The 69,068-nt window shown below is 57.2% G+C and overlaps 2 protein-coding genes across 4 annotated transcripts in view; both read right to left on the minus strand.

Annotated features, from left to right (window-relative positions):
* Positions 1-11,379: 11,379 nt before the first annotated feature.
* On the minus strand, positions 11,380-33,576 carry KCNC4 (potassium voltage-gated channel subfamily C member 4). Of its 3 annotated transcripts, none has more exons than XM_026484601.4 (4): positions 31,934-33,576; positions 20,464-21,400; positions 18,550-18,753; positions 11,380-12,577 (listed from the first exon to the last, which is right to left on the minus strand). In XM_026484601.4, the coding sequence occupies exons 1-4, from the start codon at positions 32,609-32,611 to the stop codon at positions 12,516-12,518; spliced, it is 1,881 nt and encodes a 626-aa protein (XP_026340386.1). In that variant the 5' UTR covers positions 32,612-33,576; the 3' UTR covers positions 11,380-12,515. The 3 variants fall into 3 exon arrangements, with proteins under 3 accessions (XP_026340386.1, XP_026340387.1, XP_026340385.1); XM_026484602.4 differs by having other exon boundaries at positions 11,380-12,639; XM_026484600.4 differs by having other exon boundaries at positions 11,380-16,126.
* A 9,995-nt stretch (positions 33,577-43,571) lies between these two features.
* The window catches only part of SLC6A17 (solute carrier family 6 member 17), a 31,352-nt gene continuing 5,855 nt past the window's right edge, over positions 43,572-69,068 (minus strand). Inside the window, exons 3-11 of the mRNA XM_026484603.4 lie at positions 68,330-68,456; positions 67,387-67,568; positions 65,596-65,706; positions 51,198-51,439; positions 50,768-50,960; positions 48,713-48,905; positions 48,048-48,207; positions 46,245-46,407; positions 43,572-45,814 (exon numbers count right to left, since the gene is read on the minus strand). Of these exons, the coding sequence (XP_026340388.1) occupies positions 45,446-45,814; positions 46,245-46,407; positions 48,048-48,207; positions 48,713-48,905; positions 50,768-50,960; positions 51,198-51,439; positions 65,596-65,706; positions 67,387-67,568; positions 68,330-68,456 (1,740 nt within the window). The 3' untranslated portion in view covers positions 43,572-45,445. The remainder of the gene's footprint in view (positions 45,815-46,244; positions 46,408-48,047; positions 48,208-48,712; positions 48,906-50,767; positions 50,961-51,197; positions 51,440-65,595; positions 65,707-67,386; positions 67,569-68,329; positions 68,457-69,068) is intronic.

A 69,068-nucleotide genomic window follows, 5' to 3' on the forward strand; every position in this document is an offset into this window, starting at 1 on the left:
AGCCGAAGGCGGATGCTCAATGACAGAGCCACCCAGACGCCCCTTAAATCAGCTTCCTTAAGGCTGATGTGTTTCTAAGTGTCCAGGCTGGGAAGGTAATGGACGCTAGGGGCCCATTTCCACTTGGGGTTATATATATATAATCACCATGTCCAGGACTAACCACCCAGTTGCAACAGGAAAATTCTGGCCTAATCTTCTTGGAGACAAGACTTCCCCCTTGCTTGTTGCCATGAATTGATCCCCAACAGGGGCTTCATGGGAATGCCTTCTGATGAAAACTGGAGCCCAGAGCGGCAGAGGAAACGCGGCCAGAACTTGGGGAATGGACCCACGCCTGCCAGCTCCCAGCCTTCTGAGACCGCCTCTCTTCCGTCCTCCATCAGAGCTAAGCCTCCGGCCCCAGCGCCTCCTGGAGAAGCTGTGGGATGGCCTGTGTTCTTTCTCTCCAGTTTAGGTCTCCCCAGAGATCCTCTAGTGGAGTCTACCTGCTCAATTTGGAAAGGTTCCTTAGTGTTCATCCAGGAAAGAAGAGAGAGAGGAAGGAAGGGAGTTAAGCTTTATGAAATGTCAGGTACTGGGCTAAGTGATCGGGACGCGGGATCTTATTCGAGCCTTGGGAGAACCCGCTAAGGTGGACAGTATTATCCCCAGTTTGACAAATGCCACGGCTCAGCAAGCAAGTTGCCAAAGACAGCATAGCCTGTGGTCAGTGCAAGGCTAGAGCTCTGGCCGCTGGGTTCCCGTCCACAGTCAGTCCCAAGGAGAGCTGATTTGAACTCTAGAGAAATCCATGATGGAGCAAAAGCCCCCGGGTGAGGAGGACTCCTTGGGCAGACTAAAAGAAGCCGCCAGGGGCCACCCGGCTCCAGCTCTTTTCATAGTCTGTGCTGGCCCAACCTCTAACTTCCAGACTACTCCTCCGGGAGTCTGATGAAAGCTCTGAATCCCTCCAGTGGAATATAACATACAAACGGCTTTGGCTGCAACTTCAGGGGGCTCATGGACCCTGAGAGTCAGCAAATGGTCTTTGAGATCCAGGAGTCTCCCTAGGAGCCTAGGTGGGAAAGAGAGCCAGTGTTTGGATGGGTGGAGGAAGATGGAAACAATGCTATGGGGGCGGGGGTGGGGGGGGAGCAGAGAGGTGGTGACACTGATGTCCCGGGCAAGGGTCCCACTGCAGAGCCTCAGGCGGGCAATGCACTTCCCAGGGTGAAGTGTGCTAGCATCGAGCGAGGTCATCAAAAGGCAACATGGAGCCCTGGGAGTGCGGAGGGAGGCAGGGTCCCCCACGCCAGTCCTGGCCCATGCTGGAAGTGGGTTTTGTTCTAATCAGGGGAAGTAGTATCCCACGCCCCACTCGGAGTCCTAAGCCTCCCTTTGGAGAGTGGATTAAGATTTCTTCCCCCTTGTGGCACCTGGGTGGCACAGCGGTTAAGCGTCTGCCTTCGGCTCAGGGCGTGATCCCAGCGTTAAGGGATCGAGCCCCACATCAGGCTCTTCGCTATGAGCCTGCTTCTTCCTTTCCCACTCCCCCTGCTTGTGTTCCCTCTCTCACTGGCTGTCTCTCTCTCTGTTGAATAAATAAATAAATAAAATCTAAAAAAAAAAAAAGATTTCTTCCCCTGAAGCCAGACGTGTCCACAGTTACAATAAAAAAAAAATCCAGAGTGGTCTTGGTTTCCGAGTAACTGAAACCTTCCACTTGCCAAGGATGGGGTGGCGTCAGGCTAACCCAAGCAGCCAGGCAGCCTGTTAAAAATACTGCTTACGTAAAGAAAACACCCTCAGAAAAAGAATCCTGAGTAATCTGGGCGGGCTGGAATAAACGCCTCCTGTTCTGACCTACCTCTGAGATGAAATGATCTGTTTCTTCCTTGAATGGCTCCCCCCATTCTGTTCATTCACGTGCTTGCTCAGCAGACACCCAAACAGTGTTTTGGGTTTGCCCAGCTGTTCTATTTCCAGCCTGTTGAGTTCATTTTAGGTCCCACAGCCGGGGATTGGTCCCTCCTCCTCCTTCTCCCTCCTCCTCTCCTTGCATTTTCTCCCTCCTCCCACCACGCTTCCCCTCCCACTCCTCCCTCTTCCACTCTTCCTCTCTGCCCCTCCCTCCTCTTCCTCCCCCTTCCTCTCCCCCCCTTCCTCCTCCAGGATCCCTGCTCACTGCCTCTCCTCTAGTGCTTTCTCCTACCTCCCCGGCTCTTTGGCTCTAGTCCCCATAGCTTGCAGGTGTGTGTGTGTGTGTGTGTGTGTGTGTGTGTGTGTGTGTGTACAAGACTTGGGGGAGAGGAGAGGGGGCAGGCAGCTCGGCGGGCTTCTCCCTGACATCTCACTGCCTTGGGAAGGAAGTCCACGTTATCACTGCTCTGGGTCCCCAAGAGGGAAATGGTCACGCCAGCAGGTCATCTCACGAGCACTCACGTCCCAGGGCCATGCGTCGTGCTGGACGCTGCCTTCATCCTGTCATCCCACAGTGAATGGCCCTAGCAAGGATTGCTGGAAAAGGGTTTCTAGTCAAGCCTGCCAAGCCCTACTCGCGCGATCGTTTCTCTACGTATAAATGGGGGACGTGCCCAGAGCACCATCCGCCAGGCTGAGGCTGGCTAGCTGTTCCGTGCGTTCCTTCTCCGTGTACTCCTCCCGGCACAGTCTCCAGGAGGCAGGGGACAGCGCTCAGAGAGGTTAAGTCATTTACCCGGTATCACAGAGGTCACGAGCAGCAAAGCCAGGGGCGGCCAAAATTCTGAGTGTGGGCATTTAGTCGATGAAAGTGGTGGCGCCAGGGCCGAGGGGGCTATCCCGTGGCTGCGCGTGGCCATAGAGCCGGGGGTCAGGGGCGTGGGGGGCCAGAGCCAACCTGAATGGGTTCGGGTCAAAATCAGCATGGGAAATCTATCAGTGAGATCCCTTGCCAGGCTCATCTCTGTGCCCCTGTTCCTTATCTGTAAAATGGAAGTGACTAAAAGAGCCCTCCCCTGCTGTGGATTCATCCACACGGAAGGCTTAGAACAATTGCTTGGCCTGTTATGCATTCAGTGTGAGCGCTCACCTTTTCCAGAGGCATCAGCTCCCCTCTTCTGGAGGAACACCCCAACCCCGGAGAGAAGGTCAGAGGAGTGATGACCTTTCACCTCAGGTAGTGCTCTAGGGGTTCCAGAAGCCCCATCTAACCCACTTCCTCATTTAAGCTTCATACCTCCTTTGGATGTGGGCAGGGAAGGTGTAATTCCCATTTCACAGATATGGAAACTGAAGCCGAGCAATGGCATGGCACTGGCCCAGGCTCCCATGGGAACGAGCCTCTCTAGTCTCTTTCTCTATGGCCCACTCGTGCAGCAGGGGTTTTGCCCACGTTGGCACTCAGAGAGTTGGAGAGGCCAGGAGGTTCCTAAAAGAACACTCTCGTGAAGACTGAGCAGGTGGAAGATGGAGAAGGGAGGAACCCAGGACATAAGATCTTAGCCATCCCAGATAGACTCCAGCGACAGGCAGCCCGAAGCCATTAAGACCAGGCGAGAAACGCCCAGGTGGTCAGAGTCTGGAAAGCAGAAGGGAGTCGGGGCCTGTGGTTGGGGGCTCTGATGGCAGTAGGGGAGACTTGGCTGGCGCACGGTGGTGGGGTGGTAGAGGGAGAGGCCCAGCATCCCAGGGAATTGTTCTGGACAAATTCTGAGACCAGACATGGGCTAGAGTGACAGGTGCGAATGACGGAAGGCAGCAGTGACAGCTGGCTCATTCCCTGTCTACTCATTCATTCGTCATTGAGCTCCTGAGCACTGAGCAGGGGCTGGAGATAAGAGCACTGATAAGGGAAGCACCCATAAATGAGTAAACTAGCAACAAGCTATCCTTGTGCTAAGTACTACAACGGCGTTGGGGGGGGGGGAGGTGTACGAGGTACTGTGGAGTACAGAGGAAGAGTCCAGGAAGGGCTCTCGGAGGAGGTGACAGTTGAGTGGGCCTTGAAGGCTGAGTAAGTGTTTGCCAGGCAGAGGACTCAACACTGGAATATGGAAGGGGGACAAAAAGGAGAGAGAGGGTTTCTAGACAGAGGCAGCTCCTACTGCATATGACTTCTGATTTCCCTTTTACCCTCCATTTTCTCTTTTATTAGTCAAAGCGAAGCCAGAATTCCTTGTAGAACCTTGGCCTCTAATTTGATTCACAAAAGAAGCTCCAGCTTTCTCTTCCCATCAAAACAAAACAAAACAAAACAAAACAAAACTACCCTGCTTGGAGCTCTCTGGTGTCAGGACTTCCTGTAACAGAGAAGGAGGCTCTTACCCCCTAAGTTGAGAAGAGGTCTGGTAATCCTGTGTCCTGGAAAATAAAATATGTGTGGACCCTAATTTATACTAGAGTGTGGATGACTGGCACTTTTCGATGCGTAGATTAGACCATGAAGAGAGGGCCAAGAGAACAGAAGAACCCTGGAAATGTGTGGGTGTTTAAGATGCAGTAAGGGGGTGGCATTTAGTAAGAGTAGAGAAAAACCCAGCACGAGAGATGGAGGATTCTAGAAACCAATTTTCCAGTTCTGCCCAGGGAAATCAGCTAGTCACAGTCCAGCACACTGAGGTCCAGAGGGACAGTGGTACCACTGGGGCCTTCTTACACACCCCCTGCCCTCATGATCCCACCCCCAGGCTCCCTGGGAGCCGGTTGCCACCTCTAGGGGTGTCCTGAGAGAAATGAGGTCCCTAATCGATCTGCCAGGAGTACAAACAGTGCTGTCCCTCAGGGGAGGGCGCAGTCCTGAGGCACGAGGCTGGACGCAGCTGGGGTATTGGGAGGCAGCTAGCTCTGACTCCTGTTCCTTGATGCTGTGCCCCCCCCTCGTCCACTGAGAGGATGGTACAGTCTGGCCCCCAGGCTGACCAGCTAGTGGCCCAGGACGGGTAAGGATCCTGGGGCAGCCTCTCCGTGCTGAAAGGTGCCGGCAAAGCTCTCTCTCCATAGCAACTTGCAGCCGCCACCCCAGGGAGGGGCCACCATGACAACAGCTAGTCCAGAAACAGCTCCTCTGGGCCTCCTGGGCTCGCCCCAGGTCTTCCCAAGGGGCAGCCGGCCGGGCCTGGGCCAGGCGGGACACCTCCTCTCTGAGCCCCTCTTGGGTGAGGGCCAAGGGAGTGAGGAAAGTCTGTTTTTGTGTGTTCGTATGATCTGAATACTTGATCTCGGACATTGAATTTGAAGTAATTGTCCTTTGACCTGGGGCCTACAGGTGAGAAACTGGCGGGGAGGTGGGGAGGGGGTCTCTAGGGATATAAGGAATGGAGTTGCCCCCAGGTTAAAGAATCCCTGGCTCTGGTCCCTACAGAGGTCCCCTCAGGGGTAGTCACACCCCAGTGGCCCCAGGCTCTTGGGTTGAAGGCTCAGAATGCCCCTGGAGGACCCCCGCCGCCCCACCCGGAAGCCTGAGCCAGACCAGGAGGCTCAGGATTCCAGAAAGAGTGCGTGCGGGGGCAGGAGACTGGCCTGAGGGCCACGCTGGGCCAGGCGACTCGTGTTCTTTCCCTCTGCCCCGCACCCCAACCTCTGTCCCCACCAGCCTTGTCTTTCTTCTCTTCATCACGCCTTCACCCCTCCTGCCTTAACTGCCTTCCTTTGCTCCCGCGTTCCGGGGGGAGCACCTACCATGCGGAGCATGGCCCCGAGGGGAGGGGAGCCAAGGTGAATCAGCTCCCTCAGGTAGCTGGCCGGTGGGGGAGGGGGTTTGCCCAAGTTCCCCGAACCGAACCGCAGGTGGAGCCAAGTTCCAGAAGGAAGAGCAGGAAGAGCTCCGAGAGCTCTCCTCTCAGCCTCCCTCTCTCTCAGCCCTCATTATTCTGACAGTTCCTCAGGCAGGAAATGCATAATGTAAAGAGAAGAGCTTTCACGGTCCTCCCCAAGGACTCCCAGGAATGCCCTAGAAGTGAGGTGCAGAAGCCAGCTGGAGACAGCTTGGAGGAAAAGGAGAGGGTGTAGTTCTGCGGCTGCCCATGGCACGGCCAGGTCTGCTCATTCATTCATACAATATACGGAGCCCCGAGCCCTGTGCTGGGCCCCAGGTACTTACAGGGAGGCGGGCAAGAGACAAAGAGGTCATTCCAAAGCCTGCGAAACGCCCGGGAGCAAATGAGCCAGCTGCAGTGGTGGGAGGTAGCCCGGGGCACCGGAGGGGGTCACCAAGCAGTGACATTTAGAGCCAGAGCAGAAGGATGAGAACTCAGCCGGGCAAAGGAGTCCGGTGAGGTGGGCACAGTATTCCACTAAAGCTGGAAGAGACGGTGTGTGTAAGAAAGGTTTGGCGGCTGAGAGGAGAGAGGCCTGGCTGACACGGCGGAGGCAGGAGGGGACTGATAAGCCGCAGGCCCTTGAGGGTCCCCCCCCTTACCTTGACAGAGCTCAGATTTTATTCAGATGCGGTGGGAGTCCAGCCACGGCAGGTTTAAGCCAGGGTGACGGGATCCTAATGTCCATTTTAAGAAGCCCTGTCTGGCTGCTGGGGGGACACTGGCTTGTAGAAAGGCCGATGGGAGCCAGGGAGGAAGAGTGAGAGAGGGAGGCCTCGCGAGGTGTATTTCAGAGCTAGGAATGACAGGACTGTGATGGGTTGGAATGAGGGTGGGAGAGAGCATCACATAGCTTTCTAATGTACTCGTCTTTTGGCCTATCTTCCCCATGACATTGGAAAGGAAGTTCCCCAAGAGCAGGGGTCCTGCTGGCCCGGTTCACTGTTGAGGCCCCAGGATGCAGTATGGGCCTTTGGTCAAGATTTAATGTGTGGTGAGTGAGTGAGAGAATTAAGGTATGAGAAGGACGGGTTAATGACGACACCCCAGTTGCTGGCTCAGCCTCAGGGTGGATGGCGGTAGCACACGGAGGAGAGAGCCGTGAACTCGGAGCCCCGTGTCCGGAAGCAGGGCGGGTGGGGAGGGGCCGGTAGAGGTGCCTGGGGGGGCCCGAGCGGGCAGGGTGAGGGGGTGTGGAGAGCAGGAAGGGGAGGGGGCCGTACACTCTGGCCACCAATGGACACCCAACATGGAAAGCAGCGCCGGAAATAGAGAAAAACTCACTATATGTTTGTCGAATGAACGAATGGAGTTGAGAGGGAAGTTCTGGGCCGGACCTACGAATGTGGCTGTTACCAGGTCCTGGGAGGTGTTCCGGACTGTGGGCGAGGACGAGATCACCTCGGGGAGAGAGTGTAGAGAGAGAACGGAAGGGACCTCCTCCAGCCACCCCCTCTCCCCACACGAGGAATTGTTGATTTAGGAAGCAGCAAAAAGCAGAGCCCCGCAGTTTGGGGAGACTCTTAAGGGATAGCCCTAAAGGCAGGGAAATATGGAGACAGGGGTTGAAGGTAGGGGTAGGGGTGCAGTCTGGTCCCTCTGCCCTGTGAGAAAAGGAGAAGCTTCTAGCACCAAAAGCAGAAGGCATCTGACCCCTGTGACCTGGAGCCTCCCCAGCTCTCCTTCAGGCTCCCTCTCCTCAGCCCGTGATGCTATGGCCAGGCCCAGCCGAGGTTCCCCGGGAGAGAGCAGGTCCCAGCACCCCGGCAGCCCTTGTGGCCCTTAGAGCCACACACGCTGTTTGGGACTTAGGTGTGGTGACCACAGCCCCAGGTGACTGGCTCGTGGGCCACCTGTTGTGTCGATCCCACAAAGGCCCAGAGCCTGGCAAGGAAGGCAGGTGTTCATGGTGAGAAGGCTGTCAGGGCCCCGAGAGGCTGTAGGGGCGGCTGATGGCTACACACACTGTCAACCCAAGTGCAGGGTATCAACCAAGTCTTTGGCCCAGACGCGCCACAGATGCCAGTCTCTGTCCTGGTGCACACCCGTGACTGGCTGGAAAGAGGCAGACAGGGAGCCTAGCAGGGAGTTCCCCTCCAGAGTAACGGACTTGGAGGAAAGTCATGCTGGGAGAGGTTTTATCCGGGTCCTGCTAGGAAGAGCTGGGCTCCAGACCTGCCTTCACCGTTAAGGAGCTGCCTCCCCAACCCCCCGCCCCCCCACCAGGCAGAATGAAGAGGAGGTCTTCTGATTCAACCTTCTACGCCCAGCAGAAATTCTTCCCATGAACCCCAGCACATGACCAGCCGGTGTGTCTCCAGACATTTCCGGGGACAAGAACCTCATACCCCCAGGGCGGCCATTCCTATTCGGCAGTTGTTAGAAAGCTCTTTTTCCCAAGGCCTGGAAGGACCCAACGCCAGACAATTAACAGGGTCACCTCCCAAGGAGGAGCGTAGGACTAAGGGAGGGTGACTGGGCCTTCCTTCGCTGGAGATTTGGTACGGGATGCTTTCAATACCATGTGTGGAATTTGTAATAGCAAAGAGAACACAAAGCCAGGTTCTTCTTTATTTGACCCTGATCCGTCCTCCTAACATTTCCACCTGTTGGTCCCAGGTCTGCTCTCTGGGATCAGAAAATAAGCTAGACCCAGGGCACCTGGGTGGCACAGTGGTTAAGCGTCTGCCTTCGGCTCAGGGCATGATCCCTGCGTTATGGGATCGAGCCCCACATCAGGCTCCTCCGCTGGGAGCCAGCTTCTTCCTCTCCCACTCCCCCTGCTTGTGTTCCCTCTCTTGCTAGCTGTCTCTCTCTCTGTCAAATAAATAAATAAAATCTTAAAAAAAAAAAAAGAAAGAAAATAAGCTAGACCCGCTTCCCCTTGGATGTCCATTAAACACTTGGGATGGGGATCCTGTTTCTTCTCCAGGCTGAGCCATTCCTGCTGTAACTTGGTCCCAGACTGGACCCCATCCCAGTCAGCCCCTTCTGGGGCTCAGGCAATATAACTCCGTGGGATGCAGAGGAAGGAACCAATAATTTCGAGTTGGGACTTATGCTAATTAATTAATGACATCCCCTTTTATGTGTGTGTTGGGGGGAGGGGGCGGGCATCACCAGATCACTCACTTCCTCAATCCTCGGTTATCTATAAATGGGGAAAACAAAACCTTTGCTATCAGAATCAACTGAGATGAATGAAATGAAAAACATCAAAAGCACAAATCCCTACCCTTGGCGTTCCGACTTAGAAGCCCCATTCCGTTTAAAAAGCAGCGAAGCCTTGGACACCTGGAGCCGGATGGCTTGAGTTCGAATCCCAGCTCTGGCACTCATCAGCTGTGTGACCTTGGAGAAATGAACCCGTGTGGCTGTGCTGTAGTTTTCTCCATGAAATAAGGCGAATGAGAACACCAACCTCGGAATGCATTTTGAAGAGTACTGGATGTGTCGCCCAGCACTCAATCAACGTTAGCTGGCTAGTATTATGACCCCCACTCTGCCTTCTCCACAAGGAGAGAAGGGCTTTACTGAAATGAGGCTAATTCGTAGCACTTACTTGGAAGATGAGGCCATAAACCAAACTGGGGTGGGCTACTGGGGTGAGTCGCTCCACAAGGCTCCCAGCGCCCCCGATATCTGTAGGCAAGGATTCTGTGCTGGGCACTGTGCCCAGGGCTTTAGGGCGCGTTCACTGAGCTCTGCCAACAGCTCGCTCAGGTGGGTACTACCCTTGCTCCCATTTGACAGATGAGGAAACAAAGGTTCACAAGGGTTAAGTAACTTGCCTCGGGTCCCACAACTAGGAAGTCATGAAGCCAGGACTCTAGCTGAGTCTGTCTGACTCCCAGTGTCAGTCTTGGACACCAGTGTCCTGTTCTCTTGACCAGCCCCATAATTTGGGCTCTTTCTGAGGAAGCCCCAGCCTTTCCTCCCTGACCGCACTGCCCACTGTTTCTGTGAGGTGAGGCGGAGGGGTGGTCCTTTCTCTCACTCAACTCTCTGCCCCTGGGCGCTGCCCCTCTCCCCTCCAGAAGTCTGTCATCGGACTGTCACCAGGGACCCCAGCTGCATCACCTTGGGTCCCCTCAGGGCCATCCTGGCATCTGGGACCCCTGGACTGTTTGCTGGTTCTTGGCCCCTGACCGTGAAATGGTTCCACACTCATCTACAAAAAAACAAAACAAGAAAACAGCCATTTTGGACGTGGGCCCTCATGCGTAATATCATTACGGAGCCAGCAGCGCATCCCGTCCCATTATCGCCGGGCCAGGCTTCTCTGAGGCGAGCCTGGCTGCAAATGGCTTTCTCCAGTCTGGGGGGGCCCAGCCCCTACTTGCCCTCCACTGCCGGAGGAGATCTTATCTTTAATGGACAACTGGCTGCCTGCCATCGCTTTGCCTCGGCTGGCTCCGGCTCCAAGCCTGATTTTCTCTTAGGCTTCAGGAGCACGCTGCCCCTCACTGCTTCCATCCCCTCGGCTCTGCCTTCCTCACCCCTGCCCTCCCCCCCACCCCCGACCCCGGTGTGCTCTTGTCTTTCTTGGTGTGACCTGACACGGAGGAGAGCCCGGAAGTCTGAGGGCTACAGCAAGGGGTGAGGAGAGAGCTAACAACTTACTGGGCCCCCACTGTGTGTCGTAGGCACATCTAGGGCCCTGGGCCAGGCCCAGACGCTCACTGTCTCTGAAATCAGGGCTGTTGTGATCCCTATTCTCCAGGCGGGGAGACGGAGGCTCGGCGAGCCGCCTGGCCCAAGTCACCCAGCTAGAGCGTGGCGAGCTTTGAATCCAGACTTGCAACTGAGGCCCCAGGACTCTTGCTTATGCCTGGAGTAAGAGAGGGTGAGGTGGACAGACCCGTTCCCAGACGTGGCAGCCTGGTTTCCAGAGGCCAGAGCAAAATGAACACGCAGGGCCCCTGCTTCCATGATTTCAAGATGCTGAGAGCTGAGCTTGAAGCCAGGCGTGGGGCCCTTCCGAGCGAGCGCCCAGGCCACACGCCTGGGAGCCAGCCCTGCACGTGCCCCCACGTGAGTGAGGAGGGAAACCCCAGGGAGGGGCCGTGTGTCACCATCACGTACCACGACCCCCATCCTCTCGCGCCCCAGGATTCGGTTATTCCCCGTCCCTCAGTGGTCCCGGACGTGCCATCACTCCCTTGTGGGCCTCCGTTCGTCAGCCGCCCAGTCGTCGCGGTGACTTGGGCATCCCCAGGGCTTTGGCCCACATAGAACTGGCACCACATGGAACTGCAGGGAGGAGGCCACCCACAGACACGAGCAGGAATACAGGGGAACGCCTTCCTAATGCCTCTGTCCTTCCGCACTACGGTGGAGCTCAGGGGGCAGCAGCAAAGACCAGAATGCTGCCTGGGAGCCAGGGTCCTGGGTTTCCCTTTCCCAAACCCAGGCAATCCTTTCTCCTCTCTGAGCATTCATGTCTAGCTCTGAAGGCAGGGGTGGTGAGGTATCGATGATTCCTGGGGGTGGGGGGGACAGGGCTATGATAGGCGTGTTGCTGCATTTCTCAGGTGTTGGGGTGGAAGCCCGGGGACGTCCCCACAGACACAGAGCCAGAAAGGAAAGGCGGAGGCAGTCACTCGCGGCAAGAGCAGCAGGACGCTCCAGATGTCTTTATTGGGGCTTGGGCACAGCATGACAGTGGAAGGCATGCGGACAGGGCGGCAGGGCCCAGCCTGGGCATGCCTCAGACACACACGTGCACGCGCGGACACACACACGCACACACACACACACATACACGAGGGGACAGCTTTAGAAAAGGACTGACCAACACTAGGGTGGGGTGGGGCAAGGGGAGTGGGGAGGGAGGGCCGCGGGAGGGGCAGAGGCCAAGGTCGAAGGGGTCACCCGGCCTCTGCTATTGCACGGTCCTCTGGCCACCGGCCAGGAAGTACAGTATTGCAACTGGTCTCCGCTCGCCCGAGGCTTCCCCTTCTCAGACCCATGAGCCAGATGGGCAGACAGACCCCTTCCCTGCCCGTCTGCCCAGCAGCATCTTTGAAAACAAACGGACGAAGGAGACAGAACAAAAACCCCAAAATAAAAGAAGACGAAACGCCCCCCTCAGTCCAGGACAGGGGGAAGGGGGAGGAAGGAGTGGAAGAAGCTGCAGAGGGGCCCCTGGAAGTGCCCCCACACTGGGGCGAGGGTGGGAGGTAGAACCCCAATCTGGGGTGGGGTGGGGCTAGTGGAGCCGTGACCCCGAGGGTCAAGCAGGCCTTCCACAGACCACCGGCCAAGGGGAAAACAATCCCAAGAGGGCAAGTCTAGCCTGGGATCCCCCAGTGGGACTGGCCAGTCCCAGATGCTCTTTTCCTGGGACATTCCACATACGTGGTCAGCAGAAACAAGGAGTCAGGGCAGGGGAAGGGGACGGGGGTTGGGGGGGCCTGGGGGTGGGGCCCCGGCTTGGGGAGACACAGCCTAACAAAGAAGACAGACCACCAGCAGCACGTGCACTACACACAAGAGTATAGTACGTATGAATATAGATACTATATGTGCATATATATCTCTTCAGTGTACAACAGAACAGAACATCGGACCCAGACGGCTCTGGGCCCAGAAGGTTACATGGGAGGTTTTCCGTCAGTCCTGTGCAAACAAGGATCTCTGAGTCTTTCCCAGCGAAAGAGTCTTGCCAGGGTTCCAGAGTTTCCCTAAGCCTTTGGCTTTCTGTCTGTCTGCCTGCCTCTCTCACGTTGGTGCCGCTTAAGAGAGGGTGAGGACTTCAGCCTGGGCATAGCTGGGCGAGAGGGCGTCTTGGCAGGTCTCTGTGTTTAAAGAGCACAGGTGTGAGACACTGGGACGCACGCTTTCGGCTCAGCATTGCCTTCTGGGGGGGCAAGGAGTTCCGCAAAAGAGAGGGAGAAACAAAGAATGAGATGTTAGAAGGAAGCCAGCTGCTGACCCACAGCCTGTGGGCTAAGGACTAGGCCAGGCGCAGAGCTGGAAGCCATGGGGACCCGGGGCGAAGAGGCCAGGAAGAGCGGGGACGGGTCAGGAAATGGGGTGAGCTCCTTCTGCAGCCCCTAGCTGCCTACCCAGAGCTAGGCCTAGTGACTCCTAGGTCATCTTACAGCTTCTCTCCTGCTCAGGTAATGAGCTCGAGTCTTCACAACTCAAACGCAGTGGCAGAGGGACCAAGGCCCCACAGCCTGGCGCGGAGGCAGTAGGGAAGGTTCCTGACATGGCCTGTGGTCCAACCTGGGCTCCCCACCCCCACGTAGCTCCCCTGCCATCACCAGCTGGGGCCATTCCACTGTCCCAGGGGGGCTAGTGAAGAAGGCTGCTGAGTGCGCTGCCTTGTGGTGCCCAGCCCCCTTCCTTAATCTGGCAGGAACAGAGTGGGAGCAGCTGGAGCATAGATCCTGAAGGGGAAGGTCAGGGAGGATGCATGTGTCCATCTCGGAACACAAAGCCAGAAAAGAGCACCTTCCTGAGAAACCCAACCGCTCGGTGAGCCCTTCTCGGCATCCCATCCTCAGCCGGGCATGTCAGTGGCGTGGGCCTTCCCTTCTCCTACCTTCCCAGTGGGGGCACAGGAAGGGCAGGCAAGGAGGCTGCTGTGGGTGCACGGATTTCTGGGTGATACTCTGGCCAGGGCAGAGGAGCCCCTCCTCTCCCAGGAGGCTCTGGGAAAGGGCAGCCCGGGGCCCAAGGGGTGATTCCTAGAGCCCCCGGCCCTCGGGCAGGTACTCGGTCTCCCCTCTGACTCCCGGGCCTACACTGAACAGACGTCTAACAGACGTCTTCCCCCCCTGGTTCCAGCTCACAGCTCCTCCCAGAAGCCCTGGGGGTTGAGAAATGGCCTCTAAGGTTGTCAGTAAGGTTAACAGCTCCTATCTGGGCAGCTCCCCCGCTCTGCCGGGAGGGAGTGGGCCCCAGCTGTGGGGGAAAGGCTTCTCGGAGACCGAGTGATAGGTACAGGTCCAAGTCCACGTGCAACATAAAGCAAACTGGGCTCTCAGACTAGTGGTGGAAGAGAGTCTTCCCCTGAGGAGGCGGGGCCCCAGGTCTGGAGAAGCTGCGGCCCCCGTGCAGGCAGCTGTCTCCCTAGGCAGGGCCCGGCGTACAGCGGGTCTCTGTAAACTCCAGGATTCACTTTGCCCCTTCCCAGGGCCCAGAGATCCTAAGAAGTAGCTGGGGCGGACAGCGTCCTCAGCTGTCCTGTTAGCTAGGTCCTGCAGAGCCAGCGGGGGGATAGGCGGGAGCCCATCTTCCAAGGCACGAGGGGCTCCCGCCTGGCACTCCCGCCTCATGTCGCCCAGGGACAGCTGTACCCACCAGAGGGGTGCCATGAGCATGCCCGTCCCTGTGGGAGGGAAGAGAGGGAAGGAGGAGGTGGGTGTCGTGGAAACTTGGACTCCTGACAACTTGAGGGCCGCCACAGAAATAGCCACGTCGGCTCCCTGAGCCAGGAAGGCAAGCCCGAGCACAGAATAGCTGCGGTGGCCTCGCAAAACCAGACACCTAGCTCATCACGTCCCCGTCAGGGCCAGGACCCCGGTGCCAGGGAGCCCTTGGGGACAGGACTGAATCTGTCCTCACCAAGGAGAAGCAGCGGGGCTCCCAGGCCCAGCTCTGAGAGGGCGCCTAGAGTCTCCATCCATCTCTCCAGGGCTTCCCTGTCCTTGTCCCTTGAAGGGGCCTATCCCCTCTTGAAGGGTGGTCACATGGATACCCCTATATTTTCTCACCTCTTAGGGGGACATTGCATTCTGAGAGCAAGCAGGAGATAGGCCCCACGGACCACAGCAGGGCTGGGGTATCCCAGGACCCACCTCGGACAGACTTTTCTGGAAGGCACATTCCTGTGTCTGCCCCAGGCTGAAGACAGAGGGCACTGAAATGGGGGTGCTCCCAGCACAGGCTTTTCACAACACTCAACCCTCATGAAATGATCTGACCTTTCTGCCCAGTTCATCTTTTGGGGAGGCCTCCAGACTCCCCGGCCTCCTGCCGAGTCCCTGAATGCTGTCTTGCCATTCCTATCTTTGCCCACCCTGGAAGGAGCAGATATGGACCTTAGTCATTCCCTCTCCGAAGTTGCATAATCTGACTCTAAAAATTGCCAGGCACACGGCTCCACTGTCAGGTCTAATTCCCATCAGGTGAAACAGGAAATGTCTCGGCTGAGGCCTTCTGTGTTCCTGGGGCAGAGGGGGCCCTGGAGAGCCTCCCCCAGTACGCTGCTGGAGAGGGGCCACCCGCAGCCCGCCCCGTCCGGCCCTGCCCTGCCTGGGAGTGGCTGGGTGCCTGCGCAGGAGCGGGAGGGGGCGGGACGGCTTCTGTCCCCACACTTCCCCTCAGCTGCCCCAGCCCAGGGTGCACCCCTGCTCCCTCAATGACTCACAGACCTGTTGTGCTCCCGGGCTCGTTAGGTAAAAGAATACACTTAATTATAGAAATTAGATGAGTCTCCGGTTCTGGCAGCAATCCAGAGCACAGAGGCTGGGTGGGAGCAGCAGGTGACTCAGGCAGGGCTGGGAGTCTGAGGCAGCGGGAGAAGGAGAGAAGAAAAACACGTGGAAGCAGAGAGAGCAGCGCAGGAGAGATACGGCTGCTGGGGCACAGATGGGACGTGGGGCTCTGCTGCCACCGGGTGTCACTCCCGAGAGGGCATTCCCGTACCTAGGCAGCCAACCGTGGGGCCCCAGGGACCCCACCTGCACGCCAGGCCAGAGCTGGAGAGCATCAGGCCACCTCTCCCAGGGGGGCACCGTGCCCCTGACCAGTTAGCTCCCCGCGCACCAGCAGAGATGGGGGTGCCCCATGGGACAGCCTTATTCTTTGCTTGTCTGGGTGTGGGATGGACAGACAGACAGACAGAGATATTCAGTCGCAAGCTGGTTACTGACTGAAGGCCACAAGGAATGGAAATGCATTTGCCGTGACGAAGGCGGGACCCTGAGGGGAGGCAAGGCCCAGGGGCCCAGGTCCCGGGGGGTGCTGGAGCCCCGGGAGTAGTCTCCCCCTTGGTCTCAGGCTCCAGAGCTGAACGTTCTGGGGAGCTGGGTGCTGTGGAGGAGAGGCTCGGGGGCCTGGGTTCTCCTGCCTCCTGCCCGGCTCCCTTGGGGCTCCGGAGGAATGAGGGCTGGAGGGCTTGTGAGCGTGCTGTGCGCCCAGAGGTGGGGCGAGCCGAGGGCACGGCTAAGGGGCCGGGTGTCCAGGTGGAGGGCTGGTGAGAGGGTGGAAGGGGTGGGAGAGCAGGAGCTTTCTTGGAGGGTAGGGTGAGCTGTATCTCGATGTCAGTGGAGACAGCCCCAGACTGGTCCCAGCTGCTCCGGCTATGTTGTTTAAACTCCGGGATTTTGCACAGCCTTGGTGAAGAAAAGGCACATGGATCAGAGGGGAATGGCTCCTAGTCTAAGCAGCTCCATGGGATCCATGCTCTGGGGGGACCCTGCGGGGCAGGCAGCCCCACGCTGGTTGAGGGGGCTGGCCCGCCTGGGGAAGGCCCACTGACTTTCCCTGGCTTCCAGGTCACCTGGGCTCCAGAGGACAGACCTCAGTGCCCCACAGCTGATCTTTGCCCTGTCACTGTCCCCTGGTAAGTTCCCTTCCAGCCACACAAAGACCCCGTAGCCTCCAGCAGCTTTCTTCTCAATCCTAAGCAGCCCTGATCAGTCCCCTTCCTCCCCAGGAAGTTCACACTCTGACACTCGGGCAGCCGGAGGCTAAGCATGGGGTCTGCACCCATGGCTGAAGGAGCCCCAGGCTGCCGGCTCCAGGTCCTACACAGAGCCCGAGTGCAGAGAAGGGAGGCACGGTCTGGCACGGGGAAAGTTGCCGAGTGCTTACTGGGAGTTTGGCGATGCTAATTGCCACACTTGCTTAGCAGGGCCTGTTTCCCAGCAACCCACCTGTTCCTTCTCGAAGGTCACTCTAATTGGCTGAGCTACATGCTTGTTGCCAAGAAGCAGTGTGGAGGCATCTTGAAAATAAAACAGCCGGGCCACACAAGCACCCAGGGGGATCTGGCGCTGCGAGCGATCCAGGCGCTCCGGCCCATGCACGCACACGTGCAACTACTGCCCTGGGCGTGTGACCCACTCCCCAGGGGGCCTCACGGTCCCTTCTGACTCGCACCCTCACAGCCTCTTCCCCCACACTGCTGCTGGGCCCCTCACAATACCGCCATGAAAACGGGGGTGCTTGGCACTCCACTCAAGCCCTACATGGGAGGTGGGGTCCCCCCTGCCCCCGATTCTGGGCCGTCACTTAGCGTGCTCCAGCCAAAGCAGGGTCGGAGCCAGGACACAGCAGAAGCCGCCACCTGTTTGTGATGAGGGCCAGGAGGGACCGGCACATCCAGAGCCCAAGGACTGGGGCACGCAGAGAATGGGGTGATCAGAGGGACACAGGAGAAGGTGTGAGTGGTCTGAGTACCTTCCGTCTGCATCCCTGTAGCTGGGGCCCCTGGCCATCTCCTTGCAGCTGCCGGATGGCTGCACCCGCTGCCACCACCCTACAGGACATATGCCCCCCAGAGTGGGACACACCCCTCTCAGGGCCTGCGTAGGGTCGGGGTGCCCTGGGGATCCCGTGGGGGTAGGGGCTGGGAAGGTGCCCTGCAGGCTGCATGGGATGGGCAGGCCAGGGGACATCCTTGGGGGGGACAGAGCCATCACAGGCTAATCTTGTAGCAGCCACTACCCCACCTCACTCAACCCTGACTTGGTCTGGAGTTTGGGGATAGCAAGAAATTTGGTAGGGGGCGGGGGGGGGGGGCGGGTGGTGGGTGGAGGCGGATTTAGCTAAAAGAGGGCAGGTTAAGAAGTGGCCTGAGAACCCAGGGACAAGCTTTTTTTGGGGGGGGTTCAAGGTTTATCCTGGAACTAGGTGTTTAGGCAGGTTACGTCACAGGGACAGGGCACGAAAGACAAAAAAGAGTTGAGGAAGCGGACAGGAACACCTGCTCTTGAGAGGCCTGTTCTCAGCCACTACTGGCCCTCAACCATCCTCTGCCCCCCTTTCTGCAGGTAAGGAATCCCCAGCTCCAGCTTCTGCTCGGCTCCTGCACAGCTTGGGGGCTGCTGATGGAACTTCAGCCTTCCCTTACCGGAGAGAAGAGGCTACGTCCCTGAACCCTCCGAATCCTTCAAAGCAACTTCAGAGGGACACGTATTCCCTGCCGACCCCTGCCCCCAGCCCACCTCCTGGTCACCTCGGCCTCAAGAGGCCTGCCGAGCTGGGTTAGCCCCTCCTGGGCTCCTGGACCCTCGTGCAGGATGGAGGGGGTAGGACCCGTGCTAGGTTCTCCAAGACCTCACGGCAGCCACTCGTTCTCACCCTGACTCCTGAATGTTGTTGGCCTCTCTGGGGACTACTTACTTGGGAAGTCGTTGTGTGTCAGGGAGGTCTAGGGAAAGTGTGGCCGTGACCCCGCGGAGCCAGGCCTCAAGCTCAAGGCAGGAACCAGAGGGAGAGGTGGTGATCGAATGGAGGGCAAAGGCAGGGGGTCCTGACTGGGTACCCCCTTACCCTCTAGCGCTTGTCTTCCCCGTGGACATCTGGGGTGGGGGGCGCTGGGCTCTGTGTACCTCCGGGGGATGCCCAAGGCTTTCTAATCCAGGGACCGGGAGATCAGGGTACCCATCTTAAAAGTGGGGGCACGTCCAAGGCAGAGGAGATGGTGGCCAAGGAGGCCTCAGGGGAGGAGGGGACCTCAAGTTTTGCGGGGGACACTGGGGAGACTCAGCTCCCTGGGGGCTCTCCACCTGCCCGGCCTGGGGAGCCATACCTTTCCGGACACTACCATCGGCACAGGCATAGTCCCCGGTGCTGAGCAGGAAGCAGGCAGCTGCCTTCTTGTTTTTGTCTCGGGGGCCAGAGCGTCGCAGGGCCCGGCGCTCCTCGGGGGTGGGGACAGAGGCCAGGGGCTGGGTGAGGCCAGCTCCCTCCTCGTCTGACAGCACCGCATTGGCATCGCCGTTCTGCTTGGAGTCTAAAGGGGGCAGACAGAAAGGAGGCGGTGTGAGGGCTGCCCAGGCCTTCCTCATGGGCTCGCCTGGGGTCTCCAATCCCAGACCTAGAGGGTCACTTCTCCGACCCAAGGGGGCCTGGCATCTCCCCGGGAGGGCCAGGGGGCGGGGGGCAGGAGGCCCTGCTTCCCTCTCAGCCTTGGCCTAGCGTCTTTCCGGGGACACAGTTACCCTGAGCAGAGGTCCCTGAAATCTGTCCGCTGCAGGCTCTTAGCCCCGGCTCCCTGCCTCCGTCAGGCAGCACTGGGGAGGACGGGGGGCGGCACTCGGCTCTGGAGAGGAGCCCGCTCGGTCTGAAGGCAGTGGCCTCGGCATTGGCCGGGAGTGCCCTGACCACGGCCAAGCAGTTAGGGTCAGGCTGAGGCTTAGCTGATGGGGCCGTGGTAAGTGTGGCTTGAGGAGCCCGTGCTGGGGCTTGTCCATTCCGATACCAGGTTTCCCTCTGAGCTCTGAACGGACCTCGGGGTACAGGTGACTCCCCGGGGCACCGGCTGGGAGATTTACATTCAGGGATCAGGGAAGGGGGTACCACTTTGGTGGGGGAGTAGGGGGGAGCATGAAGGTGCTGTTCCATCAAGGTCTCTGGTAGACCCAGGTCCCCCAAATGACCCCAGGGAGTGAGTAGCCCCAGCATGTACCCTGGGCACCCAGCAACAGGCCAGGTGAGGGTCTCGAGTCAGGCACCCCCCCCCCCAGAGGAGAGTCCCACTTTGTCCCCAGAGCTTGGCCAGAAGCTGCCAACCCCAGCTCCCAGATGGTCTGGCATCCAAGGGATCCCCCAGACTAGGAACCTCTGACTTCTCTCGGGAGTCCACCCCACACCTAACTCTCAGGTTCCCACTCTCCAACCTAACTCCAAGTTGCTGTGGGTGAAGCTGATTTCCTTTCCCATCTCTTGACTCGGGTGGAAGCAAGCTTTCCAGGGGTGGCCTTTCACATTCCTTGAAGAACGGGATCAGGCCCTCAGGCCCTCGCCCTCCAGGATGCAGATGCAATTTCTTGCACCCTTCCTTTCCCCCTGCCCAACCCTGTCTGGGCTGTTCCCTCTCGGTTCCCTCCCATCCCACGTTAAACCCGGAGCCCAGGACTCAATCTAGCTTGTGCTGAACAGAAGGCAGCCTCCCACTGCTGTTACGTTATCACATTTATTAGGCCAAGAGACATCAGACTCCAGTGTTTGGAAAGAAATGATTCATGCGTTGATGCACCTTGGGAGAACAGCTGCCTTGCTCTCTAGCTAATAACGACAATGCCTGATGCTTGTAAAGTGGTTTTTACTTCTCAAAGTACTCTCATATCTGTCATTTGTTTGTGTCTCATCAAAGTCCTGGGAATAGGAGAGCATTCCCATTTGCCAGGTGAGGATCAGAGAGGGTAAGTGACTGGCTTCAAGTCACACAGCACAGTGGCCAAGGTGGTACTGGAATTCACTGCCCATCACAGCCCAAATTGGATGGGACGCTCACTCCACAAACCCTGACATTCAGAAAGCTCCTGGAAAACCAGAAGACAAAGATTTGGCCTCAATACTTTGCACTCTTCAAGGCACATCTCATACTCAGGGAAGCCCGGAGTAGTAAAGCAAACCCCAAATTGCAAGGGCTGAGGTTCATCTGGGGACTCCCTGGGCCACTGGGGGAGAGGTGGCTTTCCTTCCCAACCCCCAATCTCACCTGCCCGTTTCCTCTCAACCATACCCTCTTCTGGGGCAGGGGGGCTGGTATCACTGTAGGTGCTGTCCCGGGGCGAGGTCTCCTCCGACTTGCAGTAAATGGGTGACTCAAGCTGGGGCGGCCGGGGCACGTGCTTCTTTCTTTTCTTAGGCAGCTTCTGCTTGGCCATGGCCAGGGAGTAGTACATGCCGAAGTTGTTGACGATGACGGGCACGGGCATGGCGATGGTGAGCACGCCAGCCAGGGCACACAGCGCCCCCACCAGCATGCCTGACCAGGTCTTGGGGTACATGTCCCCATAGCCCAGCGTCGTCATGGTGACCACCGCCCACCAGAAGCCAATGGGGATGTTCTTGAAGTCGGTGTGGTCGTTGCCCCGCGGGTCGGAGGGCCTGGCGCCGATGCGCTCGGCGTAGTAGATCATGGTGGCGAAGATGAGCACCCCCAGCGCCAGGAAGATGACGAGCAGCAGGAACTCGTTGGTGCTGGCGCGGAGCGTGTGGCCCAGCACGCGCAGCCCCACGAAGTGGCGCGTGAGCTTGAAGATGCGCAGGATCCGCACGAAACGCACCACGCGCAGGAAGCCCAGCACGTCTCGGGCCGCCTTGGACGACAGGCCGCTCAGCCCCACCTCCAGGTAGAAGGGCAGGATGGCCACGAAGTCGATGATGTTGAGCAGGTTCTTGACGAAGTCCAGCGTGTCGGGGCAGCACACGATGCGCACCAGGAACTCCAGCGTGAACCACAGCACGCACACCCCCTCGATGTAGGTCAGGATGGGCTCTGTCTCCACCTCCCGCCGGAAGTGCACGCTGGTGGTGTTCCCCACCCGGTGGATCTCGGTCACGTTGCGGTCAATGTTGAAGGCCTCATGGGTCTCCAGGCAGAAGGTGGTGATGGAGACCAGGATGAAGAAGAGAGAGGCGAAGGCCACCACCTGCGGGCGAAGAGGAGAGCGGGGCGGCTGTCAGGGCCGGGTGGGCGCCCTCCTGTGCGTGGAGGGTGGGGCAGGGGTCACCGGGCACTTGTTAGGCGGCGAGAGGCAGGATTAAGGTACACAGTCAGGGGCTGGAACTCCCTCCTCAGGGGGTCTTTATCCATCTGCTTGGGGGTTGTAGGGCAGTAGTTCCCAATCTTTGTCCCCCTGCACAGAAGATAGAGACCGCTCCCGGCTGGAAGCCACTGGACAGGGACCTATGGCTGACTGGCCCCGCCCCCCGGCCGGCCCCGCCCCTGGCCGGCCCCGCCCCCTGCCTGGCTCCAAACACCGGCAGTCCTGTCGTGCCTTAAAGCTTCCCAAACTGTAACGGGTATGTATCGATCATCTGGGAATCTTGTCAAAATGTGATTCTGATTCAGGAGGCTGAGGGCAGGGCCTGTGATTCTGCATTTCTAACAAACTCTCAGGTGAGGCTGCTGGTCCACACACTGCACTTGGAGTAACTAGGCTTTAAGACAGTGGTCCTCAAAGCCAGGCCCCAGGCCAGCAGCTGCATTGCTTGGGAACTAGTGAGAAACGCAAATTCTCGGCCCCCGTGTAAACCTCCTGAATGAGAAATACTGGAGGTAGGGCCCATAATCTGTTTTAACAAACCTTCCAGGTAATTCTGATGCATGCTAAGTTTTGAGGTCCGCTGCATTAAGGGATATGCCCAGAGACAGGGGGCTGGAGGGAATGACCCTGGGCCTCTTTCTGCCAGCTGAGTCTTTAAGCTCCAGCCATGACACCCCCCCTCCTCAAGCCCCAAGTCCCAGCCCCTCTCCCCCACCTCTCAGTTTAGAACGTCCCAGCCAACTGCCCAGAGAGTGAGAAGTGTCTGAAGAAAGACAGCATGCTCCACGGCAGGAGACAGGGGGAGTCTGCCTAGAATAACCACCCCTTCCCTTCCCCACAACTGACATTTCCTGGGACACTGAGCTCCAACAAAAAAATAAACCGCACCCACTGGGATCAGAGTGTAGCAGCGGCTGGTCCAGACTGGGCTCTCAGCTAGCCTGACGACAGCAGCGCTCGGCAGAGGTTGAAGTGTCCAATCATTATGAATGGAGAGGAAATGCATGTGTAATAACACCAATTACGGAGCCTTCATCTGTTATTCACCACTGTCAGGGTACCTGTTGCCGAGCTCTACGCCCCCTGCGGCTGGCGGGCGCAGCACGTGGGGATGGGCTTCCTCCCCGAGCAGAGGGCTGCGCTTCAAACAGGTGCAGGAGGAAGGACTGTAGCCCCGCGACCACTTGGCAGCCCCCACGCCTGCCCCACCCTGATTTCCATCTGACTCTGGCATTGCCTCCTGTCTAATGGTGCCTCTCGGACATGCCTTGCTCCCCAAGAGTCTGCGCTGGGAGGGAGAAAAGGCACACCTTGCTCTTACTACAGCCGAACACCAATGGAGAATACAAGGGGAGCTGGGAAAATGAAGAAGCAGCCCCTCCGGGGCTTCTGAAGCAGGAGCGAGTCTGAGGAGCGAACTTGGGAATGAACATCCATTAGCTGTCTATTCTGTCCTGGCACGGCTGGGCACTTGGTACGCGTTACGGCCTTCAGTCCTCCTCGAGACCCTGTGAGGTAAGCCTCATTGTTTCGCTTTACAGATGGGGAACTGAGCATCAGAGAGGTTCTGTGCTCGCCTGAGGCCACACAGCCTGGAAGGGGTGGAAACCAGACTTGAACTCAGCACGGTTTAACTTCAGAGGCTGCCCTCCCTTTACACCACACTGTCTTCCCCACCCCCCAGGCAGGATCAATTCACAGACCCAGGAAAGTCTTCTCTGAACCGTCAGCAGAGCCCCCAGCCAGCTCCCTGATGACGGTTATTTCACCCTTGGGGATGTGTACCTTTGGCTTAAGACAGACACGCATCACACGCTAAGATATCTTATTTACACTTGAACATGGATGGGTAGGTCAGATATAGCGAGGAAGGAGAAGGGAGGTGGCAGACCACAGGTAACACTTTCCCTCCTTGAACAACTTTGCCTGGAGCTTCTCCTGTCTCTGTTCTCCTGTGAAGGTAAATTTCAAGTTCCTTTTCTGACCTCATTTTACTTCCTTGAGAAATGGGCTAGCAAGGCAATACGGACTGATGTGGACCTTAGGCAAATGGCTCCAGCCTGCGGGCTCTCCATGGCCATCCAGAGACGAATTGGTGGAGGCACCCATCCGGTAGACGCGGGGATGCTGGGAACCCAGAGTCCTGGCACTGCCCCCCCCATCCCCAGAAGCAGAGGGGGTTGGGGTAAGGGGTGGGGACAGCATATCCCAGCTCTGCCAGGAAGCATGGGAAGCAGGAGCTCGCTCTCTCCGAGGAAAAGTTAGCCAGGAGAGTTGGCCCACCTGGGAGCCGAGCGCGAAGTTAATTAGTGATTTGGAAAAACAAGTTCAGGAAGAGCTGCCAAGGGGCTGAGCAGAGGGCACGGAGAGCGGGGGAAGGGAGGGTGGGCCGTGTGCCTGGCCACCTTCTCACCCACAGGGCCCAGATGCCTTCCTCCCTGCCACCCCAGATTGCTTCCGAGCCACCCCTCCTGCGTTAGGGGACAACTCCCTGAATTCCTGCAGTGTTCACTCACTTTCGCTGTGAGTGTTTTTAAAACACAGAGCTGTTGGATTTACTTTACTGCTCACCTCCGCCCTCCCAGAAGATGGGGCAGGGAAAGGGTAGCCACCCATGGGTGCCCATTTCTCAGGGGCGCCGGACACACGAGAGGGCAAATGACTCGCTCAAGATCAAACTGAGGCCAGGTCTCCTGCCTCTCAGCTCACAGTTCCTTCCCCTCTAACCAAACAAGTGGGGACAGTCCACCCCTCCTTGGTGACCCCTTCGCGTGACCTCTCCAGTCCTGGCAGCCAGGCCAGGCAGGCCCCAGAAAGCCCTCCCTCCCCGAGGAGACAGACCTGCGGCCGAGCTGGGACAGATGCAGGCATCTGGGTTCTGGCACGTTGCCCCAGGTGGGTCCCTTCGGGGCCCCAGTTATTCCTTTCTCCCCTAAGTTATTCCCAAACCGAATGATTTCATAAGCGGTGGTCCTAAGCAAGTGCGATCAAGGTCCTTCACCAGGCCTTCCCCTCTGGCGGTAGGGACACTGCTTTTTTTCTCCCACTCTCTTGACTGAGGGCTTCTGGGGACAAAAAAGGGCCAAGGAAGGAGGTGGGGGCTGCAAAATCACCCCCTTTAGGCATCAAGGCCTAGAGCCGGAGCCTTCTGAGCAGCCCTTTCAAGGCCACCCTCTAGAGCTGGCAGGGCACGCCTGCACCCCCTGCCCATCGCCGAGCAGAGAGCGAGCGCGAAGAGCTAAGGAGCCCTGGGGTCCAACGGCCTAGGTCCCTCACCCTGGCCCGGCCCCTCACCGGGTAAATGGTGCGCTTCGTACCTGTCTCTCGCTACAGAACGGGGACAGCACTAGTGCCCACCGGGGGGCGTTACTGTGGGACGAAATGAGCTTCTAATGGCAAGTGTCTGGCACGCAGTACGGGCTCAGTAAACAGTGACAGAACCCACGAGGTGTGGGGGCCTCCACAGACCCCCCGCACGCAGCTTCTGAAAGCTGAGTTGGTTCTGGAGCCAGAAAAATCCCCCAATCCTCGCTCTTTAGAACCAAAGGGTCTCGGCAGCTCAGCCCTTTCTGCTGTTTTACAACCAAAGAACCTGAGGCCCAGGGGAGAGCGACCTGCCCTGGTTCCCGTGGTGGAAGTGGTCAGTTCTTTCTACAGCCTGAGGACGCAGGGCGTAGATTCTGCCGAAAGACAAAGCTGCCCAAGGGAAAGCTGCTGGTGTGAACTGGTCTGGCCACCAGCTACGCTCTCCCTGCCAGAAGGCTGCAGGAGGGATCTCACCACCCTGGACAGGAGGCTCCTAACCTCTGTGCAGGAAAGCGCGGTTTCTTCGAGCTTCCTACTCCCCCCTGGGCCCCCACATTGGCTGGCGCCGTATCCTCCTGGGGACCCGCCGGTCGGGAGACCCAGGTGTTTTAGCTGGTGGGGTCAGCCCCGTTAGCAGCCTCCTTCATTGAGCTCATTCTGCGATAGTCACTGATGGAAATCTAAAGTCCCACACTTCTGGGTCCAAGTTGGGCTCTGCTACCCACTGCCCGAAAGACCTTAGGCAAAGTTCTTAACCTCTCTGAGCCTTGAGATCTTTGCCCATAAAATGGAAACCGAGTGCCTACCACGTGCCAAACACTGTTCGGGGTGCTGGGGAACAGCAGGAAACAGAACAAACACCCCTGCCCCTTAGGCCTTACATTCGAGTAGCAGGGAAGTGTCAACAAATTAGTGAACTATATTGTATGTCAGATGCTGTAAGTGTGAGGAAGAAAAATAAAGAGGAAAGGGGGTAAGGCGTATGAGGGTGAGGGAAGTATTTCCAGTCGGGTGATGAGGCAAGGCCTCGGCCAAGGCAACATCAAAGCAGAGACCTGAAGGAGTGAGGGACTGAGTTATGCGACAATCCAGAGGAGAGCTCAAGAGGCAGAGGGGACAGGCAGTGTAAAGGCCCTGAGGCTATGGTGTGCTTGATACGTTGAGGGGATGAGAACAGTGCCCACCTGATGAGGTTGTTTCGAGGATTAAAAGAAATGATATTTGTAAGACTCAGCACAGAGCCTCGAGTGTCTCCAGAATCTGGCACAGGCTGGGTCGGGGGGGTAGGGGGGAGGTGACAGACACCAGTCATTGGGAACTGAATACAATCAGCGGGGGCAGGGGAGGGGAGCCCAAGGAGAAAGGGCCAAGGAGACAGATGGACAGATAAACATAAGAAGACTCATGCCCAAAACCTATATTAAGGATGAAGTGTAGGAGAAGAGAAATTTGAGAACACAGCCAAAGACACTTGCAGAGGAAGATCTGTGGGGATGGGATGAGGAGCTGAGGCTTCCGGGGAAGCAAGATCCTGGTGCCCAGGCAGCGCTGTAAAGGGAGCAGGCAGCCCTGGGGGCTCGGAAGCAGGAAAAGAGAGAGAGTCTGCCAGGCAAGGCATCTCTCGGCTGCTCCCGGGCTCCTGAATGAGGGCCTGCACTACAGGGCCAGCCTAGGGACCCCTGCTCCTCTCCCTTCACAGGCTCCCCTAGGAGCAGACCCTGGCCCTGGGACCTCCCATCCTGTTCCAGGGGCCAGAGCCAGCCTTTACCCATGCCCACCTCCTGCCAAGCCAGCACGTGGGGCTTCTCAGGGCCTCTGGGGTGCCGAGACCTGAGGAGTCCGGCCCCAGAAGGAATTCGGTCCAGCCCAGGTCACTGGCCAAGAACTTACCCAGCCAAACGCAGTTCTTGGCTATTGCCTATCCATGGTCTCTGCTGTCCTATCTCCGCCCAGGCTGGTCCCCTAGCCAGGAAATGTGCCCCTTCCCTAATTCTGCATGGTTAAGCACTACCCACATTGAAAATGTATTTATTTATATATTTATTTATAGCCTGCCTCCTTCTAAAATTATTTAAGGGAGCTAAGTCATTATCCTGCAGGGCCTATCCAGCTTAACTTCTGTTTCCTCGTGGAAGCTTCCCTGCCTGCCAACCCTCTCCCCCGCCTCGCCTCACCTCACCTAGGGCTGGGATTTATCGCTTTCTCGTCTCACCTCCTATTGGACTTTATTTTTTTAAGACTCCTGTGGCTTCTCTCATGACCTTTCTTGTATTATTATTACTATTCCTTGTCACCTAATTTCCCTCAGCTGCCACCGACTCCACCTGACCTAGCTCTCTTCAGGAACAGGGACCATGGCTGACTCACCCTTATATTTATAGGGCCCAGCTTGACGTCTGGCATGTAGTAAGTACTCAATAAATGTTTTCTGAATGACTGGGGCCAAGGTGACTGCCTGCTTCCTCTCCTGGTGCTGGGGAGCCTGTCACGAGGAGACACGGCCTGCCCCGACCAACTGAGGCTAGAGGTGAGAGGTATAGCCAGCAATATCTCCAGGTACGTGGGCTCTCAGACTCCATGGCTTTCCAGGGTGGGCCAAGGCCACTGCCTGATGGAGCCCCCTGCCAGGGGCTGGGTCACCATCACCCAGCCTGAAAAAAAAAAAAAAAAAAAAAACCTAGCAGGGAGCTGGGCCAGAGATTGTGGTAGGCTGGCTGCCCGGCAACAAGGACAGCATGAGCGCCCTGGTGTCCGGCAGGCCAGGCCAGCACCGTCCACGGGTGGATGCCAGGGGCCTGGGGACTCCCCGTGCCCGAGGCCCAACTGCCTGGCTCTGTTCTGCCTGCTCTTCCCCCATCTCCCCAAAATAGCCCCAGTTTATTTTAGCCCCTCCCCCACTTTACACCCCACCCCAAATGGTGACAAACAGAAACACCTCATTATCCGGAGACAAGATGTTCAGAGGCAAATGTTGGTCTGTTCAGAACAAAAAAGAAACACAAAACAAGCCCAGGAGGAGATGGGGAGGCTGCCTCAGGGCAGGTCGGGGAGAGGCCTGCAGGTTTGGCCGGACACCCCTCCTGCTCCTGGGAAGGCGCGTGCTGGCACTCCCTTCCGGGTGGCCTGGGGAAGACAGGGCACCCAGCCTCCCAGGCTCGGCTTCCTGGCTCTCCCTAGCCCAGCGGCTTTGGGACCAGAGGGTCCCGCCCACCGACCGGCTAGTCCCAGGCAATGCCCGGGCCAGAGAAGCGGGGCGCCTTCAGAAGGGATGGGCAGAAACAGAACTCTGCATTTCTTTCCAAGAAGGCCTCCATTTCATTCCTCGGCCTGGGCTGGGGGACACCTAGTCCCCTCTGGTAACTAAGTCCCCTTTCTTTTTGTTAAAGTCCCACAGTGAGGAAAACACAGACAGCAAGCTCAGAGGCGAGCAATTCCAAGGAGTGAGGGGATGGGAGCTTTAGTCTGGAGGGAGAAGTGAGGGGACGGATGAGAGGAGAGCGGAAGGCCCCCTGGGGGGCCCCGGGAAGTCAGAGGCCCTTCTGCAGGTGGGTACAAACACGGACGTGGGTTCACGAGATCTGGGTTTGGAGCCCAGTTCTACCGCCAGCTGTGTGAGCTTGGGCAAGCCCCTCTGGGCCTCAGTTTCCCTCACTGTGGACTGAGGTGAATGGTCCCTGCCTCACATAGGCCAGATGCTAGAGCAAAGCCGAGGTGACACGCAGCGCGTGCTTCATCCAGGTGAAAACCCGGCTCCAGCTGCCTCCCTGGGGCCACAGGGATCCTTGGGGTCACATCCTCTCCTCAGAAGGGAAACATGGGAAAACTAACCCGGGTAGGGATTTAGCCAAAGGAGAATGACTATCCCTCTCAACTGGGCTGAGAACCGAGCTGCAGCCAGTCTCACTCCTGGGCCTATTCTACAGCTCCCAATACTGCCCCAAACCCCGCTGGTCCCCCTCAGTCTGGGAAGCCACCCCGGCTGCGGCTGAGCCTGGGACGATGGGCACTGGGCAGGTGGGGACAGGACCCAGGTTGTGCCTGCTCCCAGGTCAGGCCGCAGAAACGGAACCACAGCAGTGGCAACCATGGGCCCGGCCAAGCTGAGGGGAGCAGGGGTGAGCACCCCGGCCGGCCTAGAGCCTGCCTGTTCGGGAATGGCTCCGCAGGCCAGGCCAGGAGCTAGGCGACAGGCTCGACCATCAGCTCAGTTCACTTTCCCTTTGTATCTGTTTTGCTGCTGTCATAACGCACTGCTCAGATGACCAGCTGCAGTGTGCAGAGAGACGCCTGGGGCGGAGCACTGCTCTTCCACGCTCCTGGCCTTCAGTGAACGCTCCAGGCCTGTGGCCGAGGCTGCAGGCCCCGAGTAGGGGAGTATGCACACTGCCCCAGGGGCCGGTGCTGGAGGGGCCGTGGTATGGGCCTGGGGGCCACAGAGTAGGGAGGGCACAGCCCCAGAACCCCTACACCTCAGGCCTGGAGGGGTAACAGAGTCAACGTCCCTTCTGATGTCCCCATCTGCCTCGGGGTTTTGATGTCACCCACGGGAGGTACAGAACCTCAGAACACTTTCCAGGCCAGGATAAGAAACAAGCCACCTGTCCACCTCAAGAGCAGCCAGGGTCGGTGGAAAGAACATGTCGCAGTCCGAGGAGCAGGGGTGGGACTCAGGGCATGCCACCATTGGGCCGTGTCATCTCAGGCAGGAACGTTACCCTCTCGCTGCCCCAGGCCATGAAACCGGGAGGATATCTCCACTCTGAGATTAATGGGAGGACTAGCGCTTAATGCAAAGTACAGTTACTCGCAGTTATTAAATTCTTTAGACAATGTATTCCCACTTCTCTGTCCCAAGAACAGCTGAAGCGAAGGGCTAACCTCTGTCCTGTGCTCCCCAGCAGGAGGCAAGTCCTCTTTTGCGACAAGTGCCATCAAGCTCTACATAGCTGTTCACATCGGTATTCACAACCAGAAAGTTGCAAATGAGGGAAGGTGTCCTCCTGCTCTCTTGTTACTTAAGTGTGTCTGACGACATTTAACACCTCGGACACCTGCTTTCTTCATTGCTTCAATATGAAGAATTGACCCTGCCTGGTCCCAGACTCCTGACCGCAACTGGAATGCGCTGGCTGATGGGATTCCCTATTTGACGGGATTCCCTATCAAAAGGGCAAGTATCTGGGACTTCGGAAGGAACTGAAGGGGCCAGCCTGGCTCTGAGCTTACTCAGAGAGCCCCCTGGCTGCCCCCTCCCCAGGGTTTGTGGAGCGGAACATAAACTCATGGATGGCACAGTCCCTTGGAATCCAAAATGAGAAGAACCAGAGAAGGTGAAAAGTCCCCCAGAGATCCCAGAACACTCAGAAATAGGACCTAGCTCTCCCTAACCAACTCAGCTCGTTCCTGCCTCCCTGGCTTGTCCCCCTTCCCCATGTCTATGAAGCCAAATCTACCACCTCCCCCCGCCCCCAACTTGGAAAGAACCTGAATTATCCACACTCGTCGCTCTCCCCTAGCACACATAGCCTCGAGGTGACACGAGCAGGGTCAGTGAAGTGCATGAGAAGCCCTCAGAACTCACAGCAGACCCAGGCCAGAGCATGACCGGGCCCTCACCTTCTGAGCCGACCTCGGGACTGTAGGAGAAGAAACAAAGGCAGCTGGCCCCTGCTTCACTCTCAGTCCTGAGAAAGTTCTCTACCCCTCCAGGGGCTGCCCCGGGGATCCCTGCAGGCCCAGCCTGATAGCCTCAGGCCACGGAGACCTCTGTTCCTCCCAGGCTGGAGCTGCCTTGACACCAGCCTGGCCCGCCCTGCAGCCCCATTTCGGCCTCCCTTCCTCCCCTGGGGGGGGGGGGGGCGAGTGGAACTTTTCCTTCCATGACTAGGTTGAGGCCCAGCCCAGGAGGTGCTGGGGAGGGTGACACGGCTCTGAGACTCATTAACAGGACAACTTGGGATGCCAGAGGTGAGGACCAGCTTCCACAGCAGAAGGCGGTCCCCAGACCCAGTACGTGTTGCTCTTTCCTGTGTCCCAGACAGACCCCAGCCAGGCTTCAGGCTGCCAACTGTGAAGCCAGACTCCAGCCCCCAGGGCTCTCTGTTTAAATAATCTAAAGCCATCCTTCAGGGATTTTTTCTTTTTTAAAGCTGTCCATGCATATCTCCACCCCTCTACCCCCTTTCACCTAAGGGGCTTGGGAGAAACTGGACTGACTTGGGGAGGGGGTGGTAGGAAGGGACTAGACCTTGCCTAGATCAACCTGTGCCACCCCCTCCCCCCCATATACCCGTTTCAAGCAGCAACCTGAACCAGGGCTTTCTGGGAAGCCAATCTATGCCGCAGCAGGAAGAAAAGAAGTGGCAACAAATCTGGGATCATCGCAGGCAGCCTGTGGCTGGCCGCTGACCGCGGGAGACTGCAGCGCCCAGAACATTAGGCCCTTCTTGTCGAACAGAAGCCAGGCCATCCCAGGTGACCAGGAAGCCTTAGGGCCATGGCATGGGGCAGACATCTTGACTTATCTCCCTGAAGGAAGGGGTCTCCAGAGACCTGGAGGAGAGGCCTGGGTTCTGGTCCCAGCTCTGCCACGGGCTGAAGCTGGTGTCCCCCCTCCACAAAACTCCGGCATACGGAGCCACCCGAGCGATTGCATGGAAGGAGCTAGCAGAGCGGCCTGTCACAGAGTAGGCGCCCCACACACCCAGTTTTCTTCCCCCAGGCACTGCCTGCCTCAGGCAGGGGGCCTAATTCCAGCTCTCTAGGAGGCTGGCCCTGTGGAGGAGTGGGGGATAAATGAAGAAAGGCAGCCTGCGCACCAAGAAGGGGGTGGAAGAGCTCGGCGAAGGGTACCCCACTCCTTCGGAGGGGATGCGGCAAAGCAGGCAGATGGGACGAGGGCCAAGTAGTAAGTCAAGGCGTGCAGGAGAGAGGGTGTGTGTTGGGGGCGGAAGGGGGGGTGAGTCCCCCGGGGCCCAGGGAAGCCGGAGGGAATTGGGAGGGAGGCAGAGGCAAGGTAAATCAGTCTCTGCCCGCTCCTGCCCGCCCCTCTCCCCACCGCCCCCGGTCCCCTTGCACACCCGAGAGGAGACCCAGGCTCCTGCCACTCACCCTGGCCGCCCGGGAGGAGTAGGGATCCTCGAAGAGCGCCCACATGCGGGGCTGCCAGCCACGGCAGCCCCCGGACCCGGCGCCGGGGCCCGCACCTCCCTCGTGGGGCCCCAGGCGCTGCAGGGCCAGCTCCCGCTCCTCGTCGCCGGCCTCGTCGCCCGTCCCCGCGCCACCGCCGCCTCCGTCCGGGCTCTCGAAGATATCGAGCGCCTCTTCGGCGTCGCGGTGCTGGCGGTAGGTCATCCAGCAGCAGGGCTCCACATCAGTCTCGTCGATGCCCCAGAAGGTGAGCTCCTCCTCGAAGAGCGGCCCGCACACGTCGGCGGGGCAGTGCAGCTTGCCCGTGCGGTAGTAGTTGAGCACGTAAGCGAAGACGCCCGGGTGCCGGTCGAAGAAGAACTCGCAGCTCCCGCCGCCGCTGCTGCCGCTGCTGCCTGCACCGCCGCCATCGGACTCGGGCCGGCCCCCGCCGTCGGGATCGGCCAGCCAGGCGAGGCGGGTGCCCGGTAGGGTGCGCAGGGTGCTGCGGTAGGTCTCATGTCGCGTGCCGCCCACGTTGATGATGATCTTCTCCGACGCCTCGCCCTTGGCCATCTCCTCCTTCAGACATGTTTTGGACGGAGGCTTGTTCCCCGACTTGCGCCCACGGTAGGAGGAGACACACACCGAGCTGATCATAAGAAGCGCTGCGGGGCTTCGGCTTGGGGCGGCCGCTGCCCTCCAAACACCCTTCCCGAGGAGGCAGCGTCAGACGGGGGAGGGGGAGGAGGCGAGGAGGAGGCAGGAGGCGGCGGCGGCCCCCTCTGCGGCTTGGCCCTGCCCCTGCCTCCCCCCCGGGGCGCGGAGCAGGAGGAGTTGGGTTTCTCGGGTGCACAGGTGGTTGGGGTTTGGGCAGGCAGCTCCGGCGAGGGAGGCAGGGAGGGAAAAGGCGAGCCGAGGACCCAGGCGAGGGGTCCGGGGAGGCGCGGGCAAACACACACCTCTCCGGCTAGGACTGGACACTCAGACGCTCGGGCTCTGGACACGCCCCCCCTTCACCCCTAAAAGGCGAGTTAGCGCACAGTCCAGGCGCACCGCGAGGGTCCGAGGCGCGCGCGCTCACACTCACACGGGGCACCCTCCGGCTCTCCGAGACCGTGCCGAGTCCCGGGAGCCGCCGGCCTCCCCGCGGCGGCGGCAGCGCAGCAGCAACAAGTCCTCGGAGCGGCTGCCGGGGCCGGGCCGACGCTCTCACGGCAGCCGGAGCTCCGCGGGCCCGGGGTGCTTGCGGTCAACACGCGGCGGCGGCGGCGGCATGTGGCCTCTTCCCCCCATTCATAAATCCAGCGCAGGGCACCGAAGGCGGGCGGGGCTGAGCGGAGCGCGGCGTTCAGACGGGCGGGGGCTGCGCAGGGCGAGGCGGCCGCAGGAAATCAAGCGCGCCAGCAGAAGCGAGCCTCCGGTCCTGCGTCCGCGGCTCGGCAGCGGCTGGGAGCGGCGCTGGGCTGGCGCTGCGCAGCGGGGGCCGTGCTGGGGCGGGGGGGCCTCAGACGGGGCGTCCTGCGCAGCGCCGAGCCTGGGGGGCGGAGCCGCTCCGGGGCGCGGGGTTCTGGGCTCCGGCGGCCGAGCGGCCAAGGACACCTGCAGGCTTCCCAGGCTGCGCCGATCGGGAGCTTCAGCGCAGCGCCCCGGCGCCGGGTTCCTGCGATCTGGCGGCGCTGGGAGCCACGCCATCCGCGCGTCTGCCCATCTCCGGGCGGGGTGCCGGCCTTGGCTCGCGGCAGGAGGCGGGCGAAAGGTGGCCTAAGGGAAGGGGAGCCTTGGCGCCGGTGGGCTGGGGCTCAGGGGGGCTCTCGATCTCCCTCCGGCGATGGTAGCGGATGCCACTCTCCGGTGGCGCCTTTTCCTCGCGGCCCCGCCTCGCCAGGGCGCGCCCTCCGCGGGGCGGGGTGGGCGGGGCGCGGCGCGGCGCGGGGCCGACCGGGCTCGCTGCAGGGCCCCGGCGGCAGAGCTCAGCCTTCCTCCGCTGAGCCGAGCCGAGCGGAGCCGCGGCGCGTAACCCCCTAGCCGCCAGCGCCCAGCCTGGCGCGCCGCCCCTGCGCGCCTCCGCCACCGTCCCCCCCCCCCCGCCCCCTTCGGCCCGGCTCCCCGCCTTCCCCGAGCCCGCAGCTCCTCCCACTGCAGCCTCGGTGACAGCGAAGCGCTCGCGACCCCTGACCTCTAACCCCCACCCGCCCCTTCTGGCTGCTCCGGTCGCCCCCTCCCCACTGTTGTTGCGGGTTCATTGCGGCGGACTGGAGGACCAGGAAGAAAGGCAGTGGAGAGACGGTGTCGCGAGGACGAGGCTGCCCCCTCCTGTCCCAGACACCGTGTTGGGACTTCCTGACCACCCCGCCCCCATCTTGCGCCTCCGAGGCCCAACTAGGCCCAAGATGCCTGTGGTCTCGGTACTGGCACCGTCTCTGTCACCATCACCGAAGCCCCCGCGGTGGAATGGGGGACCTGGGGCCTTGCGCAGAGAATTGGCTCCTGGTCTGGGTGGAAGAAAACCTGAGCTCTGGCACTTCTGGGTATGGAGTGCGTGGTCCTGAAAGCTCATTAGGTTAAAAGATCATCAGGTTAAAGCCCTGGCTCCTCGTTGCCCTGGAAGCACGTAGGAAGCGCCTGCGTCCTGCCTTGCGACCCCCTCCCGGTTCTGTGTTGTTTTATTCATTGCAATTTGTCTCATCTCCCCTCTGTGACCCTGAGGTCTTCCAGACCGCACTGCTTTTTCATCTTGATAGCTCCCACAGTGCCTGCCTCTGAGAACCTGTTTGCTAAGTGATTGAGAAGCTGCCTTACCCAAAACATTAGGCTCCAGCCCGATCTTACTGGCCTCATCCCAAGAGCAATTTCCAGATTCATTTGTTTTTATTTGCTTTTGAGTCCAGAGCCTCTTCTACATCTTTAAGTTAATCCTCATTTTTTTTACAGCTTGAGGCAGCCTCCATGTCCATCCGGATGACATACAAGGATTTTAAGGCAGAAGTGCAAGGCGATGGACACCTGGTCTGGACACGTGTGCACCATCCAACTTCCAGATCAGGCAGTACCTGGCTATACTGGGGAGACAAGACAAGGGCCTGGGTGTGCTCCAAGGAAAAGTTAAAAGCTCAATGCAAATGCGAAGGATTGTCAGCAAAAGTCTCGTTAATGAGGTCAGAAGACCAAAGTGACCGTGGTCTTTGATGATCCGTACTACTATGCAGAGAAGGTAGGCACCATCTTGGACTGCAGCCAGAAACACATATTTGCTGGCACCTCTTTTGGGTCCAGTCCCTAATGTCTGCATTTCAGAGTTTGGCTGGCTTTGAGTTTGCTGCAGCAAAGAAGAAATATCCCAAATGTGACTGGGAAGAGAAGACCCGGCATTAGACAGAAGCTGGAGTGAGAAAGGAAGAGCCATAGCAAGGATTTTGAAGAATTGACTGTGATGAAGGCCTGTAACAGGCTGGCTGGGCGTGTCCTGGCAGACTCCCTTGGGGTCTCTCCCACTTTGCTTTTGTCAGGCTGGCTGAACTCAGTCATTCTAAGAAGAGGGAGAAGTTGGTGGGAGTGGGGTGGGAGGGATGGAAAAAACAAATCTTAGCGTCCCCTAGCTGAGTCATTTGTTCATCCCGTAAATATTTCTTGAGTACCTACTGTGTGCCAGAAGCTGTTCAGGCCCTGGAAATCAATGAATAAAACAGCCCTACCCACCCCACCCCACCCCCCAGATCCCAGCAAAGCTCTACCCTCTTGGTGCTTCCATTCTGCAGTGTTTGTGGGTGGTGATAAGCATATGGGGAGATGGATGGAGGGAGAAAGCTACCAGGCAAATAGAAGGCCTGGGGGCGGGGGGCGGGATCAAAAAGTTGGGGTGGGGGTAAGGGAACCCAGGAAGAGTCAGTGAAAACAGAGGGCCCAGCCTGGGAGAGGCAGTGAGTCAGGATGCAGGGGGTGGGAGGGTCCCTGACTCAGTGCACTGACCAGCTCCTGAAGATGGGAGCTCAGCCTTAGGCCAGAGGCCTCCAGAGAAGTCCTCACCACTTGCTGAAGGGTTTATCCTAGAGCTCTGAGCCAACCTGTCACCTGGCCCTTCCGGAATTTTCTGGGGCCTTCAGTACGTTGCAGCTGACATCATAAAGCTCGTCTCCATTGCGTGCGTGAGGTCACACTATTTCCCCAAAGTACAGAGCCCGGGACGGAGTAGAGAGCCCCCTGCCCAGCCCGCCCTGGGACAGCCTACTCTGGATGGGTGGGTGCTGCCCCCTGGCGGTCCTAGGAATCCCTGCTCCAGACTTCACTTCCACTCTGGGCTGTGGCAATGAGGAGAAAAGGGGGTTTATAGGCTTGGGGTGACAGCAGATTCTGGGCTTCCTGTCAATTCCCAGCCTACTTCTCCCATCCGGAATTCCGCCTGCCCTTTCCCATTCCTCCAAGACACCGATAACCGGCAGGCTTAAGCAAGGCTGTGAAATAGCCACATTTGGAAATTCCTGATTCCATAAGCTTCTTTCCCTCCACTGTCACCTTTTCTCCACCTTCCTTCCCGGGCCCCCATGGTTCCGTCTCACAGTCAGAAGAGAGCACCTGTCTGTTGCTAGTTCACGCTAAAGTGGCAGCCACAGTGGTTCCCCTCACCAGGAATAAAGGTGTGGCTCATGCCTAGGAAAAGAGGGCAAAGTTGCTCCCAGAGTGACACTGATGGGCTGGCAAGCCCCTCAAATAAGGTCCTTGGTGTCTGAGAGCTGAGGCCAAACCTGTCTGCCCAAAGCCGGAGAGCCTGACATCAAAGCCATTTGCCCTTCCCCTTTCCCTACTGGGGCTTGGAGCGGGGCGCAGCCATTTTGGGGGGGCAGGAGCCATCCAGTATCCTCTCCATCTTCCCACTTGGACTCTACTTGTTTTGAGGGGTTCCAGGCCTAGCAGCAGGTCCCGCAGCTGTCAAGCAAGGAGCTCTCCAGTGATACCCACATCTTCCCCTTTTGGCATTCCAGCTCTGGCCAGGGACTGACCCCTCCTCCCTGAGGCCCTGGTCAAGGAGCCAGCATCCTTTCCCAGCCTGCACTGCTCCCCGGCCCAATTAATTGAATTGCTTTTCAGCCATCATCACTGGGGAGAAGGTGATAGAGCCTTTCCTTCTCTCTCTTGGAGGGACTGAAGAAGAGAGCCAGAGGAGGCTGGAAGTCTCCTGTTTTCTTATCAGTTCGTTGAACCCTGCCTCCCACCCCCACCCTCAGGCAGCCTGCAGAGACTGACAGGCTCCAAATCAAATGCCCAGAGCCTTCCCAGGAGCGGCCTGGGGAGAGCCCAGCATGGAGGACAGCCCTCAGGGCCTTGTGGAGGGCAGCTGTAATGGCTTTGCTCAGGGGCAGAAGGCAGGGCTGGGTGGCTCTGAAATATCTTAGTGAAGGTATATGTGGGGCTCTGGGGAACTTGGGAAATGGATTCTGATGTCCTAGCTCTTAAAGGGAAAGGACCAGAAGGGTGCAGGCCACAAGCTCAGGCCTGGCCAAGACTCAGAGCCTCATAAATCACGGACTTGGAGTCAGAGGGCTGGCAAGAACTGGAGTGCCAGCTCCTAGGTACATCTTCCTTGAGAGATTTCAGGCCTAAGGAGCAGCAGTGAGTTCTGGGAGACTGAGCTGGGCCTACGGTTGGGCCAAGGGTAGAGAATGATACGAGGTCCCACGTGGCCTCTGCCTGGAGAACGGTATTCATGGGAGTCACAGGACCAGGACCAGCTAAGTGGACCCCCAGAGCCCTCTTTACTCAAGGCTGCTGGGATAGAGACCCAGTCTGCATCCAGAGACACACACACACACACACACACTAGCTCAGGGCCCAGCTGGCAGGACTCCTTGGCACTCAGCATTTCTCCATCTAGAAAAGTACAGATTCCTCCCACCTGGGCTAAATTCCAACAAAACTGGTTCATTCCATTAGAGTGGTTAATTAGTTCTGACCGTCCCAGCCCCCTCCAGCAGTGTCCTGGGGAAAGGGGAAGCCGTTGTCTGGAGAGGCAGACCCAACACTGGCTCCTCTTGGATGCTCATGAAGCCCGGGGATCCTTCCCCGCTTGGGCCAGCCCTGGGAAGAACAGAGAGACCCAGAAGCCAGCCAGCTCTGACCCAGGGAGCCACAGGGTGGATCTCCATGGAGTCTTTCCGCTCGGCGGCTGGCACTGTGGCTAGCATGGGGTCATCTTAATAATGGTTTGTGGTTGAGTGACAGATGTAGTCTTCTCCCCATTTCCCGGGTTTCCTCCCACATAAGACAATGTCAGTGAGGAACGCCCCTGTGTGCCTGGCACCAGTGGGTAAAGACAGTGGCGGGACCCTCCAAGTCAGATTATGACAACCTGTTCCAGGAGGAGGCTGATCCTTATTTGTATATTCCCAGGGCTTAGCACAATCCTTAGGACGCAGAACACTCAGTTCATGCTTGATGCATGGAACCAGTGAGGGTGGGACGAAGAGGGGGAGGGTAGAAGCCCTCCCAGTCAGAACTTGCCGTACCTAGACTGGGAGTCAAGAAACCCAGGCTTCGGCCCTGGTTTCCCCCCTGTTTGCTTGTGGGAATTCTGGGTAGATCTATTCCCCTCCCTGGGCCTCAGTTTCTCCAATGGTTCTAGAAGAAAGTTGGGCCAGATCGTCACTAGGCTTCATGTTCTGGTTACTATCACTTGGAAGCAAGTTACTCCCAAAATTTAGTGGTGTCAATACAACGAGCGTTTTATTTGGCTTAGGATCCTAAGGTTCAGCAGGTCGGAAGGGCTCAGGTGGACAGCTCTCACTTGGGGTCCCTCACGCAGCTGCAGCCCATGGGGGCTACAGAGCTCTCAAGTTCAGCTGGACTGCGTGTCCCTGTGGCTGGCAGGTAATGATGGCCATCAGCTGGGAGCTCAGCCGCACCTGTCAACAGAAACACCTACAAACACACGGCTTTTCTAGCACTGGCAGTCTCAGGGTGGTTGGACTTCCTACGTGACAGCTGTGGTCCCCCAGAACCATTATCCCTAGAATGCCAGGTAGAAGTGGCATGGCCTTTCCTAAGCTAGCCTCGGAAGCCGTCTAACGTCACTTCTGCTGTACTCTAAGAGTCAAGGAGACATTTACTCACCCAGATGCACGGGGAGGAGCATAGACTCCACCCGAAGCATTGAAGGATTGGGGCCATTTTTTTAAAAGATTTTATTTATTTATTTGAGAGAGAGAGAGAGTGTGCGCGAGAGCACAAGCAGGGGGAGCGGCAGGCAGAGGGAGAGGGAGAAGCAGGCTCCCCACTGAGCAGGGAGCCTGATATGCGGGCTCTGTCCCAGGACCCCAGGATCATGACCTGAGCCAAAGGTAGGCGCCTAACTGACTGAGCCATCCAGGCGCCCCCTGAGGCCAGTTTTTTTTAAAACCACCACATCCTATGGTGTGTAGAATCCTTCAACCCTAGCCCAAGCCCTCATGGGGGCGCTGAGGCTGTGTGGCTGGTTGCCGCTGTTTGCTGGGGGAAGCAGGACGGTGTCCGGGATCAGTGATACTCCCTTATTTGGAAACAATGCCTTCTCTCCCCTCCTTTCTTGGTTTCTTTGGGTTTGGGGCTGAAACCGTCCTTTCTGAACACTCTGTGAGAATGTCTCATGGCATGGGTGATGAGACCCCCCCAGAATGAGACAGGCCCCACGGATTTACTCCAGTTGCAAAAAGAAAGGAAGCAACTATTTAATGAGTACCTGTTGTATTTAGTACGGAAAGGCTTCTCCACTGTATTATAGGAGGTATTCCAGAAGGAGTTCATTTTTCTCTCCCAGCAATCTCTGCATGGAAGAGATTTGATGGTTATCCTCTGTTTACAAACTAGAAATGGAGGTCCACAGGCTTGTGACTCGCCCAGGGTCATACAGTCGGTGACAAAGCCGTGATTCAAACCGAGGCATGCCACCTGCCCCAGGCCAACACGAGGCAGAAGGAGCTGGTCTCGTGTCTTCTCACATGTCTTCCTCCCTGCCTGCTCTCTCTACCCACAGCCCCAGCTCAGCCACTCACCGCCCCGTCAGAACGAACCTATTCTGTGCCCCAATTTTGTGTCTGTAAGTTGCTATCCGAGGAGAAAGCTCCCACCAGATTGCCATGGTTGCAGATCGCTGCGATAGGCCTGTGACACGAGCAGCCACAAATTCTCTGGCCCCCTTCCCATCGGCAAGTGGGGTCTGTATGCCCTCCCATTAACTCTGGGCAGGTGCTGCGATCCTAGAACACAACAGAAGTGACATTGTGTCGTTGTCCAGGCCCTCACCCTAAGAAATTGGTGGCTCCCACTCTTGTCTCTTGAAACAGCCCCTCTGGGCACCCTGAGCCATCACTTAAGAAGTCTGGCCACCCAGAGATGCACTCTGCTGGAGAAGCTGGGTGTAGACACTCTTCTGGTGACAGTCCCAGCTGAGCCCAGCCTTGCTGCCATTCTTACTGAGGTGTCAGCCACTTGGATGAATGTGACTGAGGGTGCCTGGGGCCCTCCAGACCAGCTTCTCTACAGTTTAACACCGCCGAGCGACCTCAGCTGCCACTAGAAGAGTCACGCAGACAAGCCCCATGCCCGAACCCCTCACCCCAAAAACCATGAGATATAATAAAATGGTTGCTTTAAGCCACTAAGATTGGGGGTAACTTGATACACAGCAACATGCATAATCTCATCCAATCAGTCATTATACCTATTTTACAGACTAGGACATTTAAGCTCAGAAGGATTCAGTAAGTTGCCTTAGGTCTACCAGGAGGCCGGAGGCCCAGCTGGCATTTGAACTTGAACTTGGAAAGTCTGACTCTATAGTTCCTTCAAACCTGCTACTTCTTAGTGGCTCTATGTGCGCCTCTTGGCAGGAGGGTCGACATTTCAACCGAAAACACTACCTTCAAGCAAAGGATTGAATGAATTTACAAGGAGGGACATTTTCAGCACAGGGACTTTCTCGATTGGAGGTACATGGGGGGATTTGGAGTCTGGGGATGGTGGGGAGAGGTGTTCCCTTCAAAAAACTCAGGACGACGGAGGTCGATTTACTTATCCTTGTGCATCCATCGCTGACACAGGACCGGTCACTGTGGATGCTTAATAAACGCTTTTTCAAGGAACAAGGTAACCCAACAAAGGCGGAAGTGCCGGAGTTGGAGAGGCGGGTACGGGCTCTGCAGTCTGGAGGGAAAGGTTTTCCTGCCATCTGGTGGCTATTCCTGGAATGACACCGTTTTCTCCTAAGGCAGGAGAAGGAAATGGAAGGCTGCTTGGGGGACCCTGGCTGACTGTGGGGGAGGTGAAGCAGGCAGCATTCCAGACTGGAGTGGGGTGCGGTAGGGGGGCCCTACCTTCCATTGAAGTTTGCAAAAGATCAGAACTTGGAGCGTGGCTTGCTCCCTGTGACCCCTCAAGCCCCCTGCCACCCCTCTCCTATCTCCCAGCCCCCAGCTCTTCCCTGAAGTGAGTTTCCAGCCGCCCAACCCCCCTTGCAGAGTGACAGGTATGGCTCTTCCTGGCACTGAGGCAGGATTTCCCCCACAAAACCCCATAAATAGACATCAAACACCTCCTCACGTCGGGCAGAGCCTCATTCCCTCACCTGGGAAAAAGCGGGGCACAAAGTCCCTCCCCTGAAGCTGATTTTGTGTGTGGAGGACTTGGACCCCAAGAAGGCCTGCTACAAGCGTGTGTATTGTTCAACACCCAGGACGAATCTTAGGAAAATAAACATGCATCCCTCCTCATCATCCCCGGACTCCTCAGCCAGCCAGCATCCACCACCCCAGCGTGGTCCTCTCTGCCCCATCCCAGCCACGCTTGTCCCCCAGAGCTTCTCCGGGGATCTCTGGCTCCCCCGTCCCCTCTCCCTGAGCCTCGGGCAGGTCAGAAAGGCAAGAAGGTTTTGGTAAGAACAGACACTTTATTGTACACCATGGGCAGGGGGGTGAAGAGAGGAAGGAGGGGATCTGGGGGTGACGATGCCTCGTCCGTCCCCTCCCCTGGGCTGAGTGGTCTTGACCCGGGGCTCCGGCCAGTCATGGGGCACATGGACTTGAATTGTTCTGAACTTGCACCAGGACCAAAAGGGATACCTGCCATGTGTGCTTGGGTCTCTACAAAGCAGCACTCGGGTGAGGAGGGACGCTGGGCCCTTCTTCCCCAAGCCCAGCGACCAGGCTCCAGTGAGGGGGCAGCAGGCCCCCAGTTTCAGGGCCTAGTGGATGCTCAGGGAGTCAGGCGTGTTCCAACCTGTTGTCTCTTCTCTCTTCCACCGTGGGAGTACTCTGGGGTGGGGGGTGCAGCTGTGAGAAGGGGCAGAATGGGAGCCCCCTGCCCATAATACTGCAGGCCTGCTCAGGGCCTGGCAGCACGCAGCTTCCAGCCCCCAGCCTCAGCCTATGGCAGGGGACTCAGGAAGGCTTCTCCTGGTGCTGGGACAGTACAAGTCCCCTCAGATATATTGCTGGAGGGCCAAAGCCAACCTCGCTGGTATCAACTAGAATGCCCTCCCTGTCCATCCCCTATCTGGATCTCGGGCTTCATCTGCCTTGGTGGAGAGGGCACCCTGAGCAAGAAGCTGGTGATTGGGGCCGGAGGACAGGCAGGGGCAGGGACCAGGAGACTCCTTCGGGCACACCCCGCCCTGCCCTGCCCTGAGTCCGCCGTCCCCTGTGGGCACTGCATGGACAGCACCAAAGCCAGTAAGGGATGGGGACCCTGTACAGGGATGTGGGGGCCTGCCCCTCTCTGGCCACCTCCTGCTCCTCCGGGGAATCTGGGGCTGGATCGTACCTCACCAGATGCCCCACCTGTTCTTGACTCCCCCCCCCCCAGGCCTCGCCCCACTCCCAGCTCTCCTGAGGAGTGAGGAGACGAGTGTGCGTCAGACACACAGGGGAAGGGCAGCTGTTCCTTTCAGAACACTCTCAGAACTGTCTCAAGGACAAACGTGGGACAGGCATGGTGAGCTGCTCTCCTGGGGTCTCACCATCTTCAGAAACCCAGTGCTTTTCCTCAGGATGAAGAGCTCGTGAGTCTAGTGGGAATAGCAAGAGGTTGGCTAGAAAATCAGTGGAGGGGCTTCCCCCACACACACACAAAGCCCCTCCTTCCCTGTTTCTGGCAAGCACGGTGGTGTGAAGGCAATGAGTCATCATCAGGGAACACCTGCCTTGCCCCACAGCACCCGGGCCCCAAGGCCTGGCCTGACAGAGCTGAGAGCGGAAGGAGGCAGGGGGAGGGCCTGACGGAGCTGAGAGTGGAAGGAGGCAGGGGGCGGGCGGTGTGGCTTCAGGAACGTGGTCAACACTGGGAATCACAAAGCAGCCTACACACACCCATACCCACATATGCGCACACGCCACACACATACACACACGCACACACCAAGCTCCAGGCCCTACGTCTAACACAGCAGAGACACAGCCAGGACAGGGCCTGGCCGACGGCAAAAGGCTGCGAGCATTCCCCAGCCTCTATGGACCAAGCAGACGGCCCAGCTCGGCCCCCCGGATGCAGGCTGGCAGGCTGGGGCCGGGCCCAGCCACACGCTACAAAATTAAAAATATATCAAATATACAATGAAAATAGATCTGTACAGCACTGAGGAGGAAAATAGTCCAGCAGCCACAGTATAATATTGGGTTTGTCAGTTAACAGCATTTACACCCACATGTACAGATTGAATATACAATAGAAATAGAATAGAGAGAGGAGTATATATAGGAGAGTGTCTCTCCTGGGGCCTTGCCTTTCCTGTTGCTAAATCTGCTGGGATTAGGCATGGGGCCAGCTAGGAGGTGTTAGGTGAGGTGCCTAAGGCGGGATTGTGTTCCCCAAAGGCTCATGTCTTTGGGGAGCTGTGGGTCTCCTTCTCCCCTCACACTCCGAAAGGACAGGTGTGGCCAGAGGGCTGGAAACGGGAGCAGATGTGGGGGAGGGATGAGTCAAGGAAATGGCAGGGCGGGAGCATGGACCCCCAGGCAAGGTGTGGGGCAGGGAACCAAGGGACTGAGGGTTGAAGGAGGGAACCCTGGGCTTCATCTGACCCTCCCCGTGCTGAGAACGCAAGAGGAACTCAGGACCTTCCGCGAAGGTGCCCAGACCCAGCACTGTGGCTCTGCCCACCCCAGCTCTCACAGATGGAGTTCTGCGGTCCCGGCCCGCCTGCCTGCCTGCCTGCCTGCCATCCATGCATCCATCCTTCCACCAGTCCATCCATCGCTCGGCAGACATGATTCTCCAGCCGGGCTCTGATCCTACCAGCCTGCGCTCCAAGGGCAGCCCTCTTCCAGGGGAGGCCTCAGGTCAGGGTGGGTGGGGGGTGCTGGGGGCGCTGGGCCCCAGAACAGAGAGACCCAGCCCTTCCTCTCAGCAGCCTCCCTGTGCCCTCCCCACCACAGGCTGGGCGTCTTGGGGAAGGTTCCCGAGGTTATTTGCACAGGACGCGCACAATGTGCTGGTTGGGCTTGCACAAGGAGAGTGAGTGGCAGCCCAGAGGGGCAGTGAAATTATCCATCTTTCCCCAGGTGCGAGGTTTCCTGGGTACGAGCCCCTGAATGAACTCCAGGGACCCCCCATTCCAGGAGGGAAGCTGCCGCTAGCGAGAAAGTTGGGCCCCAGGTGAGAGAGGGAGTGTGCTTCACAATTGTGCTCCAAACCATCTGAATTGTGCTGTGAACCATCAAGTGTGCTCTGGAAACCTCTCTGTGTACTGTGCCCTCCTCTCTCGAGGAAAGAGGCACAGGCCACTACTGTGGGCTCCTGGGTGGGGACGGAGAGGGCAGGCCAAGCCCTAGTGAGGGTGGGGAAGTATCCAGGGCAATCATCACCCTCCCAGGCAGGATGCGGCACACACCCTGCCCCAGGCAAGGCCAAGGACGCAGGAGATTGCACCCAGAGCCTCAGGCTGAGGGGCCCCCATGCCTACCCCCCTTCCGCTGCCAAGGCTGGCGCTCAAGCTAGAGCGTGCCAGCTGCCTCGCAAAACAAACTTGGGAACTTCTACAAGATTCCATCCCAAGTCTGAGCCCTGAGTCCCCGCACAATCATCCCATCCCCAGCCTTAAATCAGTCAGCCTCTGGGCTGCCCCACACCTCATCCTACCCCACCCAGTGCCTCTCACCACCACCTGGCAGGACCTAAGAACTACAGGAGCCAGGTTCCAGGGGGAGGTGAGGGCGGGGGAGCGACCCCTACAGTGGCCACTTGCCGTCTCCCCTATGCTGGGAATCAGGACTTCTGGACTGTTCCCGTTAGTCAGCTGCAATTTGGTGAGAGGATCTCAGGAGGTTAGACGGGCTGGGAGCCTGCACGGGGGACAGAGCCCCTCCCAGCCCCCGCGCAGGTGTAGGGGGAAGCTGGCTGGGACGGGGCTTGGGGAGATGAGGCAGGGCAGACGCCCTCTCTTTGGGCAGAGGGCCTGGCCTAGAAAGAGAGGCCAGGCTGGGGCGAGCGGGCTGGATGGGCGTGAGGGGAGAGACGGGCAGGGCGGCGCGGTGGTCACAGCTCTGACTCAGGGGTGCCGGCCAGGAGGTAGCTGCCCCCGTAGCGTCCGTTGGGGTTGCCGCTGGTCTCCAGGGGGGACGTGCTGCCGGGCCCCAGGTAGGAGCGGTGGGTGGGCATGGGGGACGGTGCCTCGCTGGGCACCTTGCTGAGGATGAAGCGGGTCTCATCGTTCTCCTCCAGGTTGGAGATGTCCTTCATCATGCGGCCCTTCTTGTAGGACACGGAGAGCGTGTTGGAGCCGTCGGAGAGCAGGTGGAAGTGCCGAAGGATGAACACCACAGGGATGGGCAGGGTCGCCACAGCGATAAGGGTGATCAGAAGAGCCATGGCCCAGTTGGGGAAGTACAGATAGCGCTCGGCAGCCTGGGGGGGGACGCGGGTGAGGGCTGCTGCCCAGCACGGTGACAAGCTCGCCCTCCCGGGACCTCCAGGCCTGTCTCTCCCCGCCCTCTCCCCGCCCCCCCACCCGCCATCCCGGCCAGGCGCAGCCAGTTAGCTGGTCACCTTGGTTAAGGGCCCGAGCTCCCCTGGGTCTCAGTTTCTACATCTGTAAAATGGGTGGGGTGTTTCTGCTCCACGGAGAGAGCACATGGGTTTGAACTGGACAAGTGTGTCAACCTTTCTGAGCCTCAATCTCCCCATGTGTGCTACGGGGACAATGCCACCTCTCTCTCTGGGTTGTTGTAAAGACAGAGGCCCTGGCAGGGCCTGGCACACAGCAGCTTCCCTAAGAGGGTTTATCTCTATTGCCTGTCACATTAAAGTGACCCTGGAGTTTCAGGTTCCCCCTCACCTCCTCCTTGATCCAGGCACTGTACCCCGGGGGTGTGACCCCCAGCTGGATGATGCTGGCCGTGGTGAGCACAGCCATACACAGGGGAGACACGAACTTCCACATGTAGAAATAGAAGCGATAGGGCCGGAAGCCCAGCATCTCCGTCAGCTCCTGCATGAACCTGCCAGGTGCATAGAGGGCCCGGCATTGGCATCCCCACCGCGCCTGCACATTCCCCCACAATCCCCTCCTCCAGGAAGCCTTCACTGACCAGTCCCTCTCTCCCAGGCTTTTCCATTCCTCACATTCAGGGCTCCCAGTTTATTAGTCGGTGGCCCAGCTGGCTTCTGGGCAGGCTCTGGTGTCCCCTGCTAATCTCCTCTGAATACCTCACGTCACACCCCACCCAGGGATGTATTATAGTCCACAGGACATGGTGGGCAAGTGGACAGGCACCTGAGGACTTGCGTTCACCATGCGCCCAGCCCCACTCACACTGGCCTGGCTCTAGACTCCCCCTGCTGGAAGTGAGGTGAAGTGCACTTCCCTAGTGTCCAGAGGCCCTGACTTGGGGGTTTCTAACCTCCGGGTCTATGGGTGGGATGACCATAACTGCGGGCTGTGTATGAACGTCATAAGAAAAAAATCATCTCTACTTGAATAACACCTAACTGAAATCTTGCACTTCTTTCTATTGTAAATACAAGCAACCACAGCGGTATTAGCAGTACCTACGACCCTATCACCAATTAATCAATGACAGATATCTCCCTATCACGTCACCACTGAACCTACCTACAAACATCATTTATGCTCATCACTATTTCACAATTACCGTTATGATTACCCTGGCGAAATCTGCTGACTCAATGCAATAAAAATAACACATGTACAGAAAAAAAGCTACACATATATTACTCTATCAGATTTTCAACAGTATTTGTGCTATTTTTCAATATAACTCATTTCCTATATAATCCTATACATTTCATCTCATCCGCTTAAACATAATATTCTGAGACGGCGTGCAGGGGCTTCACCAGACTGCAGAAGCGTCAGAGCCCCTTCCCACCCTGGCTCCCAGGGCTGGTCCTGTCGCACCGCGTCCCCACCCGCGTTCTTGTAGGAAGCTGACGGCTGTAGCCAGGCTATAAGAGAGCCTGATTCTAAGACCCGGTCCAGACAGCAGAGGAGGCCAGGGGCTTGCAGAGAGAGTAGGAAGGGGCCTGGCCCTGGCGCTTCCCAGGCACACAGATTTGTTAAATGAGGGGCTGACAGCGACTGTGGCTCTGCCCCAGGCTCAGGTCAGGAGGCCCAATCCTCCCTTACTGCTGACTTCCGTTACCCCACCTGACCCCACACTTTGGGCCCTGACCACACCTTGTCGGCGCACACCTCTAGGTCGATCACCTGAAAACTGCCTGGGCTACTGAAGTTCGCGAACTCTCTGAGGGTGGGGACTCCAGTATACCCACTTAGTGCTTAGTGCTTAAGTGCTTAACAAAGTTACCAGAACGCTGGAGTTGGTTCTCAGGTAAGGGGCTACGGTAATTCAAGGCAGTTTAAGGTGATGCCAGGACCTGAACCCAGGAGACTCACGTGCTCAGCCTGGCTCTGCCTCTCATCATCCACATGGCCTCATGTCCTCTCTCTGAGTCTCAGTTTCCCTAATGAGCTCTAAGGGCATTTTCAGCTCTGACATTCTGACTCTGTGATCTCCTGTCCCACTCAGAAACAGCCCTGGGAACGCGGCCCTCTGCAGGCGGTCAGAAGAGGACAGACCCCTCCCCCCATCCCACCCCTTCCCCGTGTCCCCCTTACTTCTTGGTCCCGTAGATCCAGGCCACGGCAATGTTCTCAAGGATGACGATGACAGTGAGCGGCAAGGTGGCCGAGTAGTCGTCAAACATAGTGACAAAGTAGTTTCCGGAGCGCTGGACGAACAACAGCCCCACGCAGAATGCAAAGACACAGCAGCCCACTGCAGAGAGCCGGGAGGCCGGTGTGGGGGCAGAGGTGCAGGGTAGGCAGGGCCCGGGGGGTTGGGGGGCACCCAGGCCCCTCCCTTCCCACCCCTCTTCCCCAAAGGCCTTCATGGGGGAGGGATCTGGATGCTGAGGTTCTGAGCGCCCACTCTTCTAGGACGGGAGCCGCCCAGGGCCGGGAGTGGCAGCGATGGAACAGGGGCAGGCCCGCATGGAGGAGGGGCACCCCTGCCCCGGAGGATTCAGCAAGCCCCCAGAGAGAGGGGCAAATGACCCGAGGAAGGGGCTGCCCCCAGCTCAGGTTTGGCCCAGATTCCCAGACAGCCTTCTCCTGGCTCTTGAGTGCGCATCTCTGGGAGGCGAGCCAGGCTCCAACTGCATCCCAGTGGGGACCGCGGGGAGCCTTCCCAGTGTGGAGTCTGTCTGAAGTCAGAGGCGTGTCCTGACTGTCGCCCCAGAGCGCAGCCCACCGGGCCGGCAGGGGCTGCCGGGAGGACTTACCTGTGAAGGTCTCCTTGGGCACCTTGAAGGTGTCGATGATGGGCGTGGTGATGCCAGCCATGGTCCCGATCATGCTGCCCAGGCCCAGGTTGATGAGCATCAGGAAGAACATGACAGACCAGAACGGGGAGGCGGGGAAGTGCGTCATGGCCTCGGTGAAGGCGATGAAGGCCAGCCCTGTGCCCTGCACGGACTGAAGGTGCGGTGGAGAGCGAGGGCTCAGTGAGGCCCACGCCGCTCCTGGGAGCCCCTGGCCTCCTTATCTTTGCCCCTGGAGCTTTAAGCATAACTCTTCCCTCTTCCACCGGAATCCGTGCCCTCGCCTAAATCCTCTAGTCTTTCGGCCAGGGGGTCTCAAACTTAAGCACGTATCAGAATCTGCCCTACCCCGGGAGTAAGCTACCAGTTTAGAAGTTCACCTGTGGGATCTGGAAGCTGCAAGTGGTACAGCGACCCCAGGTGATTCAGATGAAGATGCTCACATTTAGAAAGACGTCCAGCTTGAGACCTTCCTCCTCTAGGAAGTCTTCCCTGATTGCTCCAGCCACAACTATGCGAGCTCCCAGCCCAGAGCTCCGGACTTTCATGTAGTGGGCTCAGCCTCGGCTGCCTACTGGAACCACACTGGAGCCTTTAAAACACCGATGTCTGGGTCTCACCCTGGAGACAGTGATTTGATCGGTCTGGGGGTGGGTACCTGGGTTTTATTAAGTTCCCAGATGACTCTGATGGGTAGCCAAGAGAGAGAGTGACTGTGTTAATGCTTGGGTCCCTGCTCATGGGCCAAGTGACCACACACTGTCCACTGACATCCCTTCTCCATTGTCCTGTAAGGACCCGTGACTGTGAGGGCACACCTCCCCCAACCGTGTGAGTGTGTAATTCTTGTCATTTGGCTGTTATCGAGGTCCTATTGTGTAAGAAAAACACCGCTACTGTCCTAGTTTTATTTACAGGAGCAGGCCAGGCCCATGAAAAGGGGGCAGGCTTCCATGGAAGGGGGAGGTCCTTTATGCTGCTGGGGCGGAAACCAGGGCAGGGGACCCCAGACTGGATCCTTTGCTCTGGGTCACATGGGGAGAGGTGAAGGGTACAGGACGCGGCTCCCTGGGCATGAAGATGGTGCCAGTGACACGCAGCAGACGTAACGTGGAGCTCCGGCGTCAGGACAGGGAAAGCGTCACCTTCCCCAGCTTCATGAAGAAGGGCAGGGTTGGCCTGGGCTGAAGGGAGCTGGCTCTGCCCCCACGGAAGCCTTGGCACCGGTTGGGTCCCAAGGGCCTGTGGGCATGTCTCTCTCCTGTTACCCCCTCTAACAGAACAGTCGCTTTGAAACTTTCCAGCCGTGCCAATGGGAATAGAAGCACGGTGTCCACACTTGGGCCTGAGCGTTAATGAGGGAGTGGTATCCCCCTTGCTCTCCCCCAGGGCCTGAGGGTCATTGTGGCAGTGGCAGCTGCAGTGGGGACAGTCGGGGGGAGGGAACAGAAGCAGCAAGGGGTGACTCAGAGCATGGAGGTTTGAACCCTGGCTCCCCTGACTAGCTGTGAGACCTCGAGAATGCTCCCAACTTACAGGCCACACAGCTGTAAAACAGGGGGTAATATTAATGTGCAATTCATAGCACTGTCCTGAGGGCCAAAGGGGATAGACAGCGGCGGGCGAATGCTAACGCAAACACTGATTTTCTGTAAGCCGCGTACAAAGCACGGTTGCAGGGGCCTTACATGTGGGCAGCGACCGCCCCCCACCCCCGAGAAACCCATTCAATAAATCTGAAAGTCATTCTGTAGAATTGCTCTGGTGTCTATCATAGGCCTGTCAGCCTCATCTCCTCGAGACAATCTACCTCGGGGCCGGGGTTGGGCGGATCCCTTTCCTCTCTCGCTCCCTGGATGCATAGCAGGTCCTTGTTTCTCAAGCCCGTGAATGCGGCCCTGGGGGCCTTCTGAGGCCTACATGCGAGCCCCAGCCACCCAAGGCCCGTCTCTGGTTCCACGCTCCCACATTTGCCTTCCTGCCCACCCTGGCCGGGAAGGGCAGCCTGTCCCACACCTTGTCCAGCTCGTCCTCCAGAAGGCAGGGGTCGAGGCCCAGGGATGCGAAACGGTCCTCCTTCACGGCCCGGATGACCTTGTACATCTCTGTGTAGTCCTTGGCCGTCAGGTGCGAGAAGTTGACGTGGGGAGGGATGAGGTCCCGGCTCAGGACGTTGGTGTGGAGGTACCCCAGGATTTTCTCGGCATTCCTGCAGCACAAAGTGGAGAGGGCCAGGTAGAGAGGCAGGGGTGGGCACGGTCCTGGAGGTACCTCCCAGACACCCAGGCAGGACCCCCATGGGCCCGCAGCAGAGACATCTCTGAACTTGAGCCCGGGATCCGGGCTGGGGACAGAGAGAGCTCCACCCCCGGGGGGAGGGGACTCTGCGTCCGTGGCCCGCCCACCCCGCCTGGGTAAGACAGACAGGAGAAGAGAGGCCACCTACTCGACCACACACTTCTCGTTCATGATGTTGGCCTTGAAGCCCAGCACGGCAAACACCACGAGGGTGGCCAGCACCGACGTGAAGAAATTAATGAAGGACACGAGCGCCGCGTCGAAGTGGCAGTTGTTGTCTTGCTTGTTGTAGCTGGAGAAGGCGATGACGCCCCCGAAGCCCAGCCCCAGGGCGAAGAACACCTGGGTGGCCGCCTCCCGCCACACCTGGGGGTCCAGCATCTTGTCCAGCTGTGTGGGGAGGACCAGAGACACACAGATAATGGTTTCCTGCCACACGCCTTTCTGCGTAGCGGAGTGGGGAAGCCGGGGCTGTGTGAACTTGGCCATCCCCCTAGCCCCTCTGAGCGTCAGTAACCCACATGCAGAGCACGGATAACGAGTATCGACTTCAGAGGACGGTTGTGAGGCTTAAGATCAAATAAATGCTATGTGCTTACTCAGTAACTTCTCAATTTTAACTGCCATCTTTGCTTGCCGTGGAGCTATTAGACTGAGGAATAACTTCAGGGCCATTAGGTATGAGGCATGGTGCACAACTCCAGGGAGTGCCATTCACGTAAGTGGTGCCTCCTAGAGTTGTGCAGTGTACAACCTGCACAACAGTACCAGAGCGCTAAGAACACTGATATTTCCCTGATACTTCCGCTTCAAACCATGAGAAAGGATGCCAACTTCTCCCTCCTGCCCACCTGATCTCCCTTTCCCCAGGGGGGAAAAAAAGGACCAATGTTCATTCATACACATCAACATACTCCAGGTCACAGAAGGACCCTATCCCCTCCCACCCACCCAATTTGAAACACAGAACCCAGACACTTCCTGGAGAGGGGAAGCCCCCGCCTGACCCTCCATGTGCTCTCAGACCTGACAGAACCCCGAACCACATCAGCATATACAGGGCAGGGGGCAATTCCCAAAGTGCTTTTCGTATCCATTTTCCTTTTACTGTTTGCTCCTCAAGGCGGGGACCGTGGCTTGGAGCCAGCACAGGGCTGTCGAGCTGGGCGGACCCAGGTCTCAACCTGACTCCCATCTTTAAATAGCTGAGAAGGCTTAGGAAAATGACAGTGCCTGTTTTATGAGGCTCAGTTTTCTCATCTGGAAAATGGGAATAATAATACAGTGTCCCTCCCACAGTGATTGTGACGATCAGATGTGGCAGCAAAAAGTAATGCCTGGCCCGTAAGTAGCAAAATTAATCCTGCCGAAGTGCCTCTGACCTAGTCGGGACAGGGTTTCTTTTTGGTGAGGGGCAGGAATTATTATTCACATTTTGAAAGAGCGACCCGGGGCCCCAGGGTGGAAATTACTTGCTCAGAGTGACGGAGCTGGTTGTTGGGGCAGATCAGTTACTCAAGCACAGATGGTCTGATGTGGCCCACGACACCGTCCCAGCACCGTCTCCTGATGCCTCCACTCCTCAGAGCATTGCTCCCTGGACCTCTGCTGCTGAGGTCGACCCAAGCGACAGACCAGGGGGGCAAGGACATGCTAGAAGAGTTTGCCGTCCCCGCAGGCACCAGCCCTACCTGGTCCTGGCCCGGCCACGCCTCGCTGTGTGTCCGTGGCTCAGTCTTGCCTCGTGCGCACCCTGAGGCATCGGACTTGACGCTACAGTGCAGCCCTGACACCCGGGACAGAGACCTACCCGCCTGCCACCTCAGCAGCTCTCTAGGCATATGCGAGCACCTGGAGTCACTCCACTAGCTGAGAGGGTGCTGGCAAGCTTGGGGGGCTGGGGGAGGCGCTGCAGGCTAAAGAGGAAGAGGAGGACAATGGTGGTAGAGCCTTTAGGGTCAGTAGGCAAATGGAGCCCTGGCCGGCACGTATGTGTGCTCTGGGGGAGATTAAGGTCCCCCACCTTGCACAAAATCAAGTCATCTCTGGTCCACCAAGAAAGCCCAGAACCCAGACTTCAAGGAGCTAACAGCCCCAGGCATCCATGAGAAGGCGACACCCTCCCCACCCCCTCCCGCTCTCTGCACCCTCAGGAGTAACATGGGACCTCCCTGGGACTATGACTATCCACCAACACCGAGCACGCACTGGGGGCCAGGCCCGGTGCTAGGTGACGGGGAGCCATAGAGAGCAAGAGCGGGCAAGGTCCCGGCTCCTGTGGAGTTGACATTCTAATTGGACAGATGGCCATTGTCAAATGACCCCGCCAACAGAGGCTGAGTTGCAAGTAGGAGGCTTCTCCCGTTGGAAGGGATGCTTGAACTGACATCTGAGAGAAAGCAAGGCTAAGAGGGAGGGAAGGGCATTCCGGCAAAGGGAACTGAGTATGCAGAGGCCCCGAGGCGAGGCAGGACAGAGGAGGGTGTGTGAAAGGGAAGGGAAGAAGCCAGGCCGCCTGAAGCAGCAAGGACAAGGAGGGAGAAGTAGAGGTGAGGCTGGGAGGCAGAGGAGTCAGATCAAAGGTCCTGTAGGGATCCTAAGAAAGCACTTCATCTGGGAAAGCGCGAAGGGATGTGGAGGAGGAGGGATGTGACCAAGCCGACTTCAGCCACGGACTGGAGGTGGGGGGACGCTGGAGAGGCAGATGCCAAGGCGACAGCCGCGCTTCTGGCCCTCGGACCTGGCGGGTGGAGATGGAGTCCGAGGAAAGGGGCAGATCTTGATGGGGCTGGAACGGGGCAGATCAAGGCATTCGCTGCAGCGATGCTGAATTAGATGTGTCTGTACACTGTCTAAGAGGAGAGGTCAAGGGCGCGGGCAGACGGGGGGTCTGGAGTCCAGAGAAGAGGCTGAGCTGCAGATACAATCTGTGAGGAGCAGGTGTGCCGGAGGGAGGCATGAGAAGAGGGGAGCCAGGGGCCCAGGCAACATCTCCAAGTTCAATGCAGCAAAGAGGGGCTCCCAAGGGAGGGAGAAGAGGTGCAGCAGCCCAGACGGGAGGAAGGGCAAGAGAGGGCTCTATCCGGAGGTCACAGGAGGCAAGCCGGCCTGGGAGGAGGACGGGCCCGTGCTACCCGGAAAAATCCACTAGGGTGAGCCGGTCCTGGGTGGGCTGGGTGGGAGCTGTTCAGGACGTGACGGGGCCAGAGTCAGGTAGGAGCCAGGAGAGCTGAGGAGCAGAAGGGAAGAAATGAAGGCGAAGTGGATAATCAACTCCTTGGAGAAGCTCGCCTTGGAACAGAAGGCCATGGAACCAATGAAGTGTTGCTTTTTTTACTTGCTGTCTGGTCTTTGTCTTTAAGGCAGCGACACGATGATAGGTAAAAGCGGCTGGAGGGCCGGGCGTCCACAGCGGCGGGGAGCTGTCTCCCATAGGAGACCCTGGAGCTGCTCACTGAGGGACCAGGACAAGAGAACGGGATGGGGCAAGCAGGTGCAGGTGGGTTTGGCTGTTCCGTGCCTGCGAGGGAGTTTGTCTCAGTGGCTCCTGTGTACCCCGTAAAGCAGGAGGCCAAATCATCTGTCAGGGGTGAGGTCGGAACATGCAGACAGCTGGAAGAGGTTTAAAACGGTCACAGTGAAGCATGGGGAATGAGACGTCAGGGAAATGGGGGTAGGGTTAGCCCACATTGTTGGGGGTCCGCTGGGCTCGAAATGGCATCTTTACGAAAGGAGGACAGGACCCCATGTCCTTATCTAAAAGCCCCGAGGCCAACTGGTTGTGGAATTTGGGCTCTTGTTCCTAACTCTATTTTAGAAAGGTAATGTGGTACATATGCCTCATAATTGCATAACACCCCAGCGGGGTCCCGGGCAGCACCCCGTAATCAAACACATTAGTATTTCTGCAGTGGAATATGAATATTCACACCAAGTGAATCCATAAAGACTCAAAATAGCCTCACATCTGTTCAGGTCATTTTGCCGCCAAATGAGTTCCAGGAGGAAGAAAAAACAACTTTCGTTTTTCAGGGCTATTTGGATTTTGGCATCGTGAGTAAGGAAAACAGAGGCCTGTACAGAAATTTGAAGATTATTTTTAAAAGGAGAGCAAAGTAATCATTGTCCCACTGGGAAAGGTTTTCTGTATCTCCCCTCTCCTGGGTGGATTCTTAAATGATCCTCCCAGAAAGTTCTGGAAATGGATGGAGGGATTACTTATACCTAGAAGGCATGAGGGCATTCACGGATGCCCACGAATGCCAGCCATGCCACTTTTAACAATCAGCTGGAACCTGGGCACCTCCCTTGGGCTAGAAATCTAGACCTAAAGGCTGGGCTCTGGGTGGTCTAGTAAATTCCAAGCAGGACGAAGCACAAGATTCTGTAAGCGAGGGTAGAGTGAGATGGACACAGCCCTGGTCATCTCCCATGCATGTGAAAAAATCCTTAATGGTTTTCCACTGTCTGCTGGAAAATCTTTTTCCACTTTGTCCGCATCTCCAAATGCAATGAACTTACTCTCCAAAAGCACTGAGGTTTCGTACCTCTGGCCTTTGCCCAGGCTGTTCCCTCTGCCTGGAATGCCCTTCCTCCTACTCACATTCTGGTGAAACTCCTATTTATCTCAAAACCTGGCACAAATATCAGCTCCTCTGAAGCTTTTCCTGATGCCTCTCGTCCTTGGGCTCTTGCAGCTCTGGTCAACACCTGCGTTACAGGTTTGTATGTCTGCCTTCTTTTCAACACTTTGTGTTTCTGAGGGGTAGAGCCCATCTCCTGTTTGTCTTTGAATGCGGTGTCTGGTACACGGAAGGCAAGGAAAAGAATGGGGGGCAAGAGAGACAGACAAGGCTGTTCCCTCAAGGTGAGCTGAGCGGGAAGGACCAGACTCGCACTGTGAACTTGTCCTGGCCTTTTCGTGCTAGGAAGCAGGCTTCCAGGACATGAAGATCCTTACGGCTTGAAACTTCCACTTTCTAAGCATGGCTATTTTAATGTTGGCTTCCTTTCCTTTTCTCTTGCTTCCCTACCTCCTCCTTCCCCCCCCCTCCTCCATCTCCTCCTCTTCTTCATCTTCTTCTGGTGATTATTTCATTTTTCATCTCTATCAGTCATTAGGAAAGTTTTTACAAAAGGGCCCGGATCGTCTGTGAGACCCAAACCTGTCATTGTCAGGGTTCTCATCACTCCCTAAAGCTAAAAACAAGACATGGGTAAATTCCTAGGCCCAGCCACTGTTCGGGGCCAAGTTTCATAAATGTTGGCAGCCACCCTAGGGAGGCCGTGACGATCCCAGACTGCAACATCGGAGCTCACCCTATAACTTGGGGGACAGACTCTCCAAGAACAGGGTAGGAAGGTCTTACATGTTATGATTTGGAATGGGAATAAAAATTATTTGTATGTTAAGATTGTATTTGCTGTTCTTTCGCCATTCTTTTTTTTTTTTTTTAAGATTTTATTTATTCATTCGACAGACAGAGAGACAGCCAGCGAGAGAGGGAACACAGGCAGGGGGAGTGGGAGAGGAAGAAGCAGGCTCCCAGTGGAGGAGCCTGATGCGGGGCTCGATCCCAGAACGCTGGGATCACACCCTGAGCCGAAGGCAGACACTTAATGACTGAACCACCCAGGCGCCCCTCTTTCCCCATTCTTAAAAATTATGGAACATTTATTATAAAATGTACAAAAGTGGAGAGGCTACTATAACGAACCCCCATGCACCCATCACTCATTTTCAACAGCTACCAACATAGGGCCAATCTGGTCTCCTCTACACCCCCAGTTCCCATCCCTAGATCATTTTGAGAAAAATTGGTGGATCCAAATCTGATATTAATGAGGCCCCAGGAAAGAATCTGACGGCGCCAAAACTTGACCTTTGAGAAGAGTGCCCTGTGTGAGCAGCCCCTGAGCACCCTTCCCGGTGGGGCTTGGAGGGGTTTCATCGCCGACGGAGATGACCAGATGATCTCATCTGGGGGTAAAGTGAGTCAGACACCTTTAGGATTCAATGCTTCTTGTTCCTTGAATTTAAAGGGGCTCTATCAGGACTTCTGAAGTGCTGGTGCCTAATTCCAACAAGGTCCCAGGGGCGCCTGGGTGGTTTAGTTGGTTAAGCGTCTGCCTTCAGCTCAGGTCACGATCTCAGGGTCCTGGGATCAAGTCCTGTATCGGGCTCCCTGCTCAGCAGGGAGTCTGCTTCTCCCTCTGCCCTCTGCTCCTGCTCTCTCACTCTCTCTCAAATAAATAAATAAAATCATTTTAAAAATCAAAAGAAAACAAAGGGGCTCTATCAGGATTTCTGGAGTGCTGGTGCATAATTCTAACACAGTCCTGATCATAGTATCCAAGAGGACGAACCCATGGCCAGACCTCCGGAAGCCCAATGTCCTTGCCAAACATCAGGATGTGACTGCAAGAGGAGAGGTGGGAAGTGGGCTCTCCCCACCACAGACGAGGCTCACACCCTCCTCGGGGGTGGGAGAGATGCCCTGAAACAGCAAGGACTTCCTGCCACCTCTTTGACACAATGGCTGAGTCACTTCCTCACACAGAGAACAAGGTGTTTCACGCGTTTGACTCAGCGGCACGAAGATGCTTTCGGAATCCACAAGCAGCTCCTGAGCTCCCGGCCTGACCCGGTGCACGACCGGAGCACATGCCCTTGCTTCTCGGCCCTGCTGGGCACCTGCCGGGGCACGAGCCATCAGGGCCACGAGACACCAGATGGCACTGGAGCGCCGGGTTCCCACTGCCCAAGAACAGTGTCACCTTCACGAGGGACAGAATAATAATCACTAAGGCCAGGAGCAGCCGTCCGTGCTCTCCTGACAAGGCCGTCAGGGAGCTACCATGGTTCGCCCCATCTTGCAGCTGAGGAAATGGAGTGAGCTCCCCAGGGATCTTGCCCTCGGACCACAGAGTGATGAGCTGGGATCCGAACCAGCCTCTGGCAACAAGGCTGGCCTGCCCTGGTCGTCCTGCCCAGAAGCCCTCCTCTGCTCGTGGGGGCCAAGGAGCTCTGCCACTGCCCTCTGCCCCTGGGTCTTCAGTGCCTCCCAGGACCCCACTTCTCCAAGGGTGAACGCGCACCCTGACCCAGGAGGCCTGGTCGGGCTCACTGGTGAAGACCGCTCCCGCGTCTAGACCCCAGAGGTCAAAGCAAGAGGCAGACGCCAAAGGTACACGCAGCACAGGTTGTGCGGGCCCCACCCCTGAAGACTGTGCGGCTTTCATCTCAACCAGTGACACGGGACTTCAAGCTCAAAGGACACACAAAGGCACAGGAAGGCCTCCTTCCCCCACGCTGTATCCAGACACTCGATTCCTCTTCACTAGACGTGACCATGATATCTGCTGCTTACATGCCCTTCTGGTGATATTTCATGGGTCTATCAGTGACACACGCACCAGCATACATATCTACGACAGTGTGTATTCCTCCCCTTTCTCCCCTACTGTCCACACCGGAGAGGTCCGCCGCCGTGCCCCAGTCTTGACACTTCCTCATCGTGAGGAGTTGGGAACCCACAGAGTTCTGGGGCTCCTGGCAAGCTGCCCTCACGGCCCCTGCCCACTCTCAGCCTCGTTCCCACAGTCTGCCCAAGGGACGCCTGAGCCTGGTCCCTCGGTCCCGGGACCCTGTTTACCTTGGCTGCTGCAAGGAGCCCACGACTCCTGGGTTGTCCTTCATCTGGACTTTATCTCAGGGTGGCTGGGTCTGTCCCCAGCTCTGACTCGAGCTCTGCCCCTCCCTAACTGCCTGCACCCTGCCACCAGGCCCCTCAGAACCGCTGGGAGCTTTCAAGAGCGATTACTACCTGGATACCATGCCCATGACCCTGACTAGCCAGTCTGGGGCTGGAGTCTGGTTAGTCAGGTGCGCCTGCAGCCGAGCCTTCCCCTGCAGCCCTCCCGGGTGAAGGCTGTTCTCGCACACGCCCGTGCTGCCACTGGGCCTGGAGGTGGACGGGGTGCTGCCCGTTCCCCCGGGTCATCACTCCTATTCCATGGTTCCCTCTCTCTGTCCCGCTTTACTGCCATCAGAATTCTCGGTCCCTCTTAACTCCCTTGCCACCTCTCTCCATGGTCGTCCCTTGTCATCGGGACCTTGGACGAGTTATTTAACTTCCCTGTGGGTCGGTTTCCCCACGCGCAAAATGGCAAGGATAACTTCTGCCTCCAGGGTCACGATGAGCTTTAAATGAGCTGATGTACGTAAGGTAAACGTCACAGTGCCCGGCACCCAGTAAGCACCGTCCCCTGCAAAGCACAGGATCGTTCCAAGAACCCCTCGCCGTGGGAAAGACCCAGCTTTCGGAGGCGTGAAAGAGGGGGAACTGTCCAGCTTGGAACCGGAGAACTGTTAGCTTCGCCATGCTGGCTGACTGTGCCGCGCACCCGTGCCTTTGACCGTCAGGGTGCCTCCCCCCCCCCCCGCCCCCACCGTGCTGCACGCATTCCCTGTCCCCTGCACCCCCACCTCACACTCACTCCTCCTTAGGCCCCCACCACCCCTCCACTGTTCCGACTTTCCACCGAAGCCCTCACTTCCTCCTTCCCAGGAACAAACGACACAGGGGGAAGAGAGCTCCCGCAATGAGCCGCTCCTCGCCACCGCTCCTCGCCACCGCTCCTCGGCCGCCAGCATCGGCGCCCACAGGCTGGCTCTCGCCTCCTGTTTCTGTCCGCTCCTCCAGCTGGGCACCGGGTCCCACCTCGCCTGCTCACTCAAAGGCTCTGGTCCCCTCCACCCAATCGCATCGATTTCCCACTCTGTGCTGGATTTTTGAAAAGTGTATGATTTAACGGTTTTTAGGCTATCGCGGAGTTGTGCAGCAATCCCCACAAGCAATTTAGAACGTCTTCAGCAGCCCGAAAAGAAAGTCCATATGCATTAACAGTCACTCCCCATTCCTCCCCCAGCCTCCCCACAAACCCAGCCCGAAGCAACCTCTAGTCTGCTTTCTGTCTCTACTGATTCGCCTGTGCTGGACATTTCACATAAAGGGAATCACACGATACGTGGTCTTTCGTGACTGGCTTCTTTCACTTAGCGTGATGTGTTCAGGGTTCATCCGTGTTGTAGCAGGTGACAGTACGTCATTCCCACTTATGGCCTAATAATCTCCCATCAGATAAAATCCAATTGATTTTTCCATTCATCAGTTCACGGACATTTGAGTGGCTTCTACTTTTTGGCTCTTATGAACAATGCTGCCATGAACATTTGTGTACGAGTTCTCGTTGAACGTGTTTTTGGTTCTCTTGGAAATGCACCTAGGAGTGGAATTGCTGGATCATATGCTAACACCCTTGGTCCTGTGGCCCTCTCCAGTTTCCACCCATTTCCCATTTCTCTGCTCCCCTGTATAGCAAAACTCCTGAAAACCATTGGTCTTTACCACTTGTCTCCAATTCCTCATGTCCCATTTTCCCTTGGACCCCACCACTCTCAGACTTTGTCCCCAGTACTCCACCAAAACAGCTCTTGTCCAGCTCACCAAGGACCCCTCTGCTACCAGGTGCACTGCTCACTTCTCAGTGCTCACCGCCTGACCTCTCAGCAGCTTCGGACATACTGACCCTTCAGTCCTTAAAGCAGTTCCTCCGCTGTGCCTCTGGGATCAACGTATCCACGTCTCTCCCCCCTTCCTCCACCCCCTCTTCCTCCTCTTCCTCCTCTTTCTCCTCCTCCTCCTCCCACATTGGCTGCCCTTCCCCCAACCTCTAAATGCTGAGCCCTGGTGCTCAGTCCTCTTCTCTATGTTCATTCTACAGGTGGCTATCACTAGGCCACAGCTTGAAATTCTCTGATTCCCAAATTTATGTTTCCACCTGACCTGCAGACTCATCTGTCCAACTGTCTACTCAACATCTCCACTTGGTTATCTTTTTTTAAGATTTTATTTATTATTTATTTGACAGAGAGAGAGAGAGGGAGCACAAACACAAGCAGGGGAAGAGGCAGAGGGAGAGGGAGGCTTGATCCCAGGACCTTGGGATCATGACCTGAGCCAAAGGCAGATACTTAATGGACTGAGCCACCCAGGCACCCCCCTACGTAGATATTTATTAGATGTTTTAGACCTGCCACGTCCAAAACACTAGTCTTGAACCTGTTCCTCTCACCATCTGCCCTCGTCTCCATAAATGTCAACTCCATGCTCCTAGGTACTCAGGCAAAAGACCTTGGAGTTATCCTTGACCATTCTCTTTCTCTTGCCCCTCAGGTCCAATCCAACAGCAAATCTTGTTGACCCTACTTCCTAAATGTGTCCTCAATCCAACCACTTCTCATTCCTCCCATTGTCATCACCTGGGCTCAAATCACAGTCACCTCTCACCTGGACAAATTCTAGAAGCTGGATGGAGCCTCCTGGCAGGTCTTCCCGTTCCACCCGTGCTCCCTCAGATTCTCTATGGCAGCCAGAGGGGTCCTTCACAGACAGTAGTCAGATCACGTTGCTCCCCTGCTCAGAACCTCTAATGGCTCCCGTTTCACCCAGAGTAAACACCGAAGTCCTACCTGGCTCACAAGACCCTTGTGATCTGGCTCCCACCACCTCCTTAACCACATGTCCTTACTCTCTCCCCTCCCATTCCAGATTTACTAGTCTCCTTGAAGCGGATGCCAGACACATCCAATCTCAAGGCCTTTTTGTTTACTGCGCCCTACGGAATGGAATGTGCTGCTCCCAGATATCCCCACAGCCTGCTCCCCCACCTCCCACGTCTTTACTCAAATGCCACTTTCTCAGGGAGAAATGAATGCTAGCCGAAGCAACCCCTCTCCCTGGTGTCCCTAAGCCTCCTTTCTCTGTTTTAGTTTTCTCCTTAGCAATACCACCCAACAACTCCTTAATCTTATATTGGCTGTCTCCCTCAAATACAAGATCCAGGAGGGTTGGGAAGTTTGTCTGCTTGGTTCATGGCTGCGTCCCAGGACCCACAACAGAGCCAGGAACATAATAGCATCCAGCGAACCTTTGCTGAATGAAGGGATAAATGAATGATGGGCATTCGGGTTGTTTTCAGTCTTTTGCCACTAAAACATAGGCTGTAATGACCAATACTGTGCGCAGATCATTTTGCTTGTGAGTGAATATATCTGTAGGACAAGTACCTGGGAGTGGAATTGCTGGGCCAAAGCACATGAACAGTTGTAATTTTGATAAACATTTACCAAAAGTTTTGGTGGTGAGAAGTCTACCATAATCAACGACTTTGTGCTGAGCAAGTCACATGGTGAATTCTGGGGCACTCCATGCTGACTTAGGTTTTTCACTGGATGGAAAGAAAGTAATCAGGAGAGAAGTTGCCCGAGGAATCCAAGAACTTAATTAGCCATCAACGTGAGTTACTGTCCCATCAAAGATGTTGTGGGTCATCATGGTATCCTGGCCACATTGCGTTTGTCACACACTCAGTTACGGCTTGAGGGCATGGACTGAAAGGCCAGATCCTATGGCTTGGATTATTTCTGATGTTGGAAGACTTTATAAGGGGACATTCAGCATATCCATAGAGAGCCTATGCTTTTTTCAAGTGGATCCGGAGACGCCCTGGCCAAAAATCTTCATGGACTCTGCCATGGCTGCCAAATGGCATGATCGCTGGAGATTTCATCCACATTGTGGTCAATATAAGTGGAGCAGTGCACAGCTTGGGCAGCTGTGGGCAATGATCTTAGCATTCGATAGCACCGTTCTAGGTCAAGAACTTGAAATGGTTCCAGGGTTCCTCATATCTCACCAATCCTGTGCTTGGAACAGTCACGGCTCTGCAACAGCAGTCTGCCGTGTACGGACGGTCAGACGACTGTTTCTGAGAGTGGATCCGCTCTTTTGTGGATGGCTTGGATTGCTTTGTATGTAGGAGCCTCACCCATCCATCATCACTCACTTTACCTGCAGCACAGGCTGTGAAGGGGATCCTTACTGGGAGAGTCTGGCCTTTGAGGCCCTTAGGCCTCCCCTTCCCTGTGCAGAACATCCATCCAAGGTCAAGGCCAGGAGCTTCCCCATAGAGCTGCTCAGTGAGCAAGATCTCCAGACGAGCCCACAAGCTCTATCCAGACTGAAAGTCACAAGAGCTAGATGGGCCAAGGGCCACACCTGCTGGGGCTTGGTAACCTGGCTCCTCCAGGGCCTTCTGGGTTCAGTTTCTTTAAACTTCACCTCAGGGAGGCTTTGGCCCCCACAGATGCTAAAGTGGAATCACACCATTTCCTAAACATCCAGGAAAAGGTTTTGGAAAGGAGTGTCCTCTATTGTTCCAAATGCACGTCCGCCATCTTGCATCCAGCTGATTGGCAAAAATGGAAGTCTGAGAAACGTGGAGCCGCCGAGGCTCTCCTGTACAGCTGGTGGGGGTGGTGACCGCGGCCGCCATTTTGAAGAGCAATTTGGCCACCATCTAGCAAAACGGAAAGTATGCATACCCTTCGAGATAGCAATTCCACTCCTAAAGACAGACACCCTTGGGAAAACTGTGCACGTGAAGACCTGTGTAATAATGTCTCCTGTAGCATTACGAGCCACGGCGAGAGCTGGAAACAACGTTCACGATCCTCACGTAGAGAAAGAACAAACGCAGTTTAGTGCCAGCGGGGACGACGATACAGCAGGGAAGATGGATGTATTAGAGCTGCAAACAGCACTATACATAGATCTCAGGCAACAGCGTCGAGCAAAAATAAAAGCTAAAACAAATCACAGGAAGTTGCGTATAATACGGTGCCACTTACGTAAAGTTTGCGAGTACCAAGTACGCACAAATGCGATCCGCTGTGGACGCATACGCATACGTGTATTACGAGTTTTAAGAAATGCATTAAGAGGATACATCCCAAATTCAGGACAGTGCTTATCTTTGGGGGAGGGAAGCCATGGGATCAGGGCAGACTCTAAGGGTACTTTTATGTCCTCTGTAATATTTTATGACCTCTCTGATGTTTATTATATTATGATGTATGTGTTTACATGCCTGAGATATTGCATGATTAAACAGATGTTTTAGGGTGTTGGCATCAAATGGGGGGCGGTACTGTGTGCGCTGGGACCAGAAGCCAATCTCGTGAATCCATCCCATGCTGGGCTCCCTCCACATGGACGCCACGAAGGGGCCCACCCCTCTGGAGAGCCGGGTGAATCTCCCCATTTATGAGCATCTCCAGAGTATATCGTTTCCTCACAAAGTCCAGTAAAATATAACTGAAAGACTCAAGCGAAAACGTTAGACTGAACATTCTAGAAATACAGTTGAAGTCATTCACAAAAACCACTGGCTTTCTTCTCATGGCCGTTTCCTCCCAAAACGTACCAGGTTTGCACTTTTTCTCCTTTGTCAGACACCACATGTTCACAGCACCCTCATGTCAGGCATGTGGCTCGGGAGGCACACTCGTGGCTCAGGAGATCCACTAAGCGCTTCCTGAAGGGGCCTCCATGGCGGTAAGCCTCAGATGTCATATCTAAGAACGTCGGGGGCCAGTGTATTTCCTGTCTGATGAATATGAGTGGTGTGTGTCTTACCACTGATCTGGAGTCTTCTCCCTGTGTCATCTGTATGAGCTTCCTGTGTGAGCACTGGTGTGGGTGAGCACGCATGTGACACGGCCTTGTTGAGGGCCGAGGTTGAGGGCCTCAAGATGGTGGCGTTCTGACCCATGTCCGCAGCCTGGAGTCTCACCGATGAGCTGGCTGCTTGCTGATCGGCCGGCACTTGGAGGTGGGCCTCTCCAGTCTCCCCAGCTGGGGTTACTCATGTGCGTTGCTTGGGACACCTTGAAGGGCATCCCAATCTGCATTCGAAATCCCCTTATTCCTCAGGGGACCAGCTCATGCCAACTGTGGCCAGGGGGGAACAGGGAGGCCAGGCCACGTGGTGGCAAAGACCGCCATCAAGAAACCTGCGTGTACACACATCAGATGCCTGTGGCCCTGCGACAGCCCTGTGCAATGTGCACAGTGGTCCCCCACTGGGCTATGGGGGGGGATGAAATGAGAGAAGGTGTGGTTGGATTTGGTGAGGGTAAAATCACGCCCCGCGTGGTTTATGATCCTGAACAAAACTGTAATGCTGTTCCCCTGATGTGGGTACAAGCGGGGATTCCCGGCAGGGAGCTACCTTTTCTTAGGCATCTTCTTGGTTCCCGCTGTCACAGATCTGTTGAAACCACCAGTGCTCCTGGCCCCCGTGCCCCAGCCAAACCTGCCTCCCACCATGGCCTCAAGCGTGCCCAATGCTTCTCCACACTTGCTCCTGCGGTTCCTTTGACTGCGATGTTCGACGGCCATTCATGGAAACAGGATCTGCTCCCGGGTCATCCCCTCCCTGAAGTTTCTCCTGATTTCACCCAAATTGATGTGCTGTCTCTCTCATTGGAACCTTGAGGCCAGGTGCATGCCCCTGCCCCAGTGCATGCCTCCAGGGGCCCGTGACGACTGCCTGACACATGACAGGTCTTCGATGAGTGCTAAACTGCGGGATGCTGGCCGGGCCCAGCGGAGCTGTCGGTGTCCCCCCCAGACCCTTACCTTGGGGGTGAACATGTGTAGGATGCCATCGACGGCCCCTCGTAGCAGCAACCCCCGGACCAGGAAGCAGGCGAGCACCACGTAGGGGAAGAGGGAGCTGAAATACATCACCTACAGAGAGGACAGGGACTCACCATGGGGCAGAGTGCCTCCTGTGGCTGGCACCCCTCTCCCCCCTCACAGCTGGGGCATCCCCCTCCCCGCTCACAGCTGGAGCACACGAACCTCCTCTGATGGCAGCAGAAAGAAGCCCTGGGACCCCCGGGCACAGGGCCAAACCCACCGCACGCCTGGCATTGAGCCGAGGCAGAAGCGGGAGCGCAGACAAGCTGGAGTCAGCATGGCTGTGCCTCGGGCTAGCTTCCCCCTTTCAAGAGCGGGCAGGCCTGGGCCTGCAGCCTCCCCGCCCCCAAGGGCCGCCAAGGGGGTGAGGAAGCCTCTCCTCTCCTTCCCTCACTTTTTCATGTCTCATGCCTGCTTTCCCATCCCTGACTCCAGTGGCCCCCCTCGGGCTCTCCCCTGTCCTTAAAGCTCCTTTGACAGGAGGCATCCGGGAGGGGACAAGACATGACTCCCAAGCCAAAACATCAGAAAAGGTCCTGCCTCTTGTGATTATACATTGCGCGTTGTTTTCTAGCATGTGCATTTCTTGCACATTTCTGTATCCCCCTGGGCCTGGCAGAGAGCCACACAGGAAGGAGACTTTCACGGAATGTTTGCTGCACCGAAACAAATCGAGGGCCGCTTGGGCGGGATGGTGTTGAAGGTGTAAGAGCGATGTGTCCAAAGCAGGAGCACCTGAGCTCTGATCCTGGCTCTACCATTTACCTACCGTGTGACCTTGACCTATTCACTTAACCTCCTTGTGCCTCCATTTGCACATCTATAAAATGGGTGTAAGGCTTCCTAACTCCTAAGGTTGTTGTGGACCAAAAGCGTTCGTACGTGTGGCAGTGCCTGATAAGTGCCCTCAAGTGTCAGCTACTATTTTGGCCTGCGGAGAAGGAAGAGGTGGTGGCCGAGAACACTCTACCTTCCCAATGCTTAGCCTACTCAAGGAGTCCGTTATAGAACACAGCCGAGTCTCCTGTTCCAGCTCTGGGACCCGCTGTGTGGCTGTGTGATCTCAGGGGAGGGGCTTTCCCCGCTCCGGGCCTCAGTTTCCTCATCTGTAGAATGAGGGTCTCTCATATCCTTTCCAGCCCTGGCAGTCCATGAATACTGGTACATGACAAAGAAGAAAGGGCCCCTGCTTGAAGGGGGTGTGTGGGTTTGGCTGGGCTGTGCCCTGAGAAAGCAGTGAAGAGCCCACCCCAGAGGCCCCAAGACCCCTTCACTCACAGCACCTGCCTGCTCAAGGCGCCCTTTAGTTTACCCATGGTGAGCTGCGATTTCCACCAAAAAGCTCTCAGAGCAGGCTCTTCTAGGGCTTTTGCTTGGGATCCTAAGGGGCTAGGACCTAGACGAATGTCCCTGGGTCCATTCTCCTAGCTTTCTTTCTCTTTAAAGTCTGCCGAGCAGGCCTGAGGTATCTGAGCACAGAGGTGGCTGGGGGGGTCAAAGCACTGATTTTCCATAAGCCCCTGCCTAGCCACTCCTGGTGGGCCGTTCCCAGGGAACAGTGACGCAGCTGTGATACTCCCATCACCCCCACGGGGGGCCTGTGTCATCCTGAGCCATCCAGAGGCCAAGCCCACTCAATAGACCCTGCGTGCCGTGACCCAGGGTCCTCGGCCCCCCTGCCCGCCATGCTCCACTGTGGCCCCTGGTGGGACTCCCTTGCTGACTCACCTTCCCCGAGGACTGGATGCCCTTGACGACAGCCATACCCACGATGCTCCAGGCCACCAGCAGGCACAGGGTCATCTTCCAGTTGAGGCCGCCGCTCTCGGAGATGGAGTTGGATATGTCCAAGGCCTCTCGGTACCAGAAGTAGGTGGTGGCTGAGCTCTTCTCACACTCTGCCTCCACCACTGGAACGGCAGCCACGGCCACGGGGCCTCAGGCAGGGTTGTGGGGCTTCCCCCTCTGCCTGCTCCACCTCCCCTCCCCCCCCACCCCCCCCCCGACCCCCACCCCGGGCAGCTGCGGGTAGCAGGGAGGGGCTGGGCTCCTTCTGGGCTAGCTGAGATCTGGCAGACCCTGAGGACTCCAGACGGGGCTCCAGATGGGGCCCGGGAGGCTTCGGGACACACGGATCTGGATGAATTCCCACACGTGCCACCCCCTGCCTGCCTCCGTCCGTGGAGGGTAGCAAGGATTAGGCGGAACTGGCCTCCAGTTCCTTGGGAGAGGTCCCGAGCTAGAATCCAGACATGCGGTTTCTCATCCCAGATCCTGGTGCACACATAAGAAAGTCACTTCTGGACCTCAGCTTACCCCTCTGTGAGGTGGGATAAATCATCCAGCCTTTTACAAGACTGGCATGCAAATGAAGGCTGTTGCCAGAGGATGGTATTCGAGTAACACGGGGTCGTGGATAACAACTCAACAAAAGCTATGCTTTCCAGAGTTTTTCCCTACACTCATTTCATTCAATCCCCCTAAGAACTCCATGGAACAGGTTGGCAAGGGCCACCAGAACAGGAAATGAGGATCAGAGAGGGTAGGGGTCTTATTCAGGGTGACACAAATCCCAAATTTATGCCTAAGCCTCTGAGGCTCCTTCAGCCCTTTCCTGGGACGGGCTGGCTGGGGTCGCCAGGGGGTCCTACTCAGGAGGTCCCGTACTTGCCTGCCACAGTCCCATTCCTGGTGACAGGACACTCGCTCCAGGGCAGCGGGTACTGGAAGGACTTGAAGAAGTAGAAGATGCTCCATCCGATAATCACGTTATAATACAGCCCAACAAAGAGGCAGACCTGGGGACAAGGGTCCACGGTGGGGGGAGGGGCCTGAAGGCCGCACCTCCACCCCACCCCCACCCCTGTCCAAGGCCCAAGGCCCAGGCTCCGGCTGACCACACACGACACTGCGCAGTCCTGCAGGAGGAGGAGGAGGAGGAGGAGGACGGAGGAGGCATGGGCTCTGAGGGCTCCTCCTAATCCCCCGCTCATCTGGTATTCAGGGAATCCACAAAGGAATGTTCCAGATATGAAAGATCTCTCCTTTAAGCAATGAACTCTTAAAATGTTAATCCTTTCCAGTTTGAAATTCCTCTAAGATGCTTCAAGCATTTCCCCATCATTTCCTGATGACTCCGGATGACAGTTCCAGAGCTGCCCTCCGGGACCGTGGAGGCCGGCACAGCTTTCGCCTGGGCAGATGACAGCCCCGGACTGCCGTGCTCCTGAGGTGCCGCGGACCCTCCTGACTGGTGTCTTATGTCCTCCCTCCTCTCAGGACCCCGCCCTCTCTTTGGTACCGGCAGCAGCCTGCGCCCAGAAAGATGCCACTTCTCGTGTCTGAGAACCACAATCACTAGCCTTGGTAGAATTCTATTTGAGATAGGAATGCGTAGATTCGGACGGAGG

Source organism: Ursus arctos, unplaced genomic scaffold (genome assembly GCF_023065955.2).
Source record: "Ursus arctos isolate Adak ecotype North America unplaced genomic scaffold, UrsArc2.0 scaffold_12, whole genome shotgun sequence".
In the NCBI taxonomy this organism is placed as follows: domain Eukaryota; kingdom Metazoa; phylum Chordata; class Mammalia; order Carnivora; family Ursidae; genus Ursus; species Ursus arctos.

Coding starts and splice junctions, on each gene's coding strand:
- KCNC4 (XM_026484600.4), bottom strand. CDS start 32,611: ATGATCAGCTCGGTGTGTGTCTCCTCCTACCGTGGGCGCAAGTCGGGG. Junction 21,401..31,933: donor ACTCCTCCCGGGCGGCCAGG/GTGAGTGGCAGG, acceptor CTTCGCCCGCAG/GTGGTGGCCTTCGCCTCTCT. Junction 18,754..20,463: donor GGTTGAGAGGAAACGGGCAG/GTGAGATTGGGG, acceptor TGCCCCCTTTAG/ACTCCAAGCAGAACGGCGAT.